The following is a 72,089-nucleotide window of genomic DNA, read 5'->3' on the forward strand; positions in this document are numbered from 1 at the left end:
CCAGATCGTACCACATGAACTTCAGAGCATTGGGCATCAAAGGCATGTTCCAAATTCATCCATTGAAGAACCCATGATGGAGAATCACGACTGCACAACAACAATAATAGAAAAAGGAATTGAAACAAGAAAAATAATTTATAGAAATGACATGATACATTTTATGTTAACAACAATATACAATCAATTTATTGTATTTTGTAAAAGCGTTGATACCTTTGATGTCGATTAGGGATTCCTCTTGGAGCATAAATTTTTCATCTGCGAATGTTTTCTTTCATCTTAAGTTTACATTCGTTGTAAATGTCACTTCTTAAAATGTGCTCTACTGTGGCAGCCTGTATTAAAAAAATATAAAACAACTTCAGATTTTGAGTCACTTAACATGCTCATGAGCAACTAAATTGAAGAAATGATAACGATTGAGGGTATTAATTACAATGTCACTAACCACTATTGTCATCTTGTTTCTATGACGTTGAATATCATCATCTTCTAAATAAGAATCCAGTTGCCCAATTATGCTATCGTGTATGCTGATAACCATCAGGTATCGGTGCTCATTATCTCTCACTGAGATGTATATCTGCATCAAGCAGGAGATATGATGCATCAAATATTAATGTCTTTGTTCTGTTAATTTTTTTTTTGTTTGAAAATATTTGATGACATGGCGTACTTACGAAGAGTCAATAACACTTACAAACTGAAGATCCTTAGTTGGTTGCATGAACTGTTCGACCATGGGAACTAATATCTCACCTAAATTATTTCCATCCAATATGATATCCTAGATATTTATTTTTATTTCAGTAGAGATTAATATGTATATAATCAAATTATAAATAACATTATAAATAAGCAAACTAATATACTTACAGCAAAAGCTGGAGGAAGCTGCCAGACGTTTTTTCATATCAATAAAGTCTGATTATGGACATATTTCAAGGCAGTCAAGTACAATATCTTCTGACTTATTTGTTGTGTTGGACAGAGTGACTCAAAATCCTTCCTAGTTGTAGTTACATCTCCTATCTTAAGAAGCTCTTTTCTAGAATAAACAAATAAAAAAAAATATGAAACCAAATTGTGATAAAAAAAATAATAATAAATAATCAATCACTATACTGTAGCAACTAAAGCATGAGCGTTACCCTGGATCTAGCTCTGCAGAAAATATGAATACAGCGGCCTGAATTTCTTCAGATTTGAGACCCATCTTTGGATTTGGCTTGAATTTACATTTCATGCCCTGGCAAATATTAAAACAATTTGGCTACAAATAAACATAGCTATTAAAAGTTCACTTTAATTTATGTATACATTATTAAGTTATTAAAAGGAATTATATAGACATGTCGGTGAAAGAATGATAACACAAATTTCACTTGGCTATTAACATTAGATAAATTTTAAAATTTCCAACATAATGAAAACTAAAAGGAAGTAAGAACTTATTGCATCTTGACAGGAGAGCATGATATAAAAATAATTATTTAAAAAATATTCGTCTAAACATCTTACGTCCATGATAATAATTATTTAATAAAAAACTCGTACTCTTGTAACATCGAAACAGTATATTTCTTTGTCTTTGTTTTCTTTGTTCCCTTTAGCATTATGCTCTTCAGCGTTCCTTGCCTCCCCACCCGCAGCTGTTTTGTTAACTTTTGGAATCTTCGGAGGTTTAGCATTTGATGGCAAAACCGCTAATTTTCTGCCGGCTCCAACTGTGGCTGTTGGCCGAGACTTTTTTGGCAACAAATTAACTAAAGGTTATGGCTGAACAAATAATTTGAATTAAGGAACATCTCCAAAGCCAATGAAAATATGTTTGCCATGTGTCTAACATACCAGCTGAAAATTGGTATATTGTATTTAATTCGAATAAAAAAAGAATTTGATATATCTTGGAAAAAAGAACATAGCAACCAATCAAAATGGACCCCAAATGGCATGTTGCAATAAATACCGATTGTGGGGAAGTTTGCTTTCGCAGGTTGCTTCCAATATTTCCAGTTGAGTTGTTCAAATTCACACTATTCAAGTTGATACTGAGGTTGTTCTTGTTATTTTCTGCTCTCACTTATTCCCTTTTTCTATTGCTTGGCGTAGTCTTGGTATTAGATTTGCTAGACAACAGATTTGTCACGTCTACAACACCCTCGTCATTGTCAACCACGTCAGTAAGAACGTCCATTGCAGGTGTGCCAGCTCCGAATGGCCTAAGCTTGCTTACAAATGGTCTTAAAGACAGAGACGGTTTCACAATGGGCTTAACATCTTGCCCCTCGGGTATGATCAAAGGCGGTGAGATTGATCTTGTTTTTTGGACGTCGTCTTCCTTTTTTTGGACTGAGCAACAAGAATGTCAATCTTGCGTTCCATTGACAACAAGTTGGCTCGAGTATTCAGCCATTCTATTTTAACCGTATTCCTTCGCATCTTAGTGTAAAATATTAAATTTTAATATGCATATCATTCGATAACATATGAACTTAAATAATCTCACAGCAGTAAAAGGATTTAATCTTTGTCAAATGTGTTCTATTGAAAAATACCTTAGATAAAAGAGAGGACTTGTCCCACTGTGCAATCCGGCAACTTGCCACTTTCGTCTTGACTTTGAGAAAAACTGATAAATAAAATTGGTTTGACGAAGTCGTCCTACATGGCATTCAAAAAAAAAGTAGTTCGACGATAGCATAAAATATTTTAAAAAATGTGAATTTTTTAAATAAGACCTGAAGTCTGAATAATATATATATATTCCAATGTCATTTATACCTCAAAAGTTTTGTTTGGAGAGACTTTGTCAGCCTTGTCTTGTATCCTTTCCCCTTTCTTCAGCAAATAATCATCTCCATTATTACTATAAAATACATAAATTGGGACATTAATTCGTGTAACTGACAGAGAGAGTAGAGCCATTAAAAAGGCAAGTATCACCTTCCGAATTTTGGTTGTCCTCCACTTCTATGTGGTGTATCTTGTCAGTTGTTTCCAAGTTTAAAAATGGTTCATTTTCTTTATGAGTCATCTTTGACAATGAAATTTCTTGAAAGAGAAAAATGTACTTTCTCTAAAGGTACTCAGCTATTCTTATATATTGGTACCATCATCCACCAACAATCAACCTATATTGAGAAGCGGAATCTCCTCGTAACATGATAAGCATATTAATTATAGTTTTAATGAATTATTTGTAATAAATAACAATGAAGATCATTAAAAGGAATTTAAACTGCCCTATCCAAAGGCGCATAATAAACAAACACATGATGATTGATATTCAGTAGTTATATAAATAATTTATAAGAAAAAAATGGGAAAATAATTTTTGTTGAAAAACTACAAGTAGATTAATTGTAAGCGTAAATGATTTATTTTCAACAAATAATAATTAATTGTAACCTATATTATTTAAACGGCTCTATTCAATAATTTATTAGTTCAATTTAGATTCAAGGGAATGAGAGATATTTAATCTTTAATTATAAATATATGATCATAATTCTTGATATATTAAATATATTTTTAATTATTCAATTTGCAAAAAAAATATAAGCCACATGGCATCATTTATTTTTATAAATAAAAACAGAGGAGATACGATTTTTTATTATTGGATTATTTTTTTTAATAATGCACTATTGATTAATTATATTATATCATTCTTGATTTTTTATTATTAAATGAACCATCAGCCTAAGCACAGCCAAATGAGTTTTTAAAACCTTGCTCACAACTACTCAACAAAATTAGGGGTGAACACGGATCGGATTGGATCGGATATGGCCAAAATTTTGATCCGATCCGTACTAAAATTATCGGATCGGATTGGATCTAATATCCGCAGTTTTTAAGTTTGGATCCGATTTGATCCGATATCGAATATATCCACAAAACACAAAATTATTTTTAAAAGCTTATTTTTATTAAAAAAATATCAATAAAATTCATTTTTTCTATTCTTTTAAATATTTTTACTCTTAAAATAATGTTAAACATACATTTCTTAAATAATAAATTAAAATAATGTAACATATATGATAATTATTAGTTGAAATAAAATATAAAAAGAATATTTATTTATTTATTTATTTTTACGGATACACGGATATGCGGATCGGATATGCGAATACCTACACAAAATCCGCAATCCGATCCGATTAGTGTGTGGATCTGATCCGATCCGATTCGATAGTCTTGCGGATCGGATCTATATCCACAATTTTCGAACCAGATTTGGATAAATACCACGGATATGCGGATCGGATCCGATCCATAAGCATTCCTAAACAAAATAAACAAAAACATGTGCCAAAATAAAATATGATAAGAATGAAGACAAGATTTGATCATGTATTTTGGAACTCTTTATCTTTTGGTTGTACTTGGACTGATGATTCATTTAATATTAACAATCTTAATTTTTGCTGCAATCACATAACAATTTTGGGATCACATAACAATTTTGCAATCACATAAAAAGATTGTTATGTGATTGCAGCAAAAATTAAGATTGTTAATATTAAATAAATCATCAGTCCAAGTGCAACCAAAAGATAAAGAGTTCCAAAATACATTATCAAATCTTCTCTTCATTCTTATCATATTTTATTTTGGCATATGTTTTTTTTTAGGGATGTTTATGGATCGGATCCGATCTGCATATCCGCAGTATTTATCCGAATTCGGTTCGAAAATTGCGGATATAGATCCAATCCGCAAGACTATCGAATCGAATCGGATCAGATTCGCACACTAATCGGATCGGATTGCGGATTTTGTGTAGGTATTCGCATATTCGATCCGCATATCCGCATATCCGCAAAAGTAAAGAAATAAATAAATAAATATTCTTTTTATATTTTATTTTCAACTAATAATTATCATATATGTTGCATTATTTTAATTTATTATTTAAGAAATATATGTTTAATATTATTTTAAGAGTAAAAATATTTAAAAGAATAGAAAAAATAAATTTTATTGATATTTTTTAATAAAAATAAGCTTTTAAAAATAATTTTGTGTTTTGTGGATATATTCGATATCGGATCGAATCGGATCCAAACTTAAAAACTGCGAATATTTGATCCAATCCGATCCGATAATTTTAGTACGGATCAGATCGAAATTTTGGCCATATCCGATCCAATCCAATCCGCGTTCACCCCTAATTTTGTTGAGTAGTTGTGAGCAAGGTTTTAAAAAATCATTTGGCTGTGCTTAGGCTGATGGTTCATTTAATAATAAGAAATCAAGAATGATATAATATAATTAATCAATAACGCATTATTAAAAAAAATAATCCAATAATAAAAAATCGTATCTCCTCTGTTTTTATTTATAAAAATAAATGATGCCATGTGGCTTATATTTTTTTTGCAAATTGAATAATTAAAAATATATTTAATATATCAAGAATTATGATCATATATTTATAATTAAAGATTAAATATCTCTCATTCCGTTGAATCTAAATTGAACTAATAAATTATTTTATACATAATTTAAATTTTTTATACTTGTTTTAAGTGTATAAATAAAATAATCATTCGACCCATTTAAATGTTAGAATATAATTAAATTATTGAATAACTTTTTTATTGTCGTCTTTAATAAATAACATAGACCCACTGCAACCAAAGGATATTTTATAGAGTAATGTTATACATTGATATTTTTCATTAATCAAATCTAATTAAATTAAACAATAAAATAAAAAAAAAATTCTCTTATATTGTACTTTTCAATTAAAAAATTTCTATCAAAGTGTGTTTTTTAAGATGCATTTATTACTTTATAGATTGCATCCAATATATTCTAAATATATTACACATGGTTAGTATTGTAATATTATTTGCACACTTAAAAAGATAATATTGATAAAACACATGACTTTATTAACTAATGGTCAACTTGATTATCTTAAATAATATTCCCCTCTTCATCTAAAGAACTGTGACATTATGTAATGGGGAAATGAATCAGCAACCAAAAATGGCAGAGGAGGAGGAAGTCATAGAGAAGCTTGAAGAGTACACCAAGAATGCAAGGCATCACCAACTTGAGACTCTACGCTCAATCCTTCAACACAATGCGAAAGTCCTCTCTCTCCAAAACACTCGTATTAGTCATTTCAGCAATGTTTTTTTAAGGATGAAATCAAAGCCAATTCCAAAATTGAAAGATCTTTTCAATGCAGGTTCTTTCCTACAAGGCCTTCAATCAACAAGACCCAATGGTTCCACCATGTTGGCATCATCACTACTGCGAAATGCGGCTAGAACGCCATGCCTGTTTCACAATACATTTTGCAATGTGGCAAGGTTACTCCTCAAGAGATTCCTATGGTTTATGCTAGTCCTTCAGAAGTCCTCAAGAGATTGGAAACACTGAATAAGTTCAAATTACCAATATACCACAAATAACTAGCAATAGCTACGAGATCATATCAAAAGCATACAAATCACTACAAATTGGGGATGAATAAGAAGGAATATATTCATACATAACAAACAAAATCACGAGGATAATATTTTATAAAAAGAGTTCTAGCATCAACAAACGAAGTTCCAACATCCAATTTTAACAAGTAAATAAGTTCATTCCTAAAGCTTGTTTAGTTTTTCTCTGCGGTAATGTTACTGTTGTGTCTCTGCAAGCTCGTGTTCCATTGCCAAATTTGGTGCCTCTAAGGTTGCATTGGCCACAAGATTTCCATCCTTAATCTTGACAGGGCTAACCTCAGAGAGAAGGTCCAAGCATGGTGCTTCACATATCTCTTGAAGCAGGGAGTGAGTCTTCCAATACCCTAAAAGAAATTGTTCAGTAACATCAAGATATCGAGGTGTCGACGGATCATAAGCTGAAGCCTGCATCATCTCAATCAAACAATTTAACAAATCAAGATTGAATCAATCAATTGTACTAAGAAAAGATCAACTGAAAAAGGTAGATGATTATACATACAGGATATTCAGGTAATGATGATACATCAGATTGGGGATGAGAAAGCTTCGATCTCAACCTGAGAATCTCATCATTTATCACACGGGTGTATTGTTCTGACAAGTCAATCGTGCCAGATGCCTTCTCAGACTCAAGCCACAGCCACAGTGACCGATGTAAAGCATCATTTAAGGCGTCTATGGCAAGGCGATGGCCATGGATGGTGGTGAGATCGCAGGAGAGAGCAATGTGGGTACAGAGAGCTACCAGGTTGAAGAGAACAGAGGCCTTCTCCAAATGGATGTTATGCTGAGAAGAGTCCTGTTGCGGGTTGATGGCATTGTACCAAACAAAGATAGGTGGGTTGGGTGAGGCATTCATAGGGAAGAAAGGCTCAATCATGCAAAGGCATTTGAAATAACGGATGAGACAGTCACGGCGAAAGGGTAGAGAAAGGCCATCCCGCAGCATCTCATTGCGCAATTTGTGTAGCATTTCGAGAAGGCCTTCTACTCTCTTTGCCACGCTCTCAGAGTATTTCAGGACAAAGTAACTGCGCAAGGACTCAGAGAGATTCAAGGGCTCACTCTTCTTCAAAGGAAGGAATGCAAGAATATCTGACGACGAAGAAGACAACGAAGATGAGAGGATTGCCGAATCTGTTGGATAAGGAGGAGGCGTGTCCCATGGATAAGCCACCAGCTTTCCATCCTTCATAATCTTGAAAGGATTGTACTCTGAGAGGATGAGGTCAACGTATATTTGTTGTGGCTTTATCGAGCGCCTGCAAATCCCTCTAACTAATATCTCAGTGACACATTCTGCATCATGATCAAGAGCACAAGATGTGACCCGTGAGAATACATCAGGTTGCTCGGATTTGGGTAGGATGGATGATTGCCTCTGACTAGCCTCCGCCTGAAAGAATGTCATCTTCTGGCGAAGATGCGTTACCCAGGATTGGTCAAAAGCGTAGACGTGTTTCCGTGCAGCCGCACCCGAAACATTACGTATCAGTATTGATGCTCTAAAATAAAGCTTAGAAACCTACATCACCATCATCATCGTCGTCGTTATCAATTCATCATCGTTAGAATGAGAAAATAAATGTAAAATCAATCAAGAGTGAAGACTGACCGATGAAAATGCTAGGGCACATCGGTGTTGTTGGAGAGCGTAACTGGCATCGTTGTTGTTGAGTTGTTGCTGTAATTCGAGCTCGGAAGCCTGAGCGGAAAAGAGGTGGTGCAGAAATTCCGCGAAGAGGAGAGTCAAATCGAGGGTGGCGGAAACCACGTCCTTGGCAAAAACCTTCCAGAGTTGGAAGAAGAATTTGGCGGCAACTTTGAAGGCTTCCATTGAAAGGTGACGGCCAAGGGCGGTGGTACGGTCGCAAGAGACAGCAATCTGGCTGCAGATGGCTCCAAGGTTGAAGACAACGGCGGCCTTCTCCAATTGGATGGCGTTGCGCTGCGAGGAGACCCCATCCTCATGCTCAGAGTTGAAGACGTCGTACCAGACAAAGATGATGGGATCTGTGTCGGCGTCGGAGGAGAGAGAGGTGAAGAGTGGCTCAACCATGCAAAGGCATTTGAAGTAGTGGATGAGGCAGTCACGCTGCATCGGAAGGGAGAGGTCCCCTCTACGCTCCACCATGTCCCTGCGGCATTTGTTTAGGGTTTCCAGAACGCTTTCAACTTTTTGTGCATCGCTCTCCGAGTATTTTGAGGCTACCAACTTGCGCAACGGCAGGTACAGCTCCACCGGATCAGTCTTCTTCAGTGGGATTGACAGCACCGTTTCCGGGTTCAACAACTCCCGATCATGGTCGCTCATGGCGGCGTCGAATGAGGATATAGGATATGATACGATTAGGGATCAAAGAATTGGAATTGGTATTCGGGGATTTCAAATTTCAAATTTCGCAGCCCCTTTCTTTTAGGAAAAAGATTCTTTAAAACGTCAATGTTAGGAAACTAGTAAAATAATGTTCATCTTTAAATTTATAATATTTATTATTTGTAGTTTTTACTATTTTAATTTAATAATAATTAATAATATATATTTTTTTAAATGATAATATAATTTTAGTGAAGACGAATCTTTTTTTTAAGTTTATTTAAGTATTTTTTATTTTTAATTTATAAAATTTAAAATTTAAATACATCCGATAAAAAAAATTATTTTATATATAAAAATAAAATGATATTTTTTTGTTAAATATTATTATTTAGAGTAAATAAATTAAATAAATATTTTATTTATTAAAATAAATTATAAACCTTTTTATAAAAAAGAGAGAGAACGATGGACCAAGCCCATCACTTTTTTTTTCTTTCCTTGACTTCCAATAGCACACACGTTCTGAAATTATCTTACACACACTATACTAACATTTCACCCCTCTTCACCGCCAAAGCGCCAACATTCGTTCCCTCCACTTTCTCCCTCATGTCACTTCAACTATAATTGGATATATATTTTTATTTCAATTAATTTCACTATTATTTTTCTATTCCAACTTTATTGTATTCTATCTATTATTTTTTTATTCCAACTTTATTATATTCTATTTATTGTGTTTTTTTATATCAATTTTTATTCTAAAATTTTATTGAAGTAGTCTAAACTTAAAGAAAAAAAAAATTATCCTTAATTCAAATATTATCAATTATTAAGACATTAAAATAATTTATTAACTTAATAATTACCGATATTTTTAAATTTTGTCATATTTATAATTATAGGTATTAATAAATCTGAAAATTTAGAATTAGAATAGGATAGAATTTAGAATTATTTGGTATATAAGTTCTATCATATCAATTGATGTTAAGATTAACTTATTAGAATTATTATTGCTATGTTTTTTGTAATAGATACTCAAAAGAACCACTCTCCTTACTTGTTGAAACATGTGGAGTAAAAGTTTCTCTCTTGAATTTTAGTCTATCAATAAACTTTATATCTATGGTTAAATTTTAGAATTTACATCATTTTTATAATTATTGAAAATAAATTTATAATTTATTATTTAGTTATTTACTAACTTATTTATCAATATCATATTTATGTTAAATATTTTACAAAGAAAATTTCACATGAAACAAAATATTTTGCGTTGAAATGAATGAAGTTGTCATTTGAAAAATTAAATTACAATGTAAATATTATCTTGCTTATACACTTTGAATGTAAAGTTAGTATTGTATTGATGATGCACTTATTGATTTGTTTGATAACTTTTAACTTGATCATAATTTGTATGTCAAAATATTTTGGAAGGTTCTATGACAGAAACTACAGCTAACGACAGTAAGCACTAGACTTGGTGCACCTTGTCAATAAATAATTTCTAAGGCTTGTTTGGGAAGATTTTTCTAAGCGCCAGTCACGGCCAGACTGGGTCGTGACATAAATAATTATAACTTTAAAAAAGACGAATCTTTTTTTTTAAGCTTATTTAGACATTTTTTATTTTTAATTTATAAAATTTAAAATTTAAATATATCCAATCAAAAAAAATATTTTATATATAAAAAAAGTGGTGTTTTTTTGGTTAAATATTAGTATTTAGAATAAATAAATTAAATAAATATTTTATTTACTAAAATAAATTATAAAACCTCATAAAAAAAAGAGAGAATTGAGATAATAATTGTGGTACTAGAATCTTCTACTTATACTTTTATTTTATATTTATTTTACAACACGTTATCAGCACGAGATTCTAATCAAATTTTAGGAAGACTCGGGTAACAAATTTTTATTATGTCGAAGCTCTCTCATCTTGAATTTAATGCTCTTGATATATCTAGAAACAACTATTTATCATGAATACTAGATGCTGAAATCCATCTTGATTCAATAGATCTTAGAGATACCATTAAAGTTGAAAATAATGCATCCGAGAAGGATAAAGCCAAAGTCATGATTTTTCTTCGTCGTCATCTTGACGAAGGATTGAAAAATGAATATCTCACATTAAAAGATCCTGCAGATCTTTGGAAAGACCTTGAAGAAAGGTACAATAATCAAAAGACGGTGATAATTCCTCAAGCCCAATATGAATGGACGCACTTGCGTCTACAGGATTTTAAGTTTATAAATGAATATAATTCTGTAATGTTTTGAATCACCTCACGAATGAAATTATGTGGGAGAAAAGATAACTGATAATGATATGTTGGAGAAAACTTTCTCAACCTTCCATGCCTCAAATGTGCTCCTGCAACAGTAGTATCGAGAAAAAGGATTTAAAAAATATTCTGAGCTAATTTCTTGCCTTCTTGTTGCTGAACGCAACAATGAGTTGCTCTTAAAGAATCACGAAACGCGCTCAACTGGCGCCGCCCCATTTTCTGAAGTAAATGCGGTAAATCATTACCCTAGAAGAGGTAAATGGCAAGGTTTTGGTAACAAGAAAAATTATGGAAGGAAAAAGAATTATGTTCAAAAGAGAGGATCTCACCAGAAGTAGGATAAAGAAAGAAACTCTGGACAAAATAAATCAACAGAGGATAAGTGTTTCTGTTGTGGTGGAAAGGGCTATTGGTCGCGTACCTGTCGTACACCAAGGCACCTAGTTGATCTTTATCAAGCATCTTTGAAAAGGGATGACAAAGAAAAGGAAACAAATTTTGTTTCAAATGATGCTGAAAATTCTACCACTCATTATGATGTATCTGATTTCTTTGAGGATCCTGAAGGAAATATTGGTCATTTGATTAATGATGAAATAGTTTAATATGTGAGATTGTTAAGTGATGAGTTTGGAAAACTCTACCTCCAATGAAGTGATGATCAAACATTATTAATAAAACCAGTTGCAAAAATTATTGATATTAAATTTAAATTGATTAAATTAATTTTTGCAATGCAGGTTCAGTTTTGGCCGAAAACAAATTTCTGGAGCAAGCCCAACTACTCTCAGCCTTTGGTTTTAAAAATATATGTTGAATAGGGCTGATTTAATTTTTATGTTACTTGGGCCAAAATGATTTTTATTGCTCTAAGCCCAAGTGTGTTACAAGCTTTCCATTTGCTTTATGCATGTTCCAAATTTTATCAAGAAAGCAAATGTTATCAATGGGTCAAGAAACTTAATTGATTATAGCAACCAAGCCCAATTCCATGAGTGTTACTCATGCTTTGTCCGAATCCATGAAGCAAAGAATAACAAATCCTCAAATGCTTCCAACGGATTCCATTACTCTTCCTGAAAGGATTTCAAAGCCAATTTAAACATTGGGAATATAAGCAAGAGAGAGAAGATTGATTTGACTAAAGGGCATCATTGCTACACGCCAACTAAGGGAAGCAAAAGCAAGATATTCTTCAATTAATTAGTTTAACCACTATTGCTTTTCTTCAGACTCTTTCTTCTCTCTCACTTCTTTCTTTCTTCGGTTATTACACAGGAAACATTGGTAGCCATGGAAGCAAAAATGAGCTACCGAAAGGAAGAGAAAGCAAGCCTAAAGACCATCACAATGATGGCAAGAAAACATACTAAAATAAAAATGAGCTGTGGCTGAGATTGTCACCATTTATGGACAGATTTGGTGAGGTAATCTTGGCTTCTCCATGCTCAAAAAGGAAGAAGAAGATTCGGCCAGCTGGAGGAGATTCTTGAAGCATGGCTTGTCTTCGATTCTGCTCAACCACCACAGGAAGTAGCTAGAGTGGCGAAGTGATGGTTGAAGGCAGAGATTGAAGCAGATGAAGTCATCATCATCATGAAGCATCAAGGGCCAGAATTTCATCTTGGAGAGCAAGCCAAGGATGGAGAGCTCGGATTGATGAAGGGTGATGATCAAGAAAGGACTAGAGGTAATTGCATGTTGGTTAATGCATGGTTATCTCTTCTCTCTCTATGTGGCCAAACCGATTTTTGTTGAAGGAAGAAGAAGTTGGTTCAGTTTTGGCTTCAATAAGTGGAGGCTCCCCTCTTCTATATTAAGGGTGGACAGCCACTGTTTGAAGTAAGGAGAAAAATTGAGAGTGCAAGGCACAGAGTTCTCAGAGCTACCTGAGCTAACAGTTTTCTCTTCTCCTTCAATGTATTCAGTTTTGTATTTTTCTGTTTAATTTTGTCATGTCTTGAGTCTCATGGTAAAAGGCAAACAGTGAGGTTTGTAATGAAAAAGCCATAGAGCGGAAAAAGGCAGAGAGTGCAAAATTAAAAGAAAAAGCCATAGATGTCTTAGAGTTCCTTTGTTCATCTATGTTGTGTTTCATGATTCTGTGGGAATCCCCTTGTAAGTTGGGTTAGCACTTTACAAGTTGTAATCTGTTTGATTATAGTGAAATTCCATCATTGTTGTGATGGAGACTGGATGTAGGCTGCACTGCACTTAGCAGCCGAACCAGGATATATCTTGGTGTAATTTTCTTCCTTTCCTACTCCATCTCTGTTTTCTACTGCACAGGAGCAAAAACCAAAAATGTCTCGTGCCAAGTGACGAGACAAAATGAAAATGTCTCGTGGCTAGGGACGAGCTAAAAACAGAAAAGTCTCCTCTGAATCCAGCAAGTATTAGCAAGCAAAAAAGGGGGCTAAGATTCAACCCCCCTTCTCTTAGCCACTGAAACCATCAATTGGTATCAGAGCTTGGTCTCAAAGAGATCAAGCTTTGCAGCTTGGAGTAAAGATCCTCATGGCAGAAAACAGTGGCGCAAATGTGGTGTCTTATAATCTAACTGAAGGACAATCAAGCAACAGACCCCCTCTTTTCAATGGGAAAAATTATACCTATTGGAAGGAGAGGATGAAAATATTCATACAAGCAGTGGACTACAGACTTTGGAAGATTATACTCGAAGGGCCTAAATATCCAACTACCACAAGTGCAGAAGGAGTTGTTTCTCTCAAACCAGAAGCAAGATGGACCGAGGAAGATAGGAAGAAGGTGGAGTTAAATGCCAAGGCAATAAATCTACTCAATTGTGCTATCAGCTTTGAGGAGTACCGACGGGTATCAAGATGCACAACGGCAAAGGAAATCTGGGACAAATTGCAAATCACCCATGAAGGAACCACCATTGTCAAGAAGACTCGGGCAGATATGCTAAACAGAGAATATGAAACGTTTGCAATGAAGGAAGGAGAGTCCATTGATGAACTCTTTGAACGTTTCAATGCTATCATTGTTGGCTTAGATGCTCTGGGAATTACACATTCTGATTCTGTGCTAGTGAGAAGAGTGTTGAGATGTCTCACAAAAGAGTGGGAGACTAAAGCTTTAATTATTTCTGAGAGTAGCAGCCTAGACTCCATAACACTTGATGATTTGAGAGGAAATCTTCTTGCTTTTGAAAATACCTATTTGAAAAAAGATACAAAAAAGAAAGGAATTGCATTTTCTTCTGTGACTAACCCCCTGGATGATGAATCCAGTGATAACTCTTCTGAAAATGAGTTTGTTTTATTTGCAAAAAAATTCAGGAAAATGGCTAAGCTCAGAGGCAAAGGCAGCAGCACAAGAAAAGTGAAGAAAGACCTCAGCAAGGTAACTTGCTACAATTGCAAGGAAATGGGGCATTTCAAATCTGATTGTCCAAAGCTGAAGAAGGAGGAAAAGCCAAAAAGAGGAAAGAAGAAAGGACTGATGGCCACATGGGAAGACTTGGAGAATGATTCTGATGATGATGATGAAGAAACCGAGACCAAGTCACAAACATGTCTCATGGCAGACCACATAGATCAGGTAGTCTTTCATAACCCTAACACTGAAGATCTCCATCTTATGATAGACCACCTTTCTGAAAAAATAAGATGTTTTCTGCTGGAAAATCAAGAACTTGAACAGCAAATTACCATTCTTAAGGCCGAAAACAGTTTTCTAAAAGAAAAGGTGAGAGAGGCCGAAACTGCTTGTGATCTTGTTGAAGAAAATAAGCAGTTAAGAGCCCAAGTTAGGAGCTGTGAAAGTAACCATTGTGTTCTTGCATATGTGGACTGTTTTAAACAAAATGAAGAGTTGCTTAAAAAGGTTAAAAGACTTGAGGAAGACTTGGCCAAATTTACACAAAGTTCTGAAAGTTTAAATCACATCTTGGCTAGTCAAAAACCTCTTTATGATAAGGCTGGGTTGGGGTTTCATAAATCTGAAAATTCACATTTTGAAAATATTGCTTCATCTTCTAATGACACAAGATTTCAAGATCCCACCTACTTTAACAAAAAGGCAACTCCAAGGTTTTGTAGACTATGCAATCGGAATGGACACTTTCCCATTCAATGCTTTTTCGGTGAAAGAATGGTTGGTGACAAAGTTTATAAAATTGTTTTTGATTACAATGGCTTAGGACATAGAAGATGGTTTAACGTAAAAGGATCCAAAAGGATTTGGATACCTAAGGTTACTTAAGCATTGTTTTGTAGGTGTGCCTAGCATCCAAAAGGAAGGAAAATGTGTGGTATATGGACAGCGGATGCTCTAGGCATATGACCGGAAAGGCAACCTTCTTCATAAAGCTTGATGACTATGATGGAGGACTTGTCACTTTCGGTGATGATGCAAAAGGAAAAATTGTGGCTGTTGGGAAAGTTGGTAAAAACTTTTCTTCTTGTATAAATGATGTTCTCCTTGTACATGGCTTGAAACATAATTTGCTTAGTGTTAGTCAACTTTGTGATTTGGGTTTTGAAGTTATTTTTAAGAAATCTGTTTGTTTAGTTGTGTGTGAAAAAACTGGGAATGTTCTTCTTGAAGCTAAAAGATGCAACAATGTGTATGGATTAACTCTTGAGGATTTAAAGGAACAAAATGTAACATGCTTCACATCTTTTGAATCTGAAAAATGGCTTTGGCATAGAAAGTTGGGACATGCTAGCATGTATCAAATTTCTAAGCTAGTCAAAAGAAATTTGGTTAGAGGAATCCCAAACATCAAGTTTGATAAGGATCTTACTTGTGACGCTTGTCAATTAGGCAAACAAGTAAAATCCTCTTTTAAATCAAAAGATGGAATCTCAACCAAAAGGCCATTGGAAATGTTACATATTGATCTTTTTGGTCCTATTAGAACTCAAAGTTTAGGAGGTAAACATTATGGTCTTGTGGTGGTAGATGATTACTCTAGATTTGGTTGGGTACTTTTCCTTGCTCATAAGAATGATGCCTTTCATGCTTTTTCCACCCTTTGTAAGAAAATTCAAAATGAAAAGGATTTGAAAATTGCCCATTTAAGAAGTGATCATGGAAGAGAATTTGAAAATCAAGATTTTGAAAAATTCTGTGATGACTTAGGGATTTCTCATAATTTTTCATGTCCTAGAACCCCCCAACAAAATGGGGTGGTTGAAAGAAGGAATAGAAGCCTTCAAGAAATGACTAGGGCTATGTTATGTGAAAGTGAAATTCCTAAATTCTTATGGGCTGAAGCTGTGAACACAGCATGTTATATTTTGAATAGAACAATCATTAGAAAAGGGTTAAAGAAAACACCTTATGAGCTATGGAAAGGAACCCCTCCAAATCTTAAGTATTTTCATGTTTTTGGATGCAAATGTTTTGTGCTTAATAATAAAGAAAATCTTGGAAAGTTTGATCCAAAATCCTATGAAGGAATGTTTGTTGGATACTCCACCACAAGCAAGGCCTATAGAGTTTATCTCAAGGAGCATAGGACAATAGAGGAATCCATACATGTTACTTTTTGTGATTCTAACTTAATTCCCAGTATTGTGAAGGATATTGATTCAGATTGTGAAGAGGCTGGAACAAGTAAAGAAAACCCCAAATCTGTTCAAAGTGAAGAATCTGTCAGCCCGATTTTGTCTCGTCAGATTGGAGGAGACATTTCCATTTTGTCTCCTGAACAGGCACGAGCAACTGAAACAGTGAGACCACCAGAAGATCATCAAAGTACTACACCCATCCGAAAGCCTAGAGAATGGAAATCTATGAGGGGTTATCCTCATGATTTCATCATTGGTGATCCCTCTCATGGTGTAACAACAAGATCATCCACCAAAAGGCAAGCCGAACCTAGCAATCTTGCTCTCTTGTCACAAATAGAGCCCAACAATGTCAAAGAAGCTCTTGAGGATCCATCTTGGGTTAAAGCAATGCAAGAAGAGCTTGCTCAATTTGACAAGAATGAGGTTTGGACACTAGTACCTCATCCGGATGGTAAGAAAGTTACCGGTACTAAGTGGGTATTTAAAAATAAACTTGGTGAGGATGGACAAGTTGTTCGGAACAAGGCTAGATTAGTGGCCCAAGGTTACGATCAAGAAGAGGGCATAGATTTTGATGAGTCTTTTGCTCCGGTAGCTAGAATGGAAGCAATTAGATTGCTTCTTGCCTATGCCGCCCATAAAGGTTTCAAAATGTTTCAAATGGATGTTAAGTGTGCTTTCCTTAATGGCTTTATTGATAGAGAAGTGTATGTGGCTCAACCCCCCGGTTTTGAACAAAAAGAATTTCCAAATCATGTTTTCAAATTAACTAAGGCTCTTTATGGTCTTAGACAAGCTCCAAGAGCTTGGTATGAAAGGCTTAGTACCTTCTTGTTGGAAAATCAATTTCAAAGGGGTACCACCGACACTACTTTATTTATCAAAGCATCTAATGATGACATACTTCTTGTTCAAGTTTATGTTGATGACATTGTATTTGGATCGGCCAACATTTCCTTGTGTGAAGAGTTTGGAAAACTCATGACTAGTGAGTTTGAAATGAGTTTAATGGGAGAGCTTACTTTCTTTCTTAGCCTCCAAATTAAACAAACTCCTAGTGGTACTTTTATTTACCAAGGAAAGTATGCAAAAGAACTTATCAAAAAGTTTGGCCTAGAAAATTCCAAAGAAATGGGTACACCAATGCATCCCAACACAAAACTTGAAAAGGATGATGATGGTCAAGATGTGGATGAAACAAGGTATAGAGGAATGATAGGTTCACTCATGTACCTTACCTCCTCTAGACCGGATATTGTTCAAAGTGTGGGTGTATGTTCAAGATTTCAATCTCACCCAAAAGAATCCCATCTTACGGCTGTTAAACGCATCATTAGATACATTAAGGGAACTTGTGATTATGGCTTGTGGTATCCTAAATCTGATGAATTTTGTGCAGTAGGGTTTTGTGATGCAGATTATGCGGGAGATAGAGTGGATAGAAGAAGCACGTCCGGCATGTGTTGCTTCCTTGGAAGCTCACTCAATATGTGGTCAAGCAAGAAACAAGCCACAGTGGCTTTATCCACAGCTGAAGCGGAATACATTTCCGCATCTGCATGTTGCACTCAACTAATTTGGTTAAAAACACAATTAGAAGATTACAAATTAAAAATCAATAGTATACCCTTATTTTGTGACAATATGAGTGCTATAAACATCTCAAAAAATCCTGTTCTGCACTCTAGAACAAAGCACATTGAAATTAAATATCATTTCATTAGAGAACATGTGCAAAAGGGAACTATTGATATTCAATTTGTAAAATCTGAAGACCAAATTGCTGATATTTTTACAAAACCACTCTGTGAAGACAGATTCTGTACCTTGAGAAAAAGTTTGGGAATGTTTGATTTAAGTTTCATTGAAAATTTGTGAATTTTTTAACTCTGTTCAGTTTTGTCTCGTAGGTTTGGACGAGATAAAAATGCAAGCTTGATAGAGGAGCTCTGTTCAGGGGGAGGCAACACAGATTTAAATTCTCCTGGGCCCCACCTAATAAATTCTGACCCCACCATGGCAGTTTAGTTAGTTATTCCTTCCTTGAAAAATAAAATCACAAAATCTCTTAGATTGTCTTTTCAAATCTAGTTGGAAGATACATGTTGTCAAATCATATCTTTTCCTTCCAACTAAATCCCTTGATTCAAGGAAAAACTCCCTCTTTATCACTTTTTGAAACTTCCATTTGGATAATAACCGTGCCATTATGGTCATTAACCTCCCATCATCTCTCTCCAATCCTCATTTATTGCACCTCTAACCTCCCTTCATCCTCCTCTCATTCGGCCCTCACCCCTTCATATTCAACCCATCATTCATCCACCATGAAAAAGAAAACCGCTGTTAGGCGAAGTAGCCGAACCCCCATTCCAAAAAACCCACCTTTCTCATCACCTCCAACCCATACACATATCCATCTCCATTCTACCTCATCCTCTACTCAGTCACCTCCCTCCAAGAAAACCGAAACCATGCGCCGAAAGGTTATTGCTCAGAAAACCTCAGGGAGAGGCAAGACAGGGAAGAACAAGCAACCAAATGTTGAAGAAGATGAAGAAGAATCACAGACTACTCCACCTCCATCACCACCAAAAAGATCTACCTCTCATGCAAAAAGCTCTCACAAGAAACAGAAAACCTTTACTCTGCATGACACAAGCGAACCCCCCAATCTGGAATCTCTAGAGTTCAAAAACAAATTCCACAAAACTCATTCACATTTTGATCCTTCTCGCTTCCACTCATGTGCCTTCTATGAATTTCACAAAGACGTTCTTCTGCAGCGCAATCTCTGCCCCTCTTACTTGGTGAACCTTCCAAATCTTGCCACCAAAGGAATGAACTTTTCGTCTCTGTTTGATGCTCTGAAATGGACTCCTCTGACTCACATTCAGAAATTGGTATACCCGGGGCTGGTCCGGGAATTTTATGCAAACATGCGCTTGATTGGTGGGTCAATCCACTCTTATGTCAAGCGTGTTTACATAACCCTCACCCCTCAAACCATTGGTGCTGCTCTTGGGTATGAAGATGAGGGACCAAAGGTTTATATGGTTGATAAATGGGATGATCAAGTGGGAGTTACTCAACAAACTGTCATGCAACACATCTGTGCCAACCTGTCCGGGCTTGATGGATTAATCCCAACTCACAAATCCCTCGGCCCAGAGAACTCTCTGTTACACCGTATCATCACTCATATCATCACTCCTCAAAGTGGTTCTCATCATAGAGTAACAGTTTCTGACTCTATCATCCTCTTTGCTCTTATTACTTCCACTCCAATTTCATTTGCTTATATTATGACACGTCATATGTGGGAAGCAGTAAGAAGCACAAAAAAGGCTAATCTTCCTTATGGCATGTTTCTTACATGTATATTTGAATATTTTAAGGTTGATTTGTCTAATGAATCTGTTGAGAACAAAGTGTCACAGATTAAAGGAGGAGGAGTTTCGAACAAGAAAAGCAAGCAGTCTGTTGCCTCCGAACCCTCTCTAAGCGATTTGGAAAGCCACCCTGAACCCTCAAAGGTGACGGCATCCATCAGGGAGGCTCTCAGTGAATTCCGCAATATGTCCAAATTGATGCTAAAGTCAAGCAAGGCTGCCCGGAAATTGGCATATGCAAATGAGAAAGCCTGGAAGAAGTGCTATGAAAGGGTCGGTTTCATGATTCAAACCTTTGATGATGAAATGGGAACAGGAGATTCTGAAGATGATTCTGGTTCTGAGTTCAATGTTTCTGATGATTAGTGACTATTCCTCTACTTTTATTTGATATTGGCAACAATAGGCTCAATCCTTCTTTTGTTTTTTGTAAAGGCATGACTTGATACTCCCTGCCGTATGATACTCTGAACAATTACTGCTTTGTTATAAATATTATGTATTGCTCATGTCTCTTGTTGCAGGTCTTTTATGCCCCTTGATGCCAAAAGGGGGAGGAAATTTAAATTCCAAAATTGAAATTGGAATGAAACAGGGGCTGGAAAAACAGGGGACAAGGGTTGAAATTTTCAAATTGAAAATTCATGATTATCCTTGTTCAAAGAAGGCATTTGGCTTATTATAATGTTTAATATATTGTGATGCCTGGCTGATTTTTGTTCTATTATGATCCTTGCTGTATGAACTGCATTTGGCATTTGGTTATTATGATGTTTGATATTGTTGTGATAATTGGCTGATTGGTTCATTTTTGATAAACCTGTTGGTTTGAAAATTTATATTTGGCAGTTCCTTTAAGCTGTGTTATTTAACAACTGCCATGCTTTGATGTGCTAATATGTGTTTCAAAAATATTTTCCTTATTTTGAATGACATTGCTCTGATATCTGGACTGGAAAATATTTGGAAACTTTCTGAACAATACTGGTTTGTGTTTTGTTGATATGTGTAAGTTTGAGCAGTAAATCAGTTTATGATATCAAATGAGTTTTGATTATCAATTAAAACTGCTCATAAATCAAGCATTTAGCATCATAAAATATGCTAAATAACATTGTTACTTGAAGCTTGATTTAAATGTTACAGGTTAGTGCTTCCCTTAGTAAAAATGGCATATATTAAGGGGGAGCCATGTGACATCTAGAAAGGGAGAGAAATTCAATCTTCAAAGGGAGTACTCATACTCAATTTTTAAATTTCTTCCATTTCAATTTTAATAATGTTTGTCATCAAGGGGGAGATTGATGAGTTTGGAAAACTCTACCTCCAATGAAGTGATGATCAAACATTATTAATAAAACCAGTTGCAAAAATTATTGATATTAAATTTAAATTGATTAAATTAATTTTTGCAATGCAGGTTCAGTTTGGGCCGAAAACAAATTTCTGGAGCAAGCCCAACTACTCTCAGCCTTTGGTTTTAAAAATATATGTTGAATAGGGCTGATTTAATTTTTATGTTACTTGGGCCAAAATGATTTTTATTGCTCTAAGCCCAAGTGTGTTACAAGCTTTCCATTTGCTTTATGCATGTTCCAAATTTTATCAAGAAAGCAAATGTTATCAATGGGTCAAGAAACTTAATTGATTATAGCAACCAAGCCCAATTCCATGAGTGTTACTCATGCTTTGTCCGAATCCATGAAGCAAAGAATAACAAATCCTCAAATGCTTCCAACGGATTCCATTACTCTTCCTGAAAGGATTTCAAAGCCAATTTAAGCATTGGGAATATAAGCAAGAGAGAGAAGATTGATTTGACTAAAGGGCATCATTGCTACACGCCAACTAAGGGAAGCAAAAGCAAGATATTCTTCAATTAATTAGTTTAACCACTATTGCTTTTCTTCAGACTCTTTCTTCTCTCTCACTTCTTTCTTTCTTCGGTTATTACACAGGAAACATTGGTAGCCATGGAAGCAAAAATGAGCTACCGAAAGGAAGAGAAAGCAAGCCTAAAGACCATCACAATGATGGCAAGAAAACATACTAAAATAAAAATGAGCTGTGGCTGAGATTGTCACCATTTATGGACAGATTTGGTGAGGTAATCTTGGCTTCTCCATGCTCAAAAAGGAAGAAGAAGATTCGGCCAGCTGGAGGAGATTCTTGAAGCATGGCTTGTCTTCGATTCTGCTCAACCACCACAGGAAGTAGCTAGAGTGGCGAAGTGATGGTTGAAGGCAGAGATTGAAGCAGATGAAGTCATCATCATCATGAAGCATCAAGGGCCAGAATTTCATCTTGGAGAGCAAGCCAAGGATGGAGAGCTCGGATTGATGAAGGGTGATGATCAAGAAAGGACTAGAGGTAATTGCATGTTGGTTAATGCATGGTTATCTCTTCTCTCTCTATGTGGCCGAACCGATTTTTGTTGAAGGAAGAAGAAGTTGGTTCAGTTTTGGCTTCAATAAGTGGAGGCTCCCCTCTTCTATATTAAGGGTGGACAGCCACTGTTTGAAGTAAGGAGAAAAATTGAGAGTGCAAGGCACAGAGTTCTCAGAGCTACCTGAGCTAACAGTTTTCTCTTCTCCTTCAATGTATTCAGTTTTGTATTTTTCTGTTTAATTTTGTCATGTCTTGAGTCTCATGGTAAAAGGCAAACAGTGAGGTTTGTAATGAAAAAGCCATAGAGCGGAAAAAGGCAGAGAGTGCAAAATTAAAAGAAAAAGCCATAGATGTCTTAGAGTTCCTTTGTTCATCTATGTTGTGTTTCATGATTCTGTGGAAATCCCCTTGTAAGTTGGGTTAGCACTTTACAAGTTGTAATCTGTTTGATTATAGTGAAATTCCATCATTGTTGTGATGGAGACTGGATGTAGGCTGCACTGCACTTAGCAGCCGAACCAGGATATATCTTGGTGTAATTTTCTTCCTTTCCTACTCCATCTCTGTTTTCTACTGCACAGGAGCAAAAACCAAAAATGTCTCGTGCCAAGTGACGAGACAAAATGAAAATGTCTCGTGGCTAGGGACGAGCTAAAAACAGAAAAGTCTCCTCTGAATCCAGCAAGTATTAGCAAGCAAAAAAGGGGGCTAAGATTCAACCCCCCCTTCTCTTAGCCACTGAAACCATCATTAAGTATTCATATAAATAAATAATGTAAGAAACTTGTTGCTAAGTTTTATTTTCTATGTATTTAAGTTTCAAATATGATGTATATAAATAATGAAATATTAATGTTTATGAATTTTGAAATCATTAAATGGGCCAAGTTTTAAAAATAATAATAATAGTGATAATAATAAAATTTTGGTATATGATATTATGTACGGTGTTTCTTAGAAAAATAATTCCAATCAAGAATTCAATTTGATTGTGCATGTATTATTACTCATTTTATTATTATTTATCTTTGAAGAAAATGGCAAAGATATATAATGAAGATGTATGCCTTGCGGATAGTGCAAGTTCGTACACCATTCTCAAAAGTGATATATATTTTACCCATCTTATGCCAAAAGAAGAATATGTTAATACTATTATTGGCTCAAGCAATGTGATAAAAGGCTTCGGAAGAGCTATAATTTTGTTTTCCGGAGGAACAAAATTCATAATAAATAATGCACTATTGTATACGAAGTCTTTAAGAAACTTGTTGAGTTTCAAAGATATTCGCCGAAATGGATATCATATTGAGACTACGAATGAGGGAATTGATGAGTACTTATGTATCACAACTCATGATTCAAATAAAAAGGTTATATTAAAAAAGTTACCCTCACTTTCATCTGGGTTATATTATACCAAGATTAGTGCAATTGAATCACATGCCATTGTAAACCAGAAGTTTACTAGCCCAAATGAATTTATAACTTGGCATGATCGATTGAGTCATCTGGAAACAACCATGATGCGAAGAATTATTAAAAACTCCCATGGACATTCACTGAAGAACCAGAAGATTCTTAAAACTAGTGAATTTTGTTGTGCTGTATATTTTCAGGGAAAGTTAATTTTAAGGCATCACCAGTAAAGATTGGATTTGAGTCCCCTGAATTCCTAGAAAGGATTCAAGGCGATATATGTGGATCTATTCATCTACCATGTGGATCTTTTAGATATTTTATGGTCCTAATAGATGCATCTTTAAGATGGTCACATGTGTGCTTATTATCTTCTTGCAACCTGGCGTTTGCGAGATTACTGGCTCAAATTATTCGATTAAAAGCACAATTTTCAGAAAATCCAATCAAAGCAATTCGTCTTGATAATGCTAGTAAATTTACTTCCCAAGGCTTTGATGCTTATTATATGGCTAATGGAATAAGTGTTGAACATCCAGTAGCTTATGTTCACACACAAAATGGGTTAGTAGAATCACTTATTAAACGCCTCCAATTAATTGCTAAACCCTTACTTATGAGAACAAATCTCCCGACCTCAACTTGGGGACATGCTATTTTACATGCAGAATCACTTATTCGTTTGCTATTTTATAGTTTATTTTGTATTGAATTAAGTGGATTTTATCCATTATTCTTACACTTATGCATATAATTCGCATGTTTTACATTTTCCTTCCTAATTTTGTGCTATGATTGAAAACATGCTTCTTTGGCACAAAAATTGCTAATTTTAATTCTCTGTTATTACCATTCGATGCCGTGATATGTTTGTCAAGTGTTTTCAGGATTTATAGGGCAGGAATAGCTAAGAGGATGGAAAAGAAGCATGAAAATGTAAGAACCGGAATTTTTCACGTAAAATCGTTTTAATAAAATAATTTTAGTGTCCAGAATAGATTCAAAATTTAGAAGTTTTAATTTGAAAATAGAAAAGTGAGATTTGATTTCAATGAATTTTTCTGAGTTGGAAAACGTATTTCTTTCAAAGAGTTTTTGTAAAAATGAGTACGGGCGCTTAAGCTGGCAGTACCGGCTCTAGTCTATCTAGTACCACGTATTTTGGAAAATAATATTTTGAAGATTGATTTATTGTTTTGAAAGGGTAAAAATAATTTATAATTAAAAATCGGACACTAATCTTAAAGGTTTTGGCCCAAAGTGGGCCAAACGAGCTAAAACCGCGAACTGGTTAGACCGGGCCCAAGTTGGGCCCAAACCCAACTTATATATGCCATCTTTAATGAGCTTTCAGCTCATTTTCATTAAAGAGAGAGAGAGGAAGTTCGGTTATGAGAGAAGAGAAGAGAAACCATGGGAGCACTATTCACCTCCACCTTCTGGGAGCCATAACTTGAGCTACGGAACTCTGATTGACGAGTCATTTGTGGCCACGCGAAGCTCTTGACGAGCTCTTCCTTTCTATTTAGGTTTTTCTGGTAAGATCTCTCTCATTTCACGTTCCCATTTCTTGCCCTAAGTTTCTGTGCGTTTTTGGGTTGGGATTTTGAGCAAGTTTTGTGGTTTTGGTTGTTTAGGTGATCTTTAGTAGCGGGTAATTATTAGAAATTGTTCCAATCCTCTTTGAACAAGGTAAAGTTGCTCATAAACCCTTGTAGTGTTGTATGATGTGGTTTCTAAGTTTTGATTTTGATATATGTATATGATGTTAGATTGAGTTTTGGTGTTTGTTGGAGTTGGTTGAGGCTTTGGATCAAGCTTGGTGGCTTCGTTTTGGTGTTTGGTAAATTTGAGAATCGGCCAAGGTATGGTTTCGGTTTCCTTTATGTAATATGTAATGTTTCTGAACACTTAGGCTAGTTGACCCTAAAATAGGATTAAATGATATTGGTGTATGAATAATTATATGTGAATTGACGTTAATTGTTGGTTGTATTCACTACAACATTTTTGGCCTAAGGTAACCCTTATTTGAAGCAACATTTAATAAAATAATATAATTTTAGTGAAGACGAATCTCTTTTTTAAGCCTATTTAAGCATTTTTTAATTTTAATTTATAAAATTTAAAATTTAAATACATCCGATAAAAAATTTATTTTATATAAAAAAATAAAATAATATTTTTTTTGTTAAATATTATTATTTAGAATAAATAAATTAAATAAATATTTTCTTTATTAAAATAAATTATAAACCCTTTTATAAAAGAGAGAGAGAACGATGGACCAAGCCTATCACTTTGTCCCATCACTTTTTTGGGCACGGATTCCATGTGCCGTGTGTGTTTGGCGTTTTGGTGTGCATAGTACTTAAGTTTGGCATACCGGTGCGTCAAAGAACGAGAATCATTGGATCTTTTTTGCTTTTTTATTCGATGGTATAAATTACTGTTATTTTTCTCTTTTGATTGGTTACTGACTGCTTTTGTATCAGAGGGGTTGTTTTGTAAAATTTAATTTCTTGTTGGTTTTTTTGTTAGATCCGAAAACTAATGAAATTATGTAGAAAAAATTTATGAATTTTTAAGTTGAAATTGATTTCGGTTAATGATTGTGTATTTCGTTAACTAAGACTCTTTTTTCTTAATTACCAAATTGGAACAAAAATGCACACTCTCTCACCGCCGTATTCCAGCGCACTCAGCTACCTCCACCGGGGAGTAAGCCCATATTTCGGGGCGTTCCAACCCGAATAACGGTTAAATGCGGTTACGGGTTCGAATCATCAAGCTTCTTGCATGGAGTCGGGTCGACCCGAACGGACTGGCAGAGCGCATGCACCATCCTATCCAGCAAGGTCGACTCTCAGAACGAGGACTCAAACGTCGCAGCTGCCGGGAGAGAACATAGCCGCCGTGAACGGCCACAAATCTGCCGTAACAGACCTGAACCTAGTCCACGTCAGCGGCGAAAAAATGCTTCCTCCAAAATCGCTCACGATCTCCGACCTATCACCAGCACCGATGCACGGCTCGCAACTGTGCGTGGCATACCAGGAGGAGAAGCTCTGGACCTACAATAACCTTGTAACAAGGAGAGCGAATTTCACAACAAGATCCTCTTTTTAATTCATTTGCAAAATTAAAATTAATTAATCCTTTGAAATTTTAATGAATAGTTGTGTTCGATTTGTTGGAGAATTACCATTTTAAATTTTTTGTTAAACAAAAAGTCAAAAGTAAGGTTGGTCAGATTTGTCTATTGGTCATTAATTTTTGAAGTTTTGATAAGAATGAAACACTATGAAAAAAATCATAAATGAATTTTACATTCTAAATTAATCTTATATTCTAAACTAGTTATTATAAGCTAAGTGTGTGTTTGGATTAGAGTTTGTAAACGAAATTTTGTATAAAATTGATTTTATAAATTTGATTTTGATAAAGAGTGAGTTGGTGTTAACGTGATTTATGTTTAGTAAATTTGTATCAAAATGGATTATAATAAAATAAATGTTGTTTGGATTACATTATTTAAAATTACGTTTAGACAAAAATTACTAAAAAGGACATGAATTTATATCATTTAAATTTATATTATTTTAACACTTTTTTACTATAATTACTTTTAAAAAGAATTTAAATTTATGTATTAAAAATTAGTACCCTTTCGTTATAATTTGTTAGTACTTTTCTTTAGTACTCTTTTTGTATTTAATTATATCTTCTTAATAAAATTTATATTATAAAAATTAATAATAATAAATAAAATATATACTAATTTAAAAATACATAATAAAAAATACACAAAGTCAAATAAAAAAATAAAGTTCTATAAAAAAAATATGTATTAAAAATAATTAAAAAAAATATATTAATAATGAATACTAAAAATTCTATTAAAAAAATACAATGATATACATGAGTGAACATAAAAAAAATTTTAAACAAAAATATCCATACTATTAATAAAAAAATAAATAATAAATTGATAAAAATTAAAACTTAACAAAGAGTACTAATAATAATATTAAAAAAATATTTGTTTGTAAAGCATAGCTATGAAAAACAATTGAAGAACTCTATGATTGTTTTTGGTATTTCTTATTGTAGATGAGATTGAATGGCAAAATTAGTAGAATGTCAATTAATTTTTTAATTTATGAAGTGAATGCAGAAACTAAACGCAAAAGCTACAATTTGTTATAACGTTCAAAAAGATTGAACGCACTTCTTGTGCTTCCAACGTGTTTACCAAACACACCCTAAGTAATTCGGTTGAATTAATTTTATTAAGTATAGTTATATGATATCGAAAATAATTTTATTAACTATAATAAGATATCATATAAAATTAGTAATTTTTTAGAATAATTGTAGAAATTATAATAATATAATTTAAAAAATTAGTTAATTTTTTAGTAATTTTATAAATTATAGAAATGTGATATGAGAAATTAGTAAATTTTTAAAGTAATTTTATTAATTATATTAATATGATATGAGAAATTAATAATTATGTTAAATTAATTTTATTAACTATAGTAATATGTCATGAAAAATTATTAATTATTAGTGTATGTTCCCGTACACTGTATGGGATAATTAACAAAAATATATAAATTTTTTTATTAAAAGAGATTAAACAAAAAATATACATAATAATTATTATTATAAATATTTTATAAAATTATAATTAAAATCAAAGTTTAATTATTTTTATTGTTAAAAATAATTAGTATTTGTCTTCATTCATTTGGATTGGTTGAGTGGTCATCTCACTGTCTACCTAAATAAGTATTAGAGTTTCGAACCCGCCTTGTGTATGTAACAACTTCTTAGCTAGCAGCAAGGCCTTAATAAATGGAAGAAAATACAGTGAAAGAAAATAGTATTTATTTTGAAAGTAGAACAATTCTCATTGATGATAGCAATACTTATGGAGATTTGTCTTTGTTGAAATTTAACTCGGACAGTTTTATTTACTGTAACATATTCATTCGAGAAGTCAAACAATATGATCAACCTTGTTACCCGTTAAAATTTTATATTTTATGACATGATTTTTAAGCTTCTAAACTTATAGTTATTACAAAAGCTATTAGATTGATTAATATTTTTTGGTAATATTACCAAAACACCGTCGTTGAGTATATTAGTTTATGTAAAAAGAAACTATAATAACTTTTGTTATATATAATTTATTCTATTGAAAAATAAATTATTATTCCTAGATTAGTAAATATATTTTTTTCTATTTTTATATCATTTTATTTGACAATAATTACCATTAAAAAAAACGAATGACTACACTATCTTATAATATGATGTACAAAATAATTTTTTATTTCAAAACTAATTCTGATTAGTGAAAAAATTAAAAATATTTTCTTACACAAATTTAAATTTAAATGTAAATTCAGAATTGATTAACAACTCACATTTTTTAAAATTTTAACAACAAAAACAAAATTAGTTAGCCGACTGCAAAATATTCAACATTTAAGAATTTCAATCATTTAAATTTTAATTACCAAAAATTGAATTAGAAATTAATTATAACTTAATAATCGATAATATATATATATATATATATATATATATATATATATTAGTACACAAATAATAATATTTAACATATAATTTAATTTTTTAACAGAGCTAATGTATAATATTAAGAAAAAAATCTTTAAAAATAGAAATAGCCATGACACTTCGAATAATGAATTCAATAGAATTAAACTTAAACGAATAAGATGATTCAATTAATTATACAGATAATAGTATATTTATAAATATTAATAACAAAAATAGTCTCATTAATAAATAAGATAAATATATTTTAATTAAGTTGAACTAGTCTAGTCATCTAGTGATTAGCTTAATAACTCCAAACCTTTAACTCTAACCCTTAACCTCTAACTCCCAAACTCTCATAATTAGTGTTTTGTTTTTTGAATAAATGACCATTTGTACCCATGAGAGATGAAAACGCTAACATTTGTACCCATGAAAGCTCGAAACTAATCTTGTACCCATGATAGATGCCTTCCGTGTGACAAAAGTGCCCTGACTTGGTTCTGAGCTTGGTTCGTGAGTTTCCGATCCTACGTGGCACTCTCTCCCTTATCTTCAACTCCTCTCTCTCTTACTCACACACTCTCTCTCTCTCCAAACCAGGGACGGACTCAAGGGGGGGCAAGTAGTGGCCTTGGCCCCCCAACAAATTTTAAAAGCTCATATACTATTATAATAGATATATTGTATAGAGTAAAATTTAATAGTGTAGTGATAGTAAAAAGAGTTACTATTCTTTATGTATTAGGGTTTAAATTTCTCTACGTATATTTATATTATTTGTATTTTTTATTTAATTTAGAAATTTTTTTTACATTTTTTTAAGATTAATTTTAACATTTATAATCATATAAAAAATACTTTAATATTATTTATGATAATATTATTTTTTTCTAATTTTATTTAGTTGTTTTTTTTTATTATTTTTTAATTAATTTTTATCCCTATTATTATATAAAAATACTTTAATATATTTTAAATTCACATAATAAAATTGTTAGTGCAATTAACTTATATTATTTTATGTATATTTTTTAATAATATAAAATATTAAAATATAACTTACTGTCACATAAATACTTAATAAAGTAAATTAATTAACAAAATATTTAAAAATATATAATTTTATATTTATTAGATGTAAAATTATAAAAAATTTATTAAAAAATTATAAAAATTGAGATAATTTTTTTATTTGACAAGTATTTATTAATTTTTTTAATCAAAAAATTAATTATAATTATATCTATTATTAAATATATAGCATTATATTTGATTATACAAGATTTTAATTTTCGGCCCCTCCACTCTTAGATTCTTGGATCCGTCCCTGCTCCAAACCCCACTCTTCACTCTTCAAACCCCACTCTGGCCCCTTCTTCCTCAACACTCGCTCCCTCACCATCCACTCCATCCTTCACGCCGACAAAGACATCCTCTTCTCCCTCCCCACCACCTCTGACCCCATCAAGGACACCCTCCTCACTCTCATGCTTTCCAACCACTCTTCCTTCATCCTCACCTTCTCCACCTCCCCTTCCCTTTTTGCACTCCAAATCCGGGATGGTACTTCTCAACCATCTCTTCATACCGGTCAACCAAGCCAGCCCAGTAAGTAGTAAGAATTCTCAAGAAAAATAACATCATCATCATCCCTCTCGTCTTCATCTATCTCTTCCCCAAACTCATTCTCCTCTTCATCAATTATGGAAAAAAAATTCAAACTTTAAAAAAAATTAGGCACTCCAAAATCAGTAACACAAAAAATCAAAATGAAGAAGAAAAGGACCCGCGATTGAGGAACGCATATATGAACGTGTTGGTAATATTTATTTCTCAAATAAACGTTCTAATTTTTAACAGCATCTCTCTCTTCTCTGAATACAATTATTCAATTAAACTATTAAACTAAGCAAACGAAGTACCCATCTTTGTACAGAAGAGAGAGAACAAAGAAGAGATTGGAGTTTCCCTCAAAGGCACTGACGATGTCATCGCTGTCGATCTCGAGGAGCACCCACTCCTTCTTGGACCAGACGCCGGAGCCGTAGGGCCAGGTGGTGCGGCCGACGCGGGAATCGAAGAGGTTGCGCCAGTACTCGCCGTCGATGGGGACGTAGCAGGCTGAGAAGAGGTTGTCGTGGGTGATGTTGTTGCGACGGGCTTCGTCGCGGATGTTCTTGTCGGCAGGGCGGCGCTGCTTGGGGGAGGTGAGAGGAGTGGGGATTGGGCCTTGATAGGGAAGTGGGTGGGCCTGGGCTTGGGGGGTTGGTGGGTTTTGAGGGGAAAAGGGAAAGATGCGTGGAAGAGGGAGGTAGAAGAAGCAGCAGCCATTGAGGGATTTAGAGTGTGAAAGATGAGAAAGCAGCTCCTTTTTTGTGTTTTGTTCTTCTCCTTCATCTTCTTCCAACTTGAAGAACTGCTGCGACTTCCAAAATTTGCATTAGAGTTAAATCTGCGTGGTGACATTGCTGGGGTTATGAGTTATTTCTGGGTGTGCTTTAATTTCACCAATATTTCATTTTGGGGGTATGATTCGAATTGGGGAAGAAGATGAGCTAGGGTTTTCATTTCAAGCATTACCTTCATATAGAAACGTTCAGATCCACGTAGACAGGCTTTGGGAGGTTCGGAGAGCCACGTAGGGTCCTACAAACCCGAAGCAAGTACCAACCCAAGTCAGGCTATTTTTGTCACACGGAGCCCATCTCTCATGGTTACAAAGTCAGTTTCCATCTACGATGGGTACAAATGTCAGCATTCTGAACTCTCATGGGTACAAATGGTCATTTATTCTTTGTTTTTTTAAAAAATAAGATAAATATATTTTGTTACACAAATAAAAACTTCACATAAATTCTAAATTAGTAATTTTAAGAGTAATTTAATTATATATATATTATATTAATAATTTTATTACATTAATTTTATTAACTATGGTTAAATGATATAGAGATATATATTAAAAATTAATAATTTTATTACATTAATTTTATTAACTATGGTTAAATGATATAGAGAATAAATTTTTCAATTAAAATTTTTGTAATATTTTCTAAAAATTGTTTTGTTTTTCACAAAATCTAATAAAAGAAAGACAAAAAAAAAATAATAAGAGTGATATTTGTATATATAAGATAAGAGTAATATTTTTTTTACCAATGATAGAAAACTCAAATCCAATCTCTTAAACGAATACAGGGACATTTGAGTCATAACTCATTGTCGACAAGAGTAATATTTAGATATATAAAACATATCTTTGTACATAAATCAATACGAAATAAGAGATTAATTTTAGAATATTCAGATGTGCTTAAAATATTCTAATATTTGTGTCCACGTATATTTTAATATGATATCAGTATCACTTTAAAGATAATATCTAATACAAATTTTAATTTTTAATTTTTAATTTTAAGTTATTTTAGTTATTATAAAAGTAAAAAATAATACTCAAAATTAATCCCATTAAACTGCTCAATAATTTATTTATGAAAAGATATAATTGTATTTGTATAAATGATAATTCATGGTTCAAAAGATATAATTAATGGTTAAATATTGCCGAATCTCATTTTAAGCTTTGACGGAATATTCGAAACCGCATTTGAGAGAAACAGGAACAGTGTGGGTGTGTGGCCTTGGCAAATCAGCAAAATTTGAAGGAACGGTGCAGAACATTCTAAACCAAGAAACTCTCAAATGGGTCTTCCTTGGTGGCAAAGGCGGTGTTGGCAAAACTACATGCAGCTCAATACTCTCATTTTTCTCGCCACTGTTCACGACTCTGTTCTCATAATCTCCACCGACCCAACTCAATGAACTCACAATCTCAGTGATGCTTTTCAACAATGATTCACAAAGACTGCAAATTTGGTCAATAGCTTCACCAATTTCTATACTATGGAAGTGAATCCCACTGTTGAGTATGAGGATGTGGGCACTTCTAAAGAAATGGACGGTATGAGTCACTGAAATTTTCGGTGTTGAGTATGAGGATGTGGGCACTTCTAAAGAAATGGACGGTATGAGTCACTGAAATTTTCGGTGGAATGTGGGCAATGGACTTCAGGCATGCCCAATAAGAGGCTGCCGAAGCCACCATGACTGAGCGAGGGAGGAGAAGGAGTTGGTAGCGCGACGAAGAAACGAGGAGGAGAGATCTTGGATATTCAGTCGTTGTTGGCGTTGGAGATAATGGAGGAGGTTGTTCGCTTACGACGGCAGAGGAAGGAGAGGAAGAAAACTTGGAGGAGAATGTTAATGGCAGTAATAGATGATTAAATATGAGTATTCATTTAAAAAATAAAAAATGACCCCATTATTTTATTTGCAATTGCAAAAAAGACCCCAGAAAATAAATATTTTTATTTTGACACTTTTTGGTTGATTGGTGTGCCAAACACGTTTTTGGCGTTTCGGTACGCTAACAGGGAGCGCGTACCGAATCCGTGTCCCACTTTTTTTTTCTTTCCTTCACTTTCAATAGCACACACGCTCTGGAATTATCTTACACACACTATACTAACATTTCACCCCGCTTCACGCCAAGGCGCCAACATTCGTTCCCTCCACTCTCTCCCTCATGTCACTTCAACTATAATTGGATATATACTTTTATTTCAATTAATTTCACTATTATTCTTCTATTCCAACTCTATTATACTCTATCTATTGTGTTCTTTTATATTAAATTTTATTTCAAAATTTTATTGAAGTAGTCTAAACTTGAAAAAGAAAGAAATCACCTTTAATTCAAATATTACCAATTATTAAGACATTAAAGTGATTCTTTAACTTGATAATTACCGATGTCTTTAAATTTTGTCATGTTTATAATTATAGGTATTAATAAATCTGAAAATTTAGGGTTAGGATAGGATAGAATTTAGAATGATTTGATATATAGGTTCTATCATATCAATTGATGTTAAGATCAACTTATTAGAATTATTATTGCTATGTTTTTTGTATTAGATACTCAAAAGAACCACTCTCCTTACTTGTTAGAACCTGTGGAGTAAAAGTTCTTCTCTTGAATTTTAGTCTGTCAATAAACTTTGTATCTATGGTTAAATTTTAGAATTTGCATCATTTTTATAATTATTGAAAATAAATTTATAATTTATTATTTAGTTATTTACTAACTTATTTATCAATATGATATTTATGTTAAATATTTTACAAAGAAAATTCCACTTGAAACAAAATATTTTGCGTTGAAATGAATGGAGTTATAATTTGAGAAATTAAACTACAATGTAAATATTATCTTGCTTATACACTTTGAATATAAAGTTAGTATTGTATTGATGATGCACTTATTGATTTGTTTGATAACTTTTAGCTTGATCATAATTTGTATGTCAAAATATTTTGGAAGGTTTTATGACAGAAACTACAGCTAGCGACAGTAAGCGCTAGACTTGGTGCACCTTGTCAATAAATAATTGTATTTTCAGGACCATATGAGATGAAATGGTTCTTGTCTTTTTCATGTCCACATATCTGTTTTAGAATTCACACGAAGAAAAACAACATAAGTGTGATTTCTGTCTATTATTTTGACTTTTCTGAATTAGATAACCTTCCGCGTATATTGTTATAAATAAAAAAGTTTGAATGTTTGTTATTTATAATTAATTATCATTGTGTTTGAATGTAATTTTGTCACTATTATTAAAGTGAATTTATTTTGACTAAGGGTTTATTAATTATACAACGGTCTCTTGCGGGGCTATAAATGCTCTGTTTACTCACTGAGTTGCAAAACTCACTCTATTTTTCTTTTATATTTTTCAAATATGGTCTTTGATCCTAATCCAACTTCATCAGTTCTACTCTAGTTTTGTTTGTGTTGGTGAGCCCTTTACTGTTTAAGAGCTTGATATTTTGTGTAAATAGCTTTAAAGCTCTTTAGACTTGTTAAACTGCTCCATGTGACACAGGCAGGATCCGACATTAATGACTTGAGTATGTTGCATGTAAATATTCTAGTAGATGAAACTAATAGACTATGCTTTGCTGTAGATATTAAAGTTGAATTTTATGTAAATATGCTGAGTATATTTTAAATATGAGGGTGAGAATGTGTTGCCTTTTAGTATAATTGGAAATTCTATTATTCTATTTTCTATAATATCAATTTTTGAGGCTTGTTTGGGAAGATTTTTCTAAGCGCCAGTCACAGCCAGACTGGGTCTTGACATAAATAATTTTAAAAATTATTACAAAAATATGTCATATACTGTTATCTTGTTTACACTGTAAATATAATATGTGTATTTTTTTCAATTTTCATATATCTCGTTTACAGTGTAAACGAGATACATTAAAAATTATCTCGTTTACAGTGTAAAGAAGATAACAGTAGATGACGTATTTTCGTAATAATTTTTAAAATTATTTATTTCAATAAATAAAATATTTATTTAATTTATTTAAATAAGAAACCCGTTTGGAGTATTTTATAAAAAGGCTGACACAATACGCACCTTCGTAGAATTCAAGACAATTTTATCAAAGATACGCCATGTGTTATCTCCAGAGCAACACGCACCTTGCGTGTTACCTTTGCAGGGATTTTCTCATAGAGTTTCGAGGCAACTTTCTCAAAGATTCTCAGCAGAGATGCGCCACGTATCGTCTTCAGGGTAACACGCACCCTACGTGTTACTTTAGCAGGAATCCTCGCAGAATTTTGAGGCAATTTTACTAGAAATTTCCAGCAGAGATTCGCCATGTGGCAGCCCCTGAGCAACATGCACCCTGCGTGTTACGTCTATCAGGATTTTGCACATATTTTTGAGGTACTTTTATCAGTGTCTCCAAGCACGTGAACTCCACGTGGTAGCACCAGGACAACACGCAGGGCCCGTGTTGACCAGTCTTGGTCAGTGTCTCTATGTAGGAGACAAAGCCTGCTCCGAAAAGTGCTTTATTAATGGCATCGAGAGACTATAAAATGGGAGAGATCGGAGATTTTGCTTCACTCTTCATTCCTCCCAAGTAATGTATGCTGAGAGTGAAAGTGAGGGCTTAGTTGAGCTGAAAGCATAGTTATCAAACCTGACTCGATCCGGCTGGTTCGACCGGAAACCCGATCACCTAGTCACTCGGTCACTTGGCCGGGCTGAACCACTCGTCAAACCGGATATGCATGGAACCCGGTGGAACCCAGTTCGACCCAACGGGTTTTCATTAAAACCGGTGACCTGGCCGGTTAATTCAACCCGGTCCGGGTTGTGCTTAAAAAAAAAACAAATGGAAACGGCGTCGTTTGGCTTTCAATCCCCCTTTTTCAACGAAACCCTAATGTTATTCCCCCTCCCCATATCCCCAAATCTGAGAATTGAGAAATCAGTCTGATTCCAGGGGAAGTGTGGAACCCCCCAGCCACGTCTTTCTGCTCCTTCGTCGTCGGCACTCGGCAGTCGCTCACCCTCTCCCTCACCTTGTCACTCCATCGTCTCTCCCCTCATCTCGTCACTTCGTTGCCTCTCCGCTCACCTCGTCAATATCGATCTCTCTCGGTCACGGCTTCACGCCCTCACCTAGTCGCTCTATCAGTCTCTCACCTCGTCGTCGTCGCGGTCCCGTGCTCCTGCCCTGTGTTCACTTCGTCGGCAGCAGAAAGCTCATAGAATACAAAAATCAAGCAGCATCGCTGGCTCTGCATCTGTTCCCTCGGCTCAGTCGGGTGGTGGTGGTCGTCTTCTTGGTAGCAGTCTAGGAACCAGTTATCCAGGTGAGCTCCCTTCAAGTTTTTGACCCTGGTCTTTCACTGGAACTGTTGAATACTAATAAACCCCATTTTTAGGGTTTATCTTGTGTCAAATTTAGAATATTTTATCAACCTTTTCTCACATTTACTCAATGAAATAGCATGGTTTTATGATTATCTCCTAATTTGTGCTTAAGTGTGAAAATGTGCTTTCAGACCTTTAAATTGATAATTTTTAATCTCTTTTTGATTCCACTAGATGCCTTGATGTGTTTGTTAGTGATTTCAGATTGAAAGGAGCTTGGAATGGATCAAAGGAATAAAGAGAAAGCATGCAAAGTGAAGAAATCATGAAAAGCCAAGGATTCTTTGAACGCACCCAGGGACGCGCACGCACACAAGGCGCGTACGCGCGGATTGTGCAAAACCCCTTGGACGCGCATGACGAGTGTGACTCTTGCGTGGTCTAGAATTTTCACAAAATAAATTCTCGTTGCAAGTATAGCTTCTAAACCTACAAGAGTCACTTTCGTACAAACGTTTTGGTTGTCACTTAAGCAAACCCAATAAAATTTATAACCGAAGTATTTGAACCTCGGGTCATCTCTCAAGGAATTGCAGGGAGATATATTTATTATTGGTTATGGAAACAAGTATATTTTTGGGTTTTTGAAATAGAGAACAAGTGATGTAAATGGCAAGAAGAATAAATTAATAATTATAGAAACTCTTGGCAAGGTATGAGAACTGGAAGTCCTATCCTAGTTATCCTTATCAGGTGTGATGAGAATTGTTCAGTGCTCCTACTTAGTTAACCCTTATTAAATAAGGGAAAGTCAAGTGGACTAATCAACTTGATTCCTCACGTCCTAGTCAACTCCTATGGAAAGACTAGCTTTAGAGGGATCCAAATCAATCAGCAAATTCTAATTTCCAATCAACTGCTGAGTTTAACAACTCAAGTATCACTAATTACTTAACCGAAGCCAAAAGGGAAAATCCAAATTATTTATATCGTAAATAAAAGAAAGCAATCATAAATCTGAAATACCTCAAATTGAATTAATAAAGATATCAAATATAACATGGGCAGTTTATAGCCAATTAGAATCAAAAGAGGATCAATAAGAAAAACGCATAAACCAAAATATTAGAAGAATTAAAAGTATAAAGACTAAATCAAAGGAACATTAAACCTGGATCTGAGAAGAAATTGAAAGAAGAAATCCTAAATCTTAAAACCTAAGAGAGAGGAGAGAACCTCTCTCCCTAAAACTACATCTCAAAACTCCAATTGTGAATAATGAATGTTGTCTCTTTTGATTCCCTCATTCTCCAGCCTCTATTCTGTGTTCCTGGGCTTGGACTTGGGCCAAAAAAGAGTCCAGAAATTGCTGAGGGCGACTTCTGCAATTTTCTGCACGTGGCATCCGTCACGCGTACGTGTGGGTCACGTGTGCGCGTCATTTGGAGATTTTCCTTGTCACACGTACGCGTCGGTCGCGCGTTCGCGTCGCTCGTACTTTGCGCTAGGCACGCATGCGCGTCGTTCATGCGTGCGCGTCACTGCCATTTTCTTCAAAACTCCCTTTTATGCGTTCCCTCCATTTTTGTGTGCTTCCTTTCTGTCCTCTAAGCCATTCCTGCCCTTATGAAGCCTGAAATTACTTAACACACAGATCACGGCATCAGATGGTAATAAAGGATAATTAAAAATAAATATTTTTAAGGCATAGGAAACATGTTTTCACATATATCATAGAATAAGGAAGGAATTATAAAACCATGCAAATCTTATGAATAAGTGGGTGAAGAATTGATAAAAACACTCAATTGAGTACAAGATAAATCATAAAATAGTGGTTTATCAACCTCCCCACACTTAAACATTAGCATGTCCTCATGCTGAATTCAAGAGAAATGGAAAAAAAAAAGGGTGAAGGTAGAATGGTAGAATTTTATGCAATGCAATCTATTCTAAATGCAAGCTATCTAAATGAATCATGCAATTCTAGTTACTATCCACTTATATATATAAAGCTTACATGTGATTAAATTGAGTCAAATTTTTCAAGGAATCATATATGCGCAACTAAGGCTAAATCATGTTAAAACATATTCACAATTGAGTTGAGTTAATCAAAAGATTTCGCAAACTTGCAAGAAAATCAATAATTAAACTTGGATATATGGAGATGAGCTATTGAACCCTCACTGGATTTGTGTATACACTCTAGTCACTCAGTGTTTGGGGTAAATCACTCTATTCTTCCCTAGTCATGCTTTCTAAAACTTTGTTCTTCATCTAATCAATCAACAAATATTCAATGTACACATGCAAACATCATGAGGTCTTTTCAAGGTTGTAATGGGGCTAAGGTAAAGGTGAGGGCATACATATAAGGTTAAGTGAGCTATAAATTGAATCCTTGATTAGTCCAAAATCCCACTCAACATATACATACTCTATACAATTTTAAAATTATGCCTAGCTACCCAATTTTCCACTTTTTGTATCACATACTCATGTACCAAATTATCTTTTATTTTATCCTATGTGCATTGATTTCTTTACTAAACTCATTATTAGGGTAATTTTGTCCCCTTATTTATTTATTTATTAAAAAGGAATTTTTTTTGAAACATAAATACAATATACCAATGCACATGGTGTTTTAATTATTTTGGTTTCACATGAGCATGCACCCTAATTCCAAATAATTTATCAGTTGAATGCCTTTCCTATCATCCCAAGTTCCCATAGACTTCCCCATACTTAGTTGATACTTAATCTCTATCTTAAGCTAACCAAAGATTCAATTTGGGATATTTAATTTATTTTTCTACTTAAGGCTAGTGATGTGGTTATAGAACAGAAGGGAATTAAAAAGCTCAAGGGGGCTAACAAGGGTGACATAAAAGGGTAGGCTTATTTGGGATAAGTGAGCAAAGAACAAGTAATGGCTTCAATCATATGCAAGTATGTAAATACATTGAATATTGGACATATAGAATAAAACAAAGCAGAGATTGCAAGCATAGAGAAGGAAACACACAGGAATGAAAACTATGGTTAGATGATGTAACCATGCAATTAAGCTAAAAAACTCACGAGTTGTGTGTTCTTTGGCTCAAAAACCATATATCAGTTATGTATATCATGCAAGTAGAAAACAAGAGTTTCCATTCAATTCAATGTGAATCTTTGAATGGCTCTTATAAAAATAAGTATTTTCTTTGAAAAATGTTATCAATTTACCCACACTTATTGCTATATATATACATGGTGTGTGGATTATTTTGATTCTGTCAAACTAAAATTTCTAGTTTACTCTTTTATTTTCAATTAAACCAAATTATCATATGTCAAAGGGTAAACTAAACTAAATAATCCATATCTTTTACATCACAACTAGTAGGCTAAGAGTGCAGATTGGACTAAATATCTAAGATATATATACACGGCCCATAATGCAAAATGTAATGAAGTACATGTAAATACAGCAAAAGAAGATGTACAAGTACTAAAAGGAAAATAAAATACAGAAAAAGAAATAAAATAGGATAAAGAGTCTGAAAGTAGTTCACCAAAATAAAGTTCGCCAGAGATGGCGACCTCCCCACACTTAAATAATAGCATCGTCCCCGATGTTCAATCAAGCTGGGTGTGAAGAAGCGTCATCTCTGGAAGGGTGTGCTGCAGGTATCTCTGTGGTGGTCTGAGGGTTTGCCTGCTGAAGCGGAGGCGCTGTCTGTAAAGGGACCTGTGGATCGGCTGGCTGTATCTGCTGGGTGTCCTCATGAAGTGGCGCAGCCTGCTCGGGTCTTGCCTGCTCAGCCTCTGCTCGTACATCATCCTCCTGGTCATCTGCTTCCTCCTCAGATGGCTTCGATGGTGCGTCAGGCTCGGAGGGGATGTCAATGTAGCCCGACCGAATCATCAATTTCAGATGCTCATAGCGTCGCTTGCTACGACGCTCAGACCGCTCATATCGCTGCTGGTTGCGGCGCTCCTTCTGATCCAGCCGCTCGAAGAGTCTGTGCACTAAATGGTAGATGGGCTGCGAAGCATGTGAGGGTGATGTGGGTGAGAGTGGGGCAGCAGGTGCTGAAGGGGCAGCAGAAGAGGTGGCTACAGCAGCAGAGGCAGTAATAGAGGGCAGTCTGTAGCCCAGAGCCTCGAACTTCTTGCCGTGTGGGATGATCTTCTTGCAGTCAGCGACTGGTGGCTTCTCGTCCTCATGCCCCCAGGGTACCTCAGCTCGGCGGCCCAACTGGGTAATCAGATAAGGGAAGGGCAGAGTGCCTCTAACATGGACTTTAGCCATGGAATGCCGGATGAACCGAGGAAGGTACAGGTCCTTGCCTTCCATCATGCACCAGATAAGAGTAATCATGGCAGTTGGCACCTCAGTCTCGTGAGTGCTTGGCATCACATAGTTGCTCAGAATTTGCTGCCATAGCCGAGCCTCATCATTCAGATAAATGATTTTGATGCCTTTTGGGTTTACTGTTGATTTACCCATAACCTATGGGATAGCTGGATCAATGGATATGGTTCGCTTCACTGCTTCCCAATCAGATCTCATAAATCTCATATCTTCCTCAGCCTTCTGATAACCATCTAGTTGATTGGATTTATGCTGAAACTGGAGGATATCTTCAATTACCTCCTCAGTGACGAGAATTTGTTTACCTCTGAGCTGGATTGCATCCAGGGTCGTCTTATAAAAGTTGCAGTAGAATTTCCTGACCCAGGATGCATTAACTTCAGTCAAGTTCCTCTCCAGAAAGAACCAGCCTTTCTGTTTGATTTGTTCTGTGGTGTACTGCTGTAATTCAGCTGGAATTCGAAGGGTCTTTTCAAGGTATAAGTTTCGTGAAGTTGCAAAGACTGGATACTTCAGTTCACAGTATCGGTTTGCAAACTTGGCTAGGTCAGTTGCAGGCACTAACTGATCAGCCTTTTCCTACGGAGTAAAATTCGTCTCCCGCCAGGAATCATCATGGAGGATATCCAAAATAACTTCTTTTTCTTTTGCCTGTGCCTATTTTGGATTTTTCTTTGCCTTTTGGGTCAGACATCCTGAAAAGCAGATGTTCCAGGATACAATTTATTAAACTAAAGCAGGAAAAAAATAGGTAAGCAAATAGGATTTTAGCAATATAAGCAAAAATGTACCAAAGAGGAATAAAATAGCAATAGAAGCATGAAGTGAGTTAGATAGATGTAGAATGTTGGACTGTATGCAAGCTAAAAGTCAAATAATGGGAATAAAAATCACAATCTAAGATCTACGATATGCAGAATGTTTGTTTATTAGGAACAACGATAATCATGCCTTGAAATGGGTTGAAAGTAGTGAGGTGAAAACTAAAAGAGAAGTTAGAAAATTAATGCAGTTAAGAGTTAAAAAGTGAAGTTAAAGTAAGTGGCATGGTATTGTATATCCTAATTAACAAAAAATTTCACAAACTTGAAGAACAAGCAACTCACATTGAAGCAGATATTGCAGGTTATTGATGATAAATCATATAAATAAAAGAATTTCATAATGAATGAAATCATCAATAATGCGATTTAACTAATAAGGGAACAGAAAGAGTAAGAATGCTAGCCCATCCTTCCATGAGTTGGCATGGTTGAAACCAATTAGTGCAAAATTTGAAAGTACCAAAACCAATTCATGAATGGGAGTTGAGGGAAACAATTTGCGAAAAAAAATTGGGCAGCATTCCGGCTATAAATTGGACGTTCCCGGGAAAAATAGTAGCAGAAATTCAGTTCATATGACAGTAAAGTAGTGCATAAAAGAGTAGCAAGTAGCAGGTCACATGAATTTAGACAAAAACAAATTCAGGCAGCAGCAAGAAATGCAATTCAGGTTGAATAATGTGAAAACAACATTAAATAGGAATGAACCGCAGATGAGCAGTATCATTAGCACATCAATTTCAAAATCGCGAAACAGATAAAGCAAGCAGCAAGAACGGCGCAATTATCAGACCTAAATCCACTAACCACATCCTAGCTACCTAACTACCTAAAATCCACTACGACATGCATCTCTAACTATCTAATTTGAACAGATTTTGAAAAAGAAATATGCAACTATCTAACTAGAACGGGAAAGGGATCGGAGTGCAGGGGAACCTGGTGTGCACAGTGACAAAAATTGGATGCAGAGAGAGGGCGGTAGTGTGGTGGTGCTGGTAGGTGACACGGCGGCGATGGGGGTGCGGCGCAACGGCACTGGGAGTGCGGGCGGCGGTTTGGGTGGGGGCAAGGGATGAAGGAGGGAGGGGAAGAAAAGGGAGGAGGAAGGGGTGAGGCGTTGGGGGTGGTGGCCGGCGAAGGGGTGCGTCGTTGGGGGTGGTGGCCGGCGAAGTGGTGTGGCGGGGGTTCTGGTTTGGTGCTGGGGTAGGGGTAGTGGAGGGGTGAATGACGCGAGAAAGGGTTTCTCGTGAGGGGTTAATGTAATTCAATCCATGCGTACGCGGGGTCACGCGTTAGCGTGGTTGAGGCAAAATTGCAACAACGTGAAAGCGTCTTTGACGCGAACGCGTGAGTAGGGGTGGATGGGTGGTACACGGAAATGTGATCCTTAACAACGGTGCCAAAAACTTGGTGCTCGAAACGTAATTCACACACTTTTCCACAACTCCATGCAGCTGACCAGCAAGTGCACTGGGTCGTCCAAGTAATACCTTACGTGAGTAAGGGTCGATCCCATGGAGATTGTCGGCTTGAAGCAAGCTATGGTCGTCTTGTAAATCTCAGTCAGGCGGATTCAAATGGTTATGGGGTTTTGATAATTAAAAGACAAATAAAACATAAAATAAGATAGAGATACTTATGTGATTCATTGGTGGGAATTTCAGATAAGTGTATGGAGATGCCTTGTTCCTTCTGAACTTCTGCTTTTCTATTGCCTTCATCCAATCATTCATACTCCTTTCCATGGAAAGCTGTAAGATCCTCTCAGTGAAAATGGTCCTCTACAATTTCTGCACGGCTAATCAACTGTCGGATTGCTCGTCTCAGATGAAAAATACCAGGCACAGCTACCGTATGGCTAATCATCTGTCGGTTCCCACTTGTGTTGGAATAGGATCCATTAATCCTTTTGCGTCTGTCACTATGCTCAACATTCATGAGTTTAAAGCTCTTTTACAGTCATCCCTTCCCAGATCCTACTCGGAATACCATAGACAAGGTTTAGACTTTCCGGATCTCAGGAATGCTGTTTATTGATTTTAGCCTATACCATGAGAATTCTAATCTCTGATTCAGATGCTCTGTTGTCAGGAGAGACGATGTGAATCGTTGATTAGAGATCCAAGAGATATGCATTCAAGCTTGTTTTCAGGTAGAACGGAAGTGGTTGTCAGGCACGCGTTCGTAAGTGAGAATGGTGATAAGTGTCACTTGATCATCACATTCATCATGTTCTTAGGTGCGAATGGATATCTTAGAACAAGAATAGGCATGAGTTGAATAGAAAACAGTAGTAATTGCATTAATTCATAAGGAACAGCAGAGCTCCACCCCTTAATCTATGAGGTGTAGAAACTCCACCATTGAAAATACATAAATGATGAAGGTCTAGGCATGGCCGAATGGCCAGCCTTCCCAAATATGAAAATGTAGCATCCAGTATATCAAAAGATGAAAATACAATAGTAAAAGGTTCTATTTATAATGAACTAATAACCTAGGGTTTACAGAAATAAGTAAATGATGCAGAAATCCTTCCGAGGCCCACTTGGTGTGTGCTTAGGCTGAGCATTGAGCTTTACACATGCATAGGCTGTTCTTGGAGTTAAACGCCAGCTTTGGTGCCAGTTTGGGCGTTTGACTCCAGCTTGTAACTCAGTTCTGGTGTTTAACGACAGAATAGGGCAGGAAGTTGGCGTTTAAATGCTGTTTTGCATTATCAAAACTCGAGCAAAGTATAAACTATAATATATTGCTGGAAAGCTCAGGATGTCTACTTTCTAACGCAATTGAGAGCGCACCAATTGGGTTTTTGTAGCTCCAGAAAATCCATTTCGAGTGCAGAGAGGTCAGAATCCAACAGCATTGTAGTCCTTTTTCAGCCTCTGAATCAGATTTTTGCTCAGGTCCCTCAATTTCAGCCAGAAAATACCTGAAATCATAGAAAAACACAAAAACTCATAGTAAAGTCTAGAATTGTGAATTTTGAATAAAAACTAATAAAAATATACTAAAAAGTAGAATGAACCTACTAAAAACTACCTAAAAACAATGCCAAAAAGCGTATAAATTATCCGCTCATCACAACACCAAACTTAAATTGTTGCTTGTCCCCAAGCAACTAAAAATCAAATAGGATAAAAAGAAGATAATATACTATAAATTTCAAAATATCAATGAAACTTAGTTCCAATTAGATGAGCGGGACTAGTAGCTTTTTGCTTCTGAACAGTTTTGGCATCTCACTTTATCCTTTGAAGTTTAGAATGATTGGCATCCATAGGAACTCAGAATTCAGATAGTGTTATTGATTCTCCTAGTTTAGTATGTTGATTCTTGAACACAGTTACTTATGAGTCTTGGCCGTGACCCTAAGCATTTTGTTTTCCAGTATTACCACCGGATACATAAATGCCACAGACACATGACTGGGTGAACCTTTTCAGATTGTGACTCAGCTTTGCTAAAGTCCCCAGTTAGAGGTGTCCAGAGCTCTTAAGCACACTCTTTTTGCTTTGGATCATGACTTTAACCACTCAGTCTCAAGCTTTTCACTTGGACCTTCATGACACAAGCACATGATTAGGGACAGCTTGATTTAGCCGCTTAGGCCTGGATTTTATTTCCTTGGGCCCTCCTATCCATTAATGCTCAAAGCTTTGGATCCTTTTTACCCTTGCCTTTTGGTTTTAAGGGCTATTGGCTTTTTCTGCTTGCTTTTTTTTTTCTTTTTCTTAAATTTTTTTCGCCACTTTTTTTTTTTGCAAGCCTTGTCATTCACTGATTTTTGTTTCTTCAAGAATCAATTTTATGATTTTTCAGATTATCAATAACATTTCTCTTTTTCATCATTCTTTCAAGAGCCAACAATTTTAACATTCATAATATTAAATATAAAAAATATGCACTGTTCAAACATTCATTCAGAAAACAAAAAGTATTGCCACCACATCAATATAATTAAACTAATTTCAAGATAAATTTCGAAACTCATGTACTTCTTGTTCTTTTGCAATTAGAAACATTTTTCATTTAAGAGAGGTGAAGGATTCATGGAGTTATTCATAGCTTTAAGACATAGACACTAGACCCTAATGATCATGTAGTAGAGACACAAAACATAGACAAACATAAAGCATAAAACCGAAAAACAGAAAAATAAGAACAAGGAGATTAAGGAACAGGTCCACCTTAGTGAGGGTGGCGTCTTCTTCCTCTTGAAGAATCAATGGTGCTCTTGAGCTCCTCAATGTCTCTACCTTACCTTTGTTGCTCTTCCCTCATGGCTATTTGATCCTCTCTAATTTCATGGAGAATAATGGAGTGCTCTTGGTGCTCCATCCTTAGTTGCTCTATATTAGAACTCAAATCTCCTAAAGAGGTGTTGAGTTGCTCCCAAGAGTTGTGTGAAGAAAAATGCATCCCTTGAGGTATCTCAGGGATTTCTTGATGAGGGACTTCCTCATGCTCTTGTTGAGGTCCATGAGTGGGCTCTCTTATTTGCTCCATCCTCTTTTTAGTGATGAGCTTGTCCTCTTCAATGAGGATGTCTCCCTCTACGACAATCCTAGTCGAATTGCATAGGTGACAAATGAGATGAGGGAAGGCTAACCTTGCTAAAGTGGAGGGATTTTCAGCCACCTTGTAGAGTTCTAGAGGTATGATCTCATGAACTTCCACTTTCTCTCCAATTATGATACTATGGATCATGATGGCCCAATCCACAGTTACTTTGGATCAGTTGCTAGTAGGAATGATAGAGCATTGGATGAACTCCAACCATCCTCTAGCCACAGGCTTAAGGTCCAGTATTCTCAATTGAACCGGCTTGCCTCTTGAGTCTCTTTTCCATTGAGCTCATTCCACACATATGTCCATGAGGACTTGGTCCAACCTTTGATCAAAGTTGACCCTTCTAGTGTAGGGGCGTGCGTCTTCTTGCATCATTGGCAAGTTGAACGCTAACCTTACATTTTTTGGACAAAAATCTAAGTATTTCCCCCGAACCATTGTAAGCCAATTCTTTGGGTTTGGGTTCATACTTTGATCATGGTTCCTAGTGATCCATGTGTTTGCATAGAACTCTTGAACCATTAAGATTCTGACTTGTTGAATAGGATTGGAGAGAACTTCCCATCCTCTTCTTCTAATCTCATGTCGGATCTCCGGATATTCGCCCCTTTTGAGCTTAAAAGGGACCTCGGGGATTACCTTTTTCTTGGCCACAATTTCATAGAAGTGGTCTTGATGGGCTTTTGAGATGAATCTTTCCATCTCCCATGACTCGGAGGTGGAAGCTTTTGCTTTCCCTTTCCTCTTTCTAGAGGTTTTTCCGGCCTTAGGTGCCATAAATGGTTATGGAAACACAAAAATCAATGCTTTTTCCACACCAAACTTAAAAGGTTTGCTCGTCCTCGAGCAAAAGAAGAAAGAAAGGAGAATAAGAAGAAGATATGGAGGAGATGGATGGTGGTATGTGGTTCCGCCAAAGGGGTTATAAGGTGTTTGTGATGTGTGAATTAGAAGGATGAATGAGGGGTATATATAGGAGTGGGGGGAGGGGTAGGTTCATGTATTTGGGATTAGGTTTGGGAGGGAAAGGATTTTGAATTTGGAGGTAGGTGGGGTTTTTTGGGGAAGAGTGGATGGATGTGACTGGTGAAGAGTATTTGGGGAAGGGTGTTATTGGGATGTGTAGAGAAGAGAGAGAGTGAGTTGAGGTAGGTGGGGATTCTGTGGGGTCCACAGATCCTGAGGTGTCAAGAATTTCTCATCCCTGCACCATTTAGGCGTGTAAAACGCCCTCTGATGCAATGCTGGCATTTAAACGCTAGGTTGCTGCCTGTTTCTGGCGTTTAACGCCAGCTTGCTGCTTGTTTCTGGCGTTTAACACCAGCTTTTCTTCCCTTTCTGGCGTTTAAACGCCAGTCTGGTGCCTGTTTCTGGCGTTAAACGTCCAAAATGGTGCCAGACTGGGCGTTTAACGCCCATGTTGCTACTCTTATTGGCGTTTAAATGCCAGTAAGCTCATCCTCCAGGGTGTGCTATTTTTAATGCTGTTTTTGATTTTGCTTTAATTTTTGTAGTTGTTTTTGGGACTCCACATGATCATCAACCTAAAGAAAACATAAAATAACAATGGAATTTTAACATAGATAATTAAAATTGGGTTGCCTTCCAATAAGCGCTTCTTTAATGTCAATAGCTTGACAGTGAGCTCTCATGGAGCTTCACAGATATTCAGAGCATAGTTGAATCCTCCCAACACCAAACTTAGAGTTTGGATGTGGGGGCTTTGTTTGACTCTGTATTGAGAGAAGTTTTTCATGCTTCTTCTCCATGTGTACAGAAGGAGAACCTTGAGCCTTAAACACAAGGTAGTCCTCATTCAATTGAAGGACCAACTCTCCTTTGTCAACATCAATTACAGCTTTTGCTGTGGCTAGGAAGAGTCTTCCAAGGAAGATAGATTCATCCTCATCCTTCCTAGTGTCTAGGATTATGAAATCAGCAGGGATGTAAAGGCCTTCAACCTTCACTAGCACGTCCTCTACTAGTCCATAAGCCTGTTTCATTGATTTCTTTGCCATCTCTAATGAGATTCTTGCAGCTTGTACCTTAAAGATCCCTAGTTTCTCCATTACAGAGAGTGGCATGAGGTTAATACCTGTCCCCAGGTCACACAGAGCCTTCTCAAAGGTCATGGTGCCTATGGTACAGTGTATTAAGAATTTACCAGGATCCTGTTTCTTTTGAGGTAAAGTTTGCTGAACCCAGGTATTCAGTTCATTAATGAGCAATGGAGGTTCATCCTCCCAAGTCTCATTACCGAATAGCTTGGCATTCAGCTTCATGATTGCTCCTAAATACTGGGCAACTTGCCCTTCAACAATGTCTTCATCCTCTTCAGAGGATGAATAGTTATTAGAGCTCATGAATGGTAAAAGGAAGTTCAATGGAATCTCTATGGTCTCTGTATGAGCCTTAGATTCCTTTGGTTCCTCATTAGGGTACTCCTTAGTGGCTAGTGGACGTTCCCTGAGGTCTTCTTCACTGGGAATCAGTGCCTTTTTACTCTCTCCAGGTTCGGCCATGTTGGTCACGGTTATGGCCTTGCACTCTCTTTTGGGATTCTCTTCTGTATTGCTTGGGAGAGTGTTAGGAGGAGTTTCAGTAACCCTTTTACTCAGCTGACCCACTTGTGCCTCCAAATTTATGATGGAGGACCTTGTTTCATTCATGAAACTGAGAGTGGCCTTAGATAGATCAGAGACTATGTTTGCTAAGTCAGAGGGGCTCTGCTCAGAATTCTCTGTCTGTTGCTGAGAAGATGATGGAAAAGGTTTTCTATTGCCAAACCTGTTTCTTCCACCATTATTATCATTGAAGCCTTGTTGAGGCTTTTGTTGATCCTTCCATGAAAAATTTGGATGATTTCTCCATGAAGGATTATAAGTATTTCCATAGGCTTCACCCATGTAATTCACCTCTTCCATTACAGGATTCTCAGAGTCATAAGCTTCTCCTTTAGAAGAAGCTTCTTTAATACTGCCGGATGCAGCTTGCAATCCAGTCAGATTCTGAGAAATCATATTGACTTGCTGAGTCAATATCTTGTTCTGCGCCAGTATGGCATTCAGGGTATCATTCTTAAGAACTCCTTTCTTCTGAGTTGTCCCATTGTTCACAGGATTTCTTTTAGAAGTGTACATGAACTGGTTATTTGTAACCATTTCAATGAGTTCCTGAGCTTCTGCAAACATTTTCTTCAGATGAATAGATCCACCTGTAGAATGGTCCAATGACATCTTGGATAATTCAGACAGACCATCATAGAATATATCCAGGATGCACCATTCTGAAAGCATGTCAGAAGGACACTTTCTAGTCAATTGCTTGTATCTTTCCCAAGCTTCATAGAGGGACTCACCTTCTTTTTGCCTAAAGGTTTGAACATCCACTCTAAGCTTGCTCAGCTTTTGAGGAGGAAAGAATTTGGCTAAGAAAGTCGTGACCAGGTTATCCCAAGAGTTCAGGCTATCCCTAGGTTGTGAGTCCAACCATATCCTAGCTCTGTCTCTTACAGTAAAAGGGAAAAGCATAAGCTTGTAGACCTCGAGATCAACTCTATTGGTTTTAACAGTATCACAGATCTGTAAGAATTCAGTTAAGAACTGATAAGGATCTTCTGAAGGAAGTCCATAAAACTTGTAATTCTGTTGCATTAGAGAAACTAATTGAGGCTTTAGCTCAAAATTGTTTGCTCCAATGGCAGAAATTGAGATGCTTCTTCCATGGAAGTTGGAAGTTGGTGCAGTGTAGTCACCAAGTATCTTCCTTGCATTGTTATTGTTGTTGGGTTCGGCCATTACTTCTTTTTCAAGATTCTTTGTACGATTTTCTCTGGATTGTTGTGCTTTAGCTTCTCTTAGCTTCTTCTTTAGAGTCCTTTTAGATTCAGGATAAGCTTCAACAAGAATGTTCTTGTCCTTGCTCCTGCTCATATGAAAAAGAAGAGAACAGAAAAGAAGAGGAATCCTCTATGTCACAGTATAGAGATTCCTTTATGTGAGTAGAAGAGAAGAAGAATAGAAGGTTGAGAAGAGAGAAGGAGAAAAATCCGAACACAGAGAGAAGAGAGGGTTCGAATTATGAGTAGAAGAGAAGTGTTAGTAGATAAATAAAATAAATAAAAAAGGATGAGAGAGAGAGAAATTTGAAAATTATTTTGAAAAATGGTTAGCAATTTTCGAAAATTAGAAGTGAAAAAGTGGTTAGGTGGTTTTGAAAAAGATTTTGAAATTGATTTTAAAAAGATAAGAAGTTAGAAAAAAGATATTTTGAAATTAAAGTTTGAAAAAGATATGATTTGAAAAAGATGTGATTGAGGAGATATGCTTGAAAAAATATGATTGAAATTTATTTTGAAAAAGATTTAATTTTTAAAATTGGAATTAATGACTTGACTCACAAGAAATCACAAGATATGATTTTAAAATTTAAAGTTTGAATCTTTCTTAACAAGAAAGTAACAAACTTGAAATTTTTGAATCAAAATATTAATTGTTAGTATTAATCTCGAAAATATGAAATAAAAATAGGAAAAAGATTTTGAAAAGTTTTGAAAAAGATTTTTTTAAAAAAAAAATTTCGAAAAACAAAGATAAAATGGAAAAGATTTGATTTTTGAAAAAGATTTGAAAAGATAATTTTTTTTTTAAATTGAAATCTTGACTTGACTAACAAAAAATAACTTATTTTAAAACTTTTTGACTAAGTCAACCCAAAGATTTTGAAATTTATGAATGAAATAAGGAAAAGATATTTTTTTGAATTTTAATGAGGAAAGAGAAAAAACACAAAATGACTCAACACATAAAAATTTTAGATCAAAACAATTGATACATGCAAGAACACTATGAATGTCAAGATGAACACCAAGAACACTTTAAAGATCATGATGAACATCAAGAACTTATTTTAAAAAAAAAAATTTCAATAAAAGATAATATGCAAGACACCAAACTTAGAAATTTCTCATGTTTAGACACTATGAATGCAAGAATGCATATGAAAAACATCATGCAACACAAAACTAGAAAACATGAAGATCAAACAAGGAGATTTATCAAGAACAACTTGAAGATCATGAAGAACATCATGCATGGATTTTCGAAAAATCTTTTAAGAAAAATTAAAAACATGCAATTGACATCAAACTTAGAACTTGACACTAGACTCAAACAAGAAAAACTCAATTTGTTGGTTTTTATGATTTTATTAAATTTTTTTTCGAAATTATTTAGGAAAAAGAAAATAAGAAATTTAAAATTTTTAATAAGAATTCCAGGAATCATGCAATGTTAGTCTAAAGCTCTGGTCCAAAAATTTAGACATAGCTTAACAGCCAGCCAGGCTTCAACATATCATCATGAAAATCTAGAATTCATTCTTAAAAATTCTGAAGAATTTTTTTCGAAAACAAAAGGAAAGTTTGGAAAGATTTTTGAAAATAAAACGAAAAGAAAGTTACCTAATCTAAGCAACAAGATGAACCGTCAGTTGTCCAAACTCAAACAATTCCCGGCAATGGCGCCAAAAACTTGGTACACGGAATTGTGATCCTTAACAACGGCGCCAAAAACTTAGTGCTCGAAACGTAATTCACACACTTTGTCACAACTCTATGCAGCTGACCAGCAAGTGCATTGGGTCGTCCAAGTAATACCTTACGTGAGTAAGGGTCGATCCCACGGAGATTGTCGGCTTGAAGCAAGCTATGGTCGTCTTGTAAATCTCAGTCAGGCAGATTCAAATGGTTATGGGGTTTTGATAATTAAAAGACAAATAAAGCATAAAATAAGATAGAGATACTTATGTGATTCATTGGTGGGAATTTCAGATAAGCGTATGGAGATGCCTTGTTCCTTCTGAACTTCTGCTTTCCTATTGCCTTCATCCAATCATTCATACTTCTTTCCATGGTAAGCTGTAAGATCCTCTCAGTGAAAATGGTCCTCTACGATTTCTGCACGGCTAATCAACTGTCGGATTGCTCGTCTCGGATGAAAAATACCAGGCACAGCTACCGTATGGCTAATCATCTGTCGGTTCCCACTTGTGATGGAATAGGATCCATTAATCCTTTTGCATCTGTTACTACGCCCAACATTCGTGAGTTTGAAGCTCTTTTACAGTCATCCCTTTCCAGATCCTACTCGGAATACCACAGACAAGGTTTAGACTTTTCGGATCTCAGGAATGCTATTTATTGATTCTAGCCTATACCACGAGAATTCTAATCTCAGATTAAGATGCTCTGTTGTCGGGAGAGACAATGTGAATCGTTGATTAGAGATCCAAGAGATATGCATTCAAGCTTGTTTTCAGGTAGAACAGAAGTGGTTGTCAGGCATGCGTTCATAAGTGAGAATGGTGATGAGTGTCACTTGATCATCACATTCATCATGTTCTTAGGTGCGAATGGATATCTTAGAACAAGAATAGGCATGAGTTGAATAGAAAACAATAGTAATTGCATTAATTCATGAGGAACAGCAGAGCTCCACCCCTTAATCTATGAGGTGTAGAAACTCCACCGTTGAAAATACATAAGTGATGAAGGTCTAGGCATGGCCGAATGGCCAGCCTTCCCAAATATGAAAATGTTGTAGCATCCAGTATATCAAAAGATGAAAATACAATAGTAAAAGGTTCTATTTATAATGAACTAGTAACCTAGGATTTACAGAAATAAGTAAATGATGCAGAAATCCACTTCCGGGGCCCACTTGGTGTGTGCTTGGGCTGAGCATTGAGCTTTACACGTACATAGGTTGTTCTTGGAGTTAAACTCCAGCTTTGGTGCTAGTTTGGGCGTTTGACTCCAGCTTGTAACTCAGTTCTGGCGTTTAACGCCAGAATAGAGTAGGAAGTTGGCGTTTAAATGCCGTTTTACATTATCAAAACTCGGACAAAGTATAGACTATTATATATTTCTGGAAAGCCCAGGATGTCTAATTTCCAACACAATTAAGAGCGCGCCAATTGGGCTTCTGTAGCTCCCAAAAATCCATTTTGAGTGTAGGGAGGTCAGAATCCAACAGCATGACAGTCCTTTTTCAGCCTCTGAATAAGATTTTTGCTCAGGTCCCTCAATTTCAGCCAGAAAATATCTGAAATCATAGAAAAACACACAAACTCATAGTAAAGTCTAAAATTGTGAATTTTGCATAAAAACTAATAAAAATATACTAAAATGTAGCTAGAACCTACTAAAAACTACCTAAAAACAATGCTAAAAATCGTATAAATTATCCGCTGATCAATGGGTATGACGCGTCCGCGTGAAGCACGCGGTCGCGCCAATCAGAATCGTGTCAAACGCACAAAACCAGCATCGTTTTGGTACAACTCTCTGTTTCAATTGGGGTGGCAAAAATGTTCAGGCGACACGTAATGTGTGTAAGTGAAAGTGATGCATGTGCGTGGCCCAATTTATGCCTAAAACATACCAACCGCATGATTCCAGCCCAACTTTCTGGGCGTTGGATTGTGACATCGATTTGGAGTCGACGCCCACGCGTGGCCCATGCGCACGCGTGGGGTGAAGTTTTTTTTTTTGTAAATTTGTATGCAGTATGCAATGCAGGTAATGATGCATGAGTTATGATTCCTAAATTATGGCAAATAAGCATAAAACAAAATAAAACTAAAGGTGAGAAAGAGACGACCATACCATGGTAGGTTGTCTCCCACCTAGCACTTTTAGTTATTGTCCTTAAGTTGGACATTGGATGGGCTCCCTGTCATGGTGGCTTATGCTTGAACTCGTCCAAGAATCTCCACCAACTTTTGTACTTCCATCAACCTCCGGGGTCCCAAATCAGACGCAGAAAGCCCTCAAGCAAGTTGAAGCAAGTAATAAGATCCCAAGAGTGTGGAATGCTAGGTTGAATTCCGGGATCCCAAACCTTGCTTTTGCACCCATCTTTGATTTTTTTTTCATTATTCCACCCGGGTGGCAAGAGAGTTGAATCCTCGTCAGAACATCCAAACAGCCTTCTAAATCTATAAATTCGAGCTCTGCACCAACCCGTGTGTCCTAACTTGGAATTTGTAACCGTACTGAATCTAGTTCTGTGTCGCCAATCATCAACTATCTCCCTTTTACTTTTAAAGCCACAAAGAGCTCTAAGCTGGCCATCTGTTTCAAGCAAACCATATTCAAGTGGAAAGGTGAAGATAAAGGCTAAGGATTTTACCCACTTGAAGGTTGTATTGAGTGGTAATGGCTTTGGGAGAGGTGCTTCCAGTGGTCTTGCAAGCTCTACTCCATTGTATTCTTCTGCGAATTCTTCCACTACCTTATAAATCTCTTCAACTGCAACCATGTCTTGATCAAAGTCTTCAATTTCTCCCTCATCACTCGAGTCATAAGTTGGGGGTTGAGAAAAGTCTACCTCTACCATATATTCAAATTCACTTGAAGAAGATTCTTTAAACTCAAAGGGTTCAATGGCGGATGCAAAGTCATCAAGAGGGAGGTTCAATGCCCGGTCATTATCAGAAAGGGAATTTGTAGCTTCGTCTATTCTATCTAGTTCTTCATAAGGTATGTGTTCCGGAGGTTGTGCACTATCCTCTTCAACACCAAATTTGGGCTCATCGGATGAAAGTTCTGCAGCTCTAAGTTCCTATGGAGGTTCAGCATCACCTAAGTCCTCAACCACTTCTTCCTCCTCTATGGGAGGCATGGCTTCTTCCAATTGTTCCAACATAAAGTCATGCTCCTTACGGTCCACCGGGGTACCCAGTGTCTCCTTTATGCTGCATCTCTCATTAGATTCCCCACATAAGGGTACGGGGGTTCCCTGAGCGTCCAGACGTAGGGATTCTAATTGAATTACCACTTGCCCCAGCTATTGAATGGCTGCTTGAAGTCGGTCCACTGTCTCCTTGAAACGATCCTCTGACTCTTGTCCCTCCCAGATAGCATAATTAGGCTCATGTGGTTTTTGGATTGATGGGTATGGACAAGATATGTATGGAGGTGGAGGTCTTTGTGAGTGATTGTGTTGGAAGTTGGGTGGCTGGTATGGTGAATATGAGTTAGGACTACATGAAGGTGCCTGGTTGAGAGAGGCCTGTGAGTAAGGTGGTCCAAAGCTACGTTGAGGAGGGGGTTTATAGACGTGTTGTGGTGGGTATTGATTGTCACGAAATGGTCCACCATAACCATTGTCTTGGTATGCATCATGGAATGGTTGTTGCTTGCGGTACATTGGAGGGGGTTGTTGCTAGGAGGGTTGATCAAGTCCTTGTGGCTCCTTCCATCTTCGATTTTTCCAACCATGGTGCATGTTGGCATTATAATCTCCTCTTCCTATAACGTAGTTATAACCACGCTCGTAGCCAGAGGGGCGAGAAGTCATAGCAGAAATTAAAGACAAAAATTAATGAAAATAAGCAACAAAGTCCTAAAAATCTAACAGGATAATAAAATAAAATAAAATAAAACATGCAAATATGTAAAATTGAAATTATTTACAATAACCAATAATAAGGCACACGTTTGCAATTCTCTGGCAACGGCGCCATTTTGACGAGCGTGACTCTTGCGTGGTATAGAATTTTCACAAAATAAATCCTCGTTGCAAGTATAGCTTCTAAACCTACAAGAGTCACTTTCGTGCAAACGTTTTGGTTGTCACTTAAGCAAACCCAATAAAATTTATAACTAAAGTATTTGAACCTCGGGTCGTCTCTCAAGGAATTGCAGGAAGATGTATTTATTATTGGTTATGGAAACAAGTATATTTTTGGGTTTTTGAAATAGAGAACAAGTGATGTAAATGGCAAGAAGAATAAATTAATAATTATAGAAACTCTTGGCAAGGTATGAGAACTGGAAGTCCTATCCTAGTTATCCTTATCAGGTGTGATGAGAATTGTTCAGTGCTCCCACTTAGTTAACCCTTACTAAATAAGGGAAAGTCAAGTGGACTAATCAACTTGATTCCTCACGTCCTAGTCACCTCCTATGGAAAGACTAGCTTTAGAGGGATCCAAATCAATCAGCAAATTCCAATTTCCAATCAACTGCTGAGTTTAACAACTCAAGTGTCACCAATTACTTAACCGAAGCCAAAAGGGAAAATCCAAATTATTTATATCGTAAATAAAAGAAAGCAATCATAAATCTGAAATACCTCAAATTGAATTAATAAAGATATCAAATATAACATGGGCAGTTTATAGCCAATTGGAATCAGAAGAGGATCAACAAGAAAAATGCATAAACCAAAATATTAGAAGAATTAAAAGTATAAAGACTAAATCAAAGGAACATTAAACATGTATCTGAGAAGAAATTGAAAGAAGAAATCCTAAATCCTAAAACCTAAGAGAGAGGAGAGAACCTCTCTCCCTAAAACTACATCTCAAAACTCCAATTGTGAATAATGAACGTTGTCTCTTTTGATTCCCTCATTCTCCAGCCTCTATTCTGTGTTCTTGGGCTTGGACTTGGGCCGAAAAAGAGTCCAGAAATCGCTGGGGGTGACTTCTGCAATTTTCTGCACGTGGCGTCCGTCACACGTACGCGTGGGTCACGCGTGCGCGTCATTTGGAGATTTTCCTTGTCACGCGTTCGCGTCGCTCGTACTTTGTACTAGGCACGCGTCCGCGTCATCCATGCGTGCGCGTCGCTGCCATTTTCTTCAAAACTCCCTTTTATGCGTTCCCTCCATTTTTGCGTGCTTCTTTTCTGTCCTCTAAGCCATTCCTGCCCTTATGAAGCCTGAAATTACTTAACACACAGATCACGGCATCGGATGGTAATAAAGGATAATTAAAAATAAATATTTTTAAGGCATAGGAAACATGTTTTCACATATATCATAGAATAAGGAAGGAATTATAAAACCATGCAAATCTTATGAATAAGTGGGTGAAGAATTGATAAAAATACTCAATTGAGCACAAGATAAATCATAAAATAGTGGTTCATCAGCGCATGCGCACAAGGCGCGTACGCGCGGATAGCGAATTACACCAGGGACGCGTACGTGCGCTGTACGTGATGAGCGGATAATTTATACGCTTTTTGGCATTGTTTTTATATAGTTTTTAGTATGTTTTAATTACTTTTTAGTATATTTTTATTAGTTTTTATGCAAAAATCACATTTCTGGACTTTACTATGAGTTTGTGTGTTTTTCTGTGATTTCAGGTATTTTCTGGATGAAATTGAGGGACCTGAGCAAAAATCTGATTCAGAGGCTGAAAAAGGACTGCAGATGCTGTTGGATTCTGACCCTCCTACACGCGAAATGGATTTTCTGGAGCTACAAAAGCCCAATTGGCGCGCTCTCAATTGCGTTGGAAAGTAGACATATTTGGCTTTCTAGCAATTTATAATAGTCCATACTTTGCCCAAGATTTGATGGCCCAAACAGGCGTCAAAACACCCACCAGAGATCCTTTTTTGGCGTAAAACGCCAGAACTGGCACCAAAGCTGGAGTTAAACGCCGAAACTGCCACCAAAGCTGGCGTTTAACTCCAAGAATAGCCTATGCACGTGAAAGCTTCAAAGCTCAGCCCAAACACACACCAAGTGGGCCCCGGAAGTGGATTTCTACACTATCTGCACTTAGTTACTCATTTTCTCTAAACCTAGGTTACTAGTTTATTATAAATAGTACTTTTTACTATTGTATTCGAATACTGGTACACGAATTGTAAATCACATGTTTCACAACTCGTACCACTAACCAGCAAGTGCACTGGGTCGTCCAAGTAATACCTTACGTGAGTAAGGGTCGAATCCCAAGGAGATTGTTGGTTTGAAGCAAGCTATGGTTATCTTGCAATTCTTAGTCAGGATATAATATCAATAATAATTCTTATTTTAAATTGTAAAAGTCAAAGGGCATAAAATAAATACTTGTTCTGCAATAATGGAGAATATGTTGGAGTTTTGGAGATGCTTTGTCTTCTGAATCTCTGCTTTCTTCCTGTTTTCTTCTTCACGCACACAAGGTTCCTCATATGGCAAGCTGTGTGTTGGTGGATCACCGTTGTCAATCGCTACCATCCGTCCTCTCAGTGAAAAAGGTCCAGTGCGCTGTCACTGCACGGCTAATCATCTGTTGGTTCTCGATCATGTCGGAATAGGATCCATTGATCCTTTTGCGTCTGTCACTACGCCCAACACTCGCGAGTTTGAAGCTCGTCACAGTCATTCAATCCCTGAATCCTACTCGGAATACCACAGACAAGGTTTAGACTTTCCGGATTCTCAAGAATGCTGCCAATAGATTCTAGCTTATACCACGAAGATTCTGATTAAGGAATCCAAGAGATATTCATTCAATCGAAGGTAGAACGGAGGTGGTTGTCAGGCACGCATTCATAGGTTGAGAATGGTGATGACTGTCACGGATCATCACATCCATCATATTGAAGTACGAATGAACATCTTAGATAGAAACAAGCGTGTTTGAATAGAAAACAGAAGTAGTTGCACTAATTCATCGAAACACAGCAGAGCTTCTCACCCCCAACAATGGATTTTAGAGAATCATGCCGTCAAAGAGTACAAAGTTCAGATCTAAAATGTTATGAGTCCCAAAATAAATCTCTAAAAGTTGTTTAAATACTAAACTAGTAACCTAGGTTTACAGAAAATGAGTAAACTATGATAGATAGTGCAGAAATCCACTTCTAGGGCCCACTTGGTGTGTGTTGGGGCTGAGACTAAAGCTTCTCACGTGCCTGGGGCTGTTTTGGGCGTTCAACGCCAGTTTTGGATCCTTTTCTGGCGTTGAACTCCAACTTGTGACTTGTTTCTGGCGCTGGATGCCAGAATTGGGTAGAGAGCTGGCGTTGAACGCCAGTTTACATCGTCTATCCTTGAGCAAAGTATAGACTATTATATATTGCCGGAAAGCCCTGGATGTCTACTTTCCAAAGCAATTGAGAGCGCGCCATTTAGAGTTCTGTAGCTCCCAAAAAGCCACTTTGAGTGCAGGGAGGTCAGAATCCAACAGCATCAGCAGTCCTTTTTCAGCCTGAATCAGATTTTTGCTCAGCTGCCTCAATTTCAGCCAGAAAATACCTGAAATCACAGAAAAACACACAAACTCATAGTAAAGTCCAGAAATATGATTTTTAATTAAAAACTAATAAAAATATACTAAAAACTAACTAAATCATACTAAAAACTAAGTAAAAACAATGCCAAAAAGCGTATAAATTATCTGCTCATCACAACACCAAACTTAAATTGTTGCTTGTCTCCAAGCAACTAAAAACAGAGTAGGATAAAAAGAAGAGAATATACAATGAATTCCAAAAATATCTATGAAGATCAGTGTTAATTAGATGAGCGGGGCTATTAGCTTTTTGCTTCTGAACAGTTTTGGCATCTCACTTTATCCTTTGAAGTTCAAAATGATTGGCAACTATAGGAACTCAGAATTTGGATAGTGTTATTGATTCTCCTAGTTCAGTATGTTGATTCTTGAACATAGCTACTTTATGTGTCTTGGCCGTGGCCCTAAGCACTCTGTTTTCCAGTATTACCACCGGATACATACATGCCACAGACACATAACTGGGTGAACCTTTTCAGATTGTGACCCAGCTTTGCTAAAGTCTCCAATTAGAGGTGTCCAGAGTTCTTAAGCACACTCTGTTTTTTTTTTTTTTTTGCTTTGAACCTTGACTTTAACCGCTCAGTCTCAAGTTTTCACTTGACACCTTCACGCCACAAGCACATGGTTAGGGACAGCTTGGTTTAGCCGCTAAGCCTAGGATTGTATTCCTTTAGGCCCTCCTATCCACTGATGCTCAAAGCCTTGGATCCTTTTTATTACCCTTGCCTTTTGGTTTTAAGGGCTTTTGGCTTTTTCTGCTTGCTTTTTTCTTTTTCTCTTTTTTTTTTTTCGAAAGCTTTGTTCTTCACTGCTTTTTCTTGCTTCAAGAATCATTTTTATGATTTTTCAGATTATCAAATAACATTTCTCCTTTTTCATCATTATTTCAAGAGCCAACAATTTTAACATTCATAAACAACAAATTCAAAAGACATATGCACTGTTCAAGCATTCATTCAGAAAACAAAAAGTATTGCCACCACATCAAAATAATTAAACTATTTTAAAATTCAAAATTCATGTACTTCTTTTTCTTTTTCAGAAAACAATTTTCATTTAAGAAAGGTGATGGATTCATAGGACATTCATATCTTTAAGACATAGACACTTAGATACTAGTGATCATATAGTGAAGACACAAATATAATTAAACATGAAGCATAGTAAACGAAAAATAGGAAAATAAGAACAAGGAGATTAAGGAATGGGTCCACCTTAATGAGGGTGGCCTCTTTCTCTTCTTGAAGGACCAATGGTGCTCTTGAGCTCCTCTATGTCTCTTCCTTGCCTTTGTTGCTCTTTCCTCATAGCTCTTTGATCTGTAGTCAATTGCTCTACCACTGAATTATGGAAAAACAAAAGCAATGCTTTTACCACACCAAACTTAAAGGTTTGCTCGTCCTCGAAGAAAGAAGTGGAGAAGATGGAGGAGATGGAAGTGTGTGAATGGGTGGGTTTGGGAGGGGAATGGTTTGAATTTGAATGGTGAGGTAGGTGGGGATCCTGTGGGGTCCACAGATCCAGTGGGGTCAAGAATTTAGCATCCCTGCTCCAATTAGGCGTACAAAATGCCCTTACTATGCAATCCTGGTGTTTAACGCCAGACTGCTGCCTGTTTCTGGCGTTAAATGCCAGCTTGGTGCTTGTTTCTGGCGTTAAACGCCAGACAGATGCTTGTTTCTGGCGTTTAAACGCCAGAATGATCTTCCTCCAGGGTGTGCTATTTTTCATGCTGTTTACATTCTGTTTTTGATTTTCCATTTGTTTTTGTGACTTCACATGATCATCAACCTAAAGAAAACATAAAATAGCAATGGAAAATAAATAGATATAATTAAATAACATTGGGTTGCCTTCCAACAAGCGCTTCTTTAATGTCAATAGCTTGACAGTGAGCTCTCATGAAGCCTCACAGATAATCAGAGCAAGGTTGGGACCTCCCAACACCAAACTTAGAGTTTGGTTGTGGCCTCCCAACACTAAACTTAGAGTTTGACTGTGGGGGCTTTGGTTGACTCTGCAGTGAGAGAAGCTTTTCATACTTCCTCTCCATGGTTACAGAGGGAGAACCTTGTGTCTTATAGTTTGCAATGTCTTCAAACCACAGAGCTTCCTGAATAGCAAACAACTACTCATCCGGAAAGGTTTCAGAGATCTCAGTAGAATGGGGGGATGCTCCTGCTACTGGTTCTATCTGGGATAGGTGATCAGCTACTTGATTCTCTGTCCCTTTTCTGTCTCTTATTTCTATATCAAACTCTTGCAGAAGCAACACCCATCTTATGAGCCTGGGCTTTGAATCCTGCTTTGTGAGTAGATATTTAAGAGCAGCATGGTTAGTGTACACAATCACTTTTGATCCTACTAAGTAGGATCTAAACTTGTCAATGGCATAAACCACTGCAAGTAATTCTTTTTCTGTGGTTGTGTAATTTTTCTGGGCATCATTTAAAATACTGCTAGCATAATAAATGACATGCAGAAGCTTGTTATGCCTCTGTCCCAATACTGCACCAATGGTATGGTCACTGGCATCATACATTAGTTCGAATGGTAATGTCCAGTCTGGTACAGAAATAACTGGTGCTGTGACCAGCTTAGCTTTCAGGGTCTCAAACGCCTGCAAACACTTTGTGTCAACACAAATGGCATGTCAGCAGCTAGCAGATTGCTCAGAGGTTTTGCAATTTTTGAAAAATCCTTTATAAACCTCCTATAGAATCCTGCATACCCCAGAAAGCTTCTGATTGCCTTAACATTGGCAGGTGGTGGTAATTTTTCAATTACTTCAACTTTAGCTTGATCCACCTCTATTCCCTTGTTTGAAATTTTATGCCCAAGGACAATCCCTTCAGTCACCATAAAGTGACACTTTTCCCAGTTTAAACTAGGTTGGTCTCTTGGAATCTTTTCAGAACAAGTGCTAAATGGTTAAGGCAGGAGCTGAATGAGTCTCCAAATACTGAAAAGTCATCCATGAAGACTTCCAAAAACTTTTCTACCATATCAGAGAAGATAGAGAGCATGCACCTCTGAAAGGTTGCAGGTGCATTACACAGACCAAAAGGCATCCTTCTGTAGGCAAACACTCCAGAAGGACATGTGAATGCTGTTTTCTCTTGGTCCTGAGGATCTACTGCAATTTGGTTGTAACCTGAATAGCCATCCAAAAAGCAGTAATATTCATGACCTGCTAGTCTCTCTAGCATCTGGTCTATGAATGGTAAAGAAAAATGATCCTTCCTGGTGGCTGTATTGAGCCTTCTGTAGTCAATACACATACGCCACCCTGTGACTGTTCTTGTAGGAACCAGTTCATTCTTTTCATTATGAACCACTGTCATTTCTCCCTTCTTAGGGACAACATGGACAGGGCTCACCCAGGGGCTATCAGAAATAGGATAGATAATCCCAGCCTCTAGTAACTTAGTGACCTCTTTCTGCACCACCTCCTTCATGGCGGGATTTAGCCGCCTCTGTTGTTGAACCACTGGCTTAGCATCATCCTCTAATAGGATCTTGTGCATGCATCTGGCTAGGCTAATGCCCTTAAGATCACTTATGGACCACCCAAGAGCTGTCTTGTGTGTCCTTAGCACCTGAATTAGTGCTTTCTCTTCCTGTGGCCCTAAAGCAGAGCTTATGATTACAGGAAAAGTGTCACCTTCTCCCAGAAATGCATATTTCAGGGATGGTGGTAGTGGTTTGAGCTCGGGTTTAGGAGGTTTCTCCTCTTCCTGAGGAGTTTTCAGAGGTTCTTTTATTTCCTCTGGTTCCTCCAGATCAGGCTGAACATCTTTAAAAATGTCCTCTAGCTCTGATTCGAGACTCTCAGTCATATGGACCTCTTCCACCAGAGAGTCAATAATATCAACGCCCAGGCAGTCGTCTGATGTGTCTGGATGTTGCATAGCTTTGACAACATTCAACTTAAACTCATCCTCATTGACTCTTAGGGTTATCTCCCCTTTTTGGACGTCAATGAGGGTTCGTCCAGTTGCTAGGAATGGTCTTCCTAGAATGAGTGTTGCACTCTTGTGCTCCTCTATTTCCAGCACTACAAAGTCAGTAGGGAAGGCAAATGGCCCAACCTTGACAATCATGTCCTCAATTATGCCTGATGGGTATTTAATGGAGCCATCAGCAAGTTGAAGACAGATCTGGGTTGGTTTGACCTCTTCAGTCAAGCCAAGCTTTCTGATAGTGGATGCAGGGATTAGGTTGATGCTTGCCCCAAGATCACATAGAGCTGTCTTGGTGCAGTTACCCTCTAATATGCATGGTATCATAAAGCTCCCGGGATCTTTAAGCTTTTCTGGGAAGCTTTTCAGAATGACTGCACTGCATTCTTCAGTGAGGAGAACTCTTTCAGTTTCTCTCCAATCCTTCTTATGACTCAAGATATCTTTCATGAACTTGGCATAAGAGGGTATTTGCTCAAGTGCCTCTACAAACGGAATCTTTATTTCAAGAGTCCTGAGATAGTCTGCAAAGCAGGAAAATTGCTTATCCTGCTCCTCTTTGCGGAGTTTTTGAGGATAAGGCATCTTGGCTTTGTATTCCTCAACCTTAGTTGCTGCAGATTTATTTCCAACAGAGGTAGGTTGAGAAGCCTTCTTGAGGGATTTATTATCAGCACTTGCAGGTGTCTGATCCCTCACTAGAATTTGAAAGCCAAGGTTGGAAGCTGGAGTGGCGTTAAACGCCAACTCCTCATCTGTTCCTGGCGTCTGAACGCCAGAACTATGCTTCCTTTGGGCGTTCAACGCCAGTTCCTTGCTTGTTTCTGGCGTTGAACGCTAGTCTTGAGCATGGTTTGGGCGTTCAGTGCCAGCCTTCCACCCAATTTCTAGCGTTTTAGTGCCAGAATTATTTTTTCCTGGGCTCTTACTGTCCTCAGATGGAATTTGGGTAGTTTGCTCTTTTCTTGGCTTCCTGCTGCCTTGAGGTGGGGTATTTAATGTTTTCCCACTTCTTAATTGAACTGCTTGGCATTCTTCTGTTATTTGTTTTGACAGCTGCTGCTTTGTTTGCTTTAATTGTTCTTCCATGTTTATATTAGCCATCCTTGTTTCTTGTAGTCTCTCCTTGAATTCGGCTAACTGTTTTGTTAGAAAATCCAATTGCTGATTGAATTCAGCAGCTTGTTCTGTAGGATTGAGTTCAGGAGTTACTGTTTTAACCTCTTCTTTCATGGAAGGGTCACTGCTTAGGTACAGATGCTGATTCCTGGCAACTGTATCAATGAGCTCTTGAGCTTCTTCAATTGTCTTTCTCATGTAGATAGATCCACCAGCTAAGCAATCTAGAGAGAGCTGAGCCCTTTCTGTAAGCCCATAATAGAAGATGTCTAGCTGAACCCACTCTGAAAACATTTCAGAGGGGCATTTTTGTAGCATCTCTCTGTATCTCTCCCAGGCATCATAAAGAGATTTATTATCTCCTTGTTTAAAGCCTTGGATGTCCAGCCTTAGCTGTGTCATCCGTTTTGGAGGAAAGTATTGATTCAGAAATTTTTCTGTCAGCTGTTTCCATGTCTTTATGCTAGCCTTAGGTTGGTTATTTAACCACCTCTTAGCTTGGTCTTTTACAGCAAATGGGAACAGTAATAATCTGTAGACATCCTGATCTACTTCCTTATCATGTACTGTGTCAGCAATTTGTAAAAACTGTGCCAGAAACTCTGTAGGTTCTTCCTGTGGAAGACTGGAATACTGGCAACTTTGCTGCACCATGATAATGAGCTGAGGATTCAACTCAAAGCTACTGACTCCAATGGAGGGTATGCAGATACTACTCCCATATGAAGCAGTAGAGGGGTTAGCATATGACCCCAGAGTCCTTCTAGATTGTTCATTTCCACTTAGATCCATGATGGAGAAAGGGAGATTATGTAAAATTAGAAAAAAAATATTTTTATTTATTTATTTATTTATTTCAAAAATGAAATAAATTAAAATAAAATAAATAAAAATTGGGTGAAGATTTTCGAAAAAAATGAGGAGAGAGAAAGTGGTTAGGGAGTTTTGAAAAGGATATGATGATTTTTTGAAAAAGGTTTTAAATTTTGAAATAAAAATCTGAATTTTAAAGGTAAATTTCGAAAATTTGCTTTAAAATAGAGAGAAAAGATATTTTTGAATTTAAAGAGGAGAGAGAAAAACAATAAGATAGCACAAGATTTAAAATTTTTAGATCTAATACTCCTTGTTTTCGAAAATTTTGGAGGGAAAACACCAAGGAACACCAAACTTAAAAATTTTAAGATCAAGGCACAAGAAAAACTCAAGAACACTTTGAAGATTCACAAGAATACAAGAACATGAAGAAAGAACACCAAACTTAAAATTTTTAGAAAACCAAACTAAAATTTTCGAAAAACAAAGAAAAATCAACAAGAAAACACCAAACTTAAAGTTTGGCACAAGATTTAATAGAAAAATTATTTATGAAAAAGAAGATTTTGAAAAGGATATAAAAGATTCTAACCCAATTACCAAGAACACAGACTAACGCTCTAGCCAACTGAGTTATGAATGTAACACTTGTTTTGAAGAAGTATATTTTTTTTTAATAACTAAGAATGAAAAAATATTTTTTTGAAAACTAATATTTTGAAAAGGCACAAGAAAAACAAGAAAAATCACAAAACAAGAAAAACTAAAGATCAAACAAGAAAAATTCAATAAAATAGAAAAAATAATTTTCGAAAAAAAAAATTTTTTTTTGAAAGAGAAAATAAGGATTCTAAAATTTTAATCAAAAACAATAATAAGAGACTCTAAACCAAAAAGAAAAATTTTTCCTAATCTAAGCAACAAAATAAACCGTCAGTTGTCCAAACACGAAAATCTCCGGCAACGGCGCCAAAAACTTGGTACACGAATTGTAAATCACACGTTTCACAACTCGTACCACTAACCAGCAAGTGCACTGGGTCATCCAAGTAATACCTTACGTGAGTAAGGGTCGAATCCCACGGAGATTGTTGGTTTGAAGCAAGCTATGGTTATCTTGCAATTCTTAGTCAGGATATAATATCAATAATAATTCTTAGTTTAAATTGTAAAAGTCAAAGGGCATAAAATAAATACTTGTTCTGCAATAATGGAGAATATGTTGGAGTTTTGGAGATGCTTTGTCTTCTGAATCTCTGCTTTCTCCCTGTCTTCTTCTTCACGCACGCAAGGTTCCTCATATGGCAAGCTGTGTGTTGGTGGATCACCGTTGTCAATGGCTACCATCCGTCCTCTCAGTGAAAAAGGTCCAGTGCGCTGTCACTGCACGGCTAATCATCTGTCGGTTCTCGATCATGTCGGAATAGGATCCATTGATCCTTTTGCGTCTGTCACTACGCCCAACACTCGCGAGTTTGAAGCTCGTCACAATCATTCCTGAATCCTACTCAGAATACCACAGACAAGGTTTAGACTTTCCGGATTCTCAAGATTGCTGCCAATAGATTCTAGCTTATACCACGAAGATTTTGATTAAGGAATCCAAGAGATAGTCATTCAATCGAAGGTAGAACGGAGGTGGTTATCAGGCACGCGTTCATAGGTTGAGAATGGTGATGACTATCACGGATCATCACATCCATCATATTGAAGTACGAATGAACATCTTAGATAGAAACAAGCGTGTTTGAATAGAAAACAGAAGTAGTTGCACTAATTCATCGAAACACAGCAGAGCTCCTCACCCCCAACAATGGAGTTTAGAGACTCATGCCGTCAAAGAGTACAAAGTTCAGATCTAAAATGTTATGAGTCCCAAAATAAATCTCTAAAAGTTGTTTAAATACTAAACTAGTAACCTAGGTTTACAGAAAATGAGTAAACTATGATAAATAGTGCAGAAATCCACTTCTGGGGCCCACTTGGTGTGTGTTGGGGCTGAGACTAAAGCTTCTCACGTGCCTGGGGCTGTTTTGGGCGTTCAACACCAGTTTTGGATCCTTTTCTGGCGTTGAACTCCAACTTGTGACTTGTTTCTGGCGCTGGACGCCAGAATTGGGTAGAGAGCTGGAGTTGAACGCCAGTTTACGTCGTCTATCCTTGAGCAAAATATGGACTATTATATATTGCTGGAAAGCCCTGGATGTCTACTTTCCAACGCAATTAAGAGCGCACCATTTGGAGTTCTGTAGCTCCAGAAAATCCACTTTGAGTGCAGGGAGGTCAGAATCCAACAACATCAGCAGTCCTTTTTCAGCCTGAATCAGATTTTTGCTCAACTCCCTCAATTTCAGCCAGAAAATACCTGAAATCACAGAAAAACACACAAACTCATAGTAAAGTCCAGAAATGTGATTTTTAATTAAAAACTAATAAAAATATACTAAAAACTAACTAAATCATACTAAAAACTAAGTAAAAACAATGCCAAAAAGCGTATAAATTATCCGCTCATCAAATACCATCCAGGATCATTCATCCTCTAGTTTTGGGGGCTGGCCATTTGGCCATGCCTGGACCTTTTGTTCTTATGTATTTTCAACGGTGGAGTTTCTACACCTCAGAGATTAAGGTGTGGAGCTCTACTGTTCCTCATGAATTAATACAAGTACTATTGTTTTTCTATTCAATTCATGCTTATTTCTATTCTAAGATATTCACTCGCACTTCAACATGACGAATGTGATGATCCATGACACTTATCATCATTCTCAACTTATGAACGTGTGCCTGACAACCACTCCCGTTCTATCGACAGCTTGAGTGTGTATCTCTTGGGTTCCTGATTCACGAGTTTGACTGCCTCTCCTGACAACAGAGCATTCAGATCCGTGAGATCAGAGTCTTTGTGGTATAAGCTAGAATCAATTGGCAGCATTCCTGAGATCCGAAAAGTCTAAACCTTGTCTGTGGTATTCCGAGTAGGATCTGGGAAGGGATGACTGTGACGAGCTTCAAACTTGTGACTGTTGGGCGCAGTGACAGTATGCAAAAGGATCAATGGATTCTATTCCGACACGAGTGAGAACCGACAGATGATTAGCCCTACGAAACCCGTAGTTGAACCATTTTTACTGAGAGGACGGACGGTAGCCATTGACAACGGTGATCCCCCAACATACAGCTTGCCATGGAAGGAAATACGCATGATTGGATGAAGGCGATAAGAAAGCAGAGATTCAGAAGTAACAAGCATCTCCAGACGCTTATCTGAAATTCCCACCAATGAATTACATAAGTATCTTTATCTTTATTTTATGTTTTATCTATCTTTTAATTATCAAATCCTCATAACTATTTGAATCTGTCTGACTGAGATTTACAAGATGACCATAGCTTGCTTCAAGCTAACAATCTTTGTGGGATCGACCCTTACTCGCGTAAGATTTATTACTTGGACGACCCAGTCCACTTGCTGGTTAGTTGTGCGGAGTTGTGAAAAGTGTGAATCTCAATTCCGTGCACCAGTACGCGTCGTTGTCCGAGCAGAACTCTTTTTGGAATTCACACCTGGCGATTTCAGAAGGGCTTCTGGCCCAGTTTGGAAGCCCATCTTTGGCAGAAAAAGACTAAAAAGACCAAGGGCTGAAGGGATCAAGGAATCACTCATCAGACACTTATTCATTCACATAATTTTTAGGTTTTAGATGTAGGTTTTAGAGAGAGAGGCTCTCCCCTCTCTCTAGGTTTTAGGATTTAGGATTTCTTCTTCCAATTTCTTCTAAAATTCAGGTTCAATGTCCCTTTAATTTAGTTTCTCTTATACTCTTATTTACTCTAGTACTTTGGTTTATAAATTCTTTTTGTTGATTTCTCTATTTTTCCCCAATTTAGTTTATGGATTCTCATGTTAGATTTGAATTTCTATTTAATGCAAATTGAGGTATTTCATATCTATGATTGCTTTCTTTAATCTATGTTGTCGATGCTTGCAATTGGTTGCGTGGATGTTATTATCTCTTATTGCTTTTCTATTATTTGGTGTTGTGCCTTCCAAGTGTTTGATAAAATGCTTGGGAGAGTTTTAAGTTAGGTTTTTCTCCTTTTGGCTTTGGTTGAGTAATTGGTGGCACTTGAGTTATCAAACTCCTTTGTTGATTGATAATTGAAAGTTGCTAGTTGATTTGGATTCCACTAAAGCTAGTCTTTCCTTAGGAGTTGACTAGGACTTGAGGAATCAAATCGATTCATCCACTTGACTTTCCTTCACAATTAGAGGGTTAACTGAGTGGTTGCAACTAACAATTCTCATCACTATCGAGGACGATAATAAGGATAGGACTTCCAATTCTCATTCCTTGCCAAGAGCTTTTATAATTATTAGTTCGTTTCCTTGCAATTTACTTTTCTTGTTTCTTAACCCAAAACCCCAAAATACACAACTCATAACCAATAATAAGAACACCTCCCTGTAATTCCTTGAGAGACGACCCGAGGTTTAAATACTTCGGTTATCAATTTTATTAGGGGTTTGTTACTTGTGACAACCAAACTTTTGTACGAAAGGACATTTGTTGGTCTAGAAACTATACTTGCAACGAGAGTTTATTTGTTAAATTCTAGACCACGCAAAAGTCCCGCTCGTCAAAATGGCGCCGTTGCCGGGGAATTGCAAACGTGTGCCTTATTTTTGGTTATTGTAAATATTTGCTTTTTGCTCGTTTGTTAGTTTTTGTTAGTTTTAGGACTTAGTTGCTTATTTTTATTAGTTTTTGTTTTTCTTTCCTACTATGAATTCTCACCCCTTTGGCTACGAGTGTGGTTATAATTATGTTGCAGGAGAAGGAGATTACAATGAGAACATGCATCAAGGTTGGGATAATCAAAGATGGAAGGAGCCACAAGGATTTGATCAACCCTCTTGGCAACAACCCCCTCCAATGTACCACAAGCAACAACCATTCCATGATGCATACCAAGACAATGGTTATGGTGGACCTTTTCGTGACAATCAATACCCACCACAACACATCTATGAGCCCCCTCCTCAACATAGCTTTGAACCACCATACTCACAAGCCCCCTTCAACTAAGCACCTCCATATGATCCTAACCCATATCCACCATACCAACCACCTTTTGGGCCAAACGAACCATACATAGAACCACCCCAATTCCAACCCAATTACTCCCAAGAACCACCACCTCAATATACACCACCTCCATATCCCTATCAAAATGAACCATCTCCATATCCCTATCAAGATGAACCACCTTCTTATTATGAACCCTCCTATCCACCCCAACCTCCACTGGATAACAATACCCTTAGTGTTATTCACCAAGGGCAAATAAAGCTTCAAACCACACTTACCTCTATCACTAGTCTCACCTTTACTCTCCAAGCTCTTATATCCCACATGGACCAATCCTCTACCTCGAGTACTCAACCCTCAAGTTCTGGTACATCATCACCCTCTATAGAAGAACACCCATACCCACCAATTCAAGAGCAAGATGATACCAATTGTGCTATTGACATGGAACAAGAGAGAAGGGACCGTCTTAGGGACGTAATGGATCGGCTTCATGCATCTGTACTTCAAAAGAAGTAAGAGGAGACCCAAAAGGTGGAGGTAGTAGAGACCCTTGAGGAAAGTTGTCAAGAAGTGGAAGACATCAAGGAGGAGTTTAATTTTGTACTAGAACAACTGGAGGAAGCCGTAATTATTGAAGAGGAAGAAGTGGTTGAAGACTTAGGAGATGCTGAACCTCCATGGGAAAGTCAAGTCCTAGAGCCTCCTTCCAAGACATTTAAATTTGATGTTGAGGAGGGTGTACAACCTCCAAGACATATCGTGGTTGAAGACTTCGAAGAGGGTGATCCAGAGATGGATTCAATCATTGATGAATTCTTGTCTGCAATCGAATCCTCTCCCATTGGACTTGATATGGAGACCAAAGAAGAAGAAGCGCAACCCCCATGCCCTTGGTGAGCAATGAAGAAGATATTGAGTTGGACGGAAGCTACCAAGAGGAAGAGGTTGATATTGAAGAAGCTTGCAAAGAGGTGAAAGAATTCAAAGAAGAGCACAAGGGAGTGGAGCTTGTAAGGCCATTGGAAACACCTCTCCCCAAGCCATCACCATCCATCCTTTCATCC

General features: G+C 36.5%; 1 long non-coding RNA gene across 1 annotated transcript in view; it reads right to left on the minus strand.

Annotated features, from left to right (window-relative positions):
* LOC112758328 (uncharacterized) overlaps positions 1 to 90 on the minus strand; it is a 520-nt gene extending 430 nt beyond the window's left edge. The window contains exon 1 of the long non-coding RNA XR_003179569.3: positions 12 to 90. This is a non-coding gene — a long non-coding RNA (uncharacterized lncRNA). The remainder of the gene's footprint in view (positions 1 to 11) is intronic.
* Between the last annotated feature and the right edge of the window lie 71,999 nt (positions 91 to 72,089).

The sequence above is a fragment of the Arachis hypogaea genome, chromosome 16 (assembly GCF_003086295.3).
Source record: "Arachis hypogaea cultivar Tifrunner chromosome 16, arahy.Tifrunner.gnm2.J5K5, whole genome shotgun sequence".
Classification (NCBI taxonomy): Eukaryota; Viridiplantae; Streptophyta; class Magnoliopsida; order Fabales; family Fabaceae; genus Arachis; species Arachis hypogaea.